The 60,948-nt window shown below is 34.9% G+C and overlaps 10 protein-coding genes across 10 annotated transcripts; 6 read left to right on the top strand and 4 right to left on the bottom strand.

Moving 5' to 3' along the window:
* The first annotated feature begins 498 nt into the window (after positions 1–498).
* On the top strand, positions 499–16,464 carry LOC116110890 (E3 ubiquitin-protein ligase UPL6). Its single transcript, XM_031397102.1, is given in 27 exon segments — positions 499–1,085; positions 1,952–2,049; positions 4,884–4,913; positions 4,915–5,011; positions 5,395–5,498; positions 6,425–6,605; positions 6,763–6,945; positions 7,262–7,444; positions 8,076–8,148; positions 8,365–8,483; positions 8,576–8,868; positions 9,019–9,115; positions 9,426–9,569; positions 9,792–9,875; positions 9,958–10,044; positions 10,257–10,397; positions 10,507–10,632; positions 11,004–11,102; positions 12,104–12,171; positions 12,849–12,915; positions 13,303–13,473; positions 13,562–13,651; positions 14,212–14,292; positions 14,946–15,019; positions 15,164–15,235; positions 15,342–15,431; positions 15,914–16,464. Coding segments are annotated over 27 exon segments (3,078 nt in total). The 5' UTR covers positions 499–926; the 3' UTR covers positions 15,981–16,464.
* Positions 16,465–17,011: 547 nt separating this feature from the next.
* Positions 17,012–24,464, top strand: LOC116110886 (nuclear export mediator factor NEMF). Its single transcript, XM_031397099.1, has 14 exons — positions 17,012–17,332; positions 17,425–17,537; positions 17,751–17,847; positions 17,928–18,052; positions 18,362–18,899; positions 19,088–19,273; positions 19,945–20,238; positions 20,698–20,850; positions 21,730–21,884; positions 21,963–22,068; positions 22,190–23,083; positions 23,302–23,389; positions 23,631–23,990; positions 24,204–24,464. Exons 1-14 carry the CDS (start codon positions 17,228–17,230, stop codon positions 24,407–24,409), a joined length of 3,420 nt encoding a protein of 1,139 aa, XP_031252959.1. The 5' UTR covers positions 17,012–17,227; the 3' UTR covers positions 24,410–24,464.
* Positions 24,465–24,471: 7 nt separating this feature from the next.
* Positions 24,472–28,589, bottom strand: LOC116110887 (30S ribosomal protein S1, chloroplastic-like). The gene is made up of 7 exons (XM_031397101.1): positions 28,205–28,589; positions 26,634–26,909; positions 26,232–26,312; positions 25,483–25,764; positions 25,282–25,392; positions 25,084–25,170; positions 24,472–24,961 (listed from the first exon to the last, which is right to left on the bottom strand). The coding sequence occupies exons 1-7, from the start codon at positions 28,502–28,504 to the stop codon at positions 24,857–24,859; spliced, it is 1,242 nt and encodes a 413-aa protein (XP_031252961.1). The 5' UTR covers positions 28,505–28,589; the 3' UTR covers positions 24,472–24,856.
* A 320-nt stretch (positions 28,590–28,909) lies between these two features.
* Positions 28,910–32,926, bottom strand: LOC116110901 (30S ribosomal protein S1, chloroplastic). The gene is made up of 7 exons (XM_031397112.1): positions 32,542–32,926; positions 30,971–31,246; positions 30,569–30,649; positions 29,820–30,101; positions 29,619–29,729; positions 29,421–29,507; positions 28,910–29,298 (listed from the first exon to the last, which is right to left on the bottom strand). The coding sequence occupies exons 1-7, from the start codon at positions 32,839–32,841 to the stop codon at positions 29,197–29,199; spliced, it is 1,239 nt and encodes a 412-aa protein (XP_031252972.1). The 5' UTR covers positions 32,842–32,926; the 3' UTR covers positions 28,910–29,196.
* Positions 32,927–38,637: 5,711 nt separating this feature from the next.
* On the top strand, positions 38,638–40,199 carry LOC116110892 (galactinol synthase 2-like). The gene is made up of 4 exons (XM_031397104.1): positions 38,638–39,045; positions 39,186–39,506; positions 39,584–39,721; positions 39,801–40,199. Exons 1-4 carry the CDS (start codon positions 38,713–38,715, stop codon positions 40,032–40,034), a joined length of 1,026 nt encoding a protein of 341 aa, XP_031252964.1. The 5' UTR covers positions 38,638–38,712; the 3' UTR covers positions 40,035–40,199.
* Positions 40,200–45,183: 4,984 nt separating this feature from the next.
* Positions 45,184–46,186, top strand: LOC116110922 (stress-response A/B barrel domain-containing protein HS1). Its single transcript, XM_031397144.1, has 2 exons — positions 45,184–45,345; positions 45,774–46,186. Exons 1-2 carry the CDS (start codon positions 45,206–45,208, stop codon positions 45,961–45,963), a joined length of 330 nt encoding a protein of 109 aa, XP_031253004.1. The 5' UTR covers positions 45,184–45,205; the 3' UTR covers positions 45,964–46,186.
* Positions 46,187–47,263: 1,077 nt separating this feature from the next.
* LOC116110930 (transcription factor ABORTED MICROSPORES-like) lies at positions 47,264–50,857 on the top strand. The gene is made up of 8 exons (XM_031397153.1): positions 47,264–47,379; positions 48,965–49,147; positions 49,254–49,335; positions 49,486–49,554; positions 49,627–49,929; positions 50,021–50,281; positions 50,381–50,557; positions 50,648–50,857. The coding sequence occupies exons 1-8, from the start codon at positions 47,264–47,266 to the stop codon at positions 50,855–50,857; spliced, it is 1,401 nt and encodes a 466-aa protein (XP_031253013.1).
* An 804-nt stretch (positions 50,858–51,661) lies between these two features.
* Positions 51,662–52,213, bottom strand: LOC116110929 (pectinesterase inhibitor 1-like). Its single transcript, XM_031397152.1, has one exon. It carries the CDS (start codon positions 52,211–52,213, stop codon positions 51,662–51,664), a length of 552 nt encoding a protein of 183 aa, XP_031253012.1.
* Positions 52,214–52,873: 660 nt separating this feature from the next.
* On the top strand, positions 52,874–55,356 carry LOC116110906 (craniofacial development protein 1). The gene is made up of 6 exons (XM_031397117.1): positions 52,874–53,029; positions 53,690–53,737; positions 53,886–54,010; positions 54,098–54,292; positions 54,386–54,583; positions 54,994–55,356. The coding sequence occupies exons 1-6, from the start codon at positions 52,987–52,989 to the stop codon at positions 55,354–55,356; spliced, it is 972 nt and encodes a 323-aa protein (XP_031252977.1). The 5' UTR covers positions 52,874–52,986.
* Positions 55,357–57,347: 1,991 nt separating this feature from the next.
* LOC116110904 (dihydrolipoyl dehydrogenase 1, mitochondrial) lies at positions 57,348–59,927 on the bottom strand. The gene is made up of 2 exons (XM_031397115.1): positions 59,536–59,927; positions 57,348–58,862 (listed from the first exon to the last, which is right to left on the bottom strand). Exons 1-2 carry the CDS (start codon positions 59,803–59,805, stop codon positions 57,612–57,614), a joined length of 1,521 nt encoding a protein of 506 aa, XP_031252975.1. The 5' UTR covers positions 59,806–59,927; the 3' UTR covers positions 57,348–57,611.
* Positions 59,928–60,948: the final 1,021 nt, after the last annotated feature.

The raw sequence follows: 60,948 nt of genomic DNA, 5'->3' as shown, positions 1-60,948 counted from the left end.
CAAGTAAGGGATAATCTCAGTTTTAATTGTTCAAATGATGAACCTTACATATACAAAGACCCTCATTATTGTTCTTGAAACATATTATATTAATGGGCTGAGTTCAACGTTAGCTTGGACCACTCTTGATTTCCATGGACCATGGACAGGGCTACTTCATTTTGGACCCAATTTTGGGCTTTTCTTTGTTTTTCTTCTGCAACCAGTCTCGTTTAGGGACAAACCTTCAATGAAAACTCAATCCTCAAGGATGGACCATGGACAGGCCTACTTCATTTGGACCCAATCTTGGGCTTTTCTATGTTTCTCTTCTGCAACTAGTCTTGTTTAGGGACAGCCCTTCGATGAAAACTCAATCCTCAAGACAAAAAAATTTATAAAGTGAACTTGTGAAACTCGCTCCCAATTCCCAAAAGTGACCGACAAATACAACTTTTAGCATCCTCTTTTGCGCCCAATATACAGGCCATGGTCCAAGCCTAAATAAGACAAGGACTCACCATCGCCCAGACAAGAGTGACCTTGATACCATGGGTTCGGGTAGAACTCATCGTCAACATGTAGAGCCAGGGTTCAAACATATAGGAATGAAACGGAGATAAGTAATTGTCCAAAAAGTCCTCTTACCATTTGGTTTCTTAGTAGTATTGGTTGCTCATTTTTGCCTTCGCTTTTCCGTACTCCAACTAGAAGGAAAAGCGCGAGAAAAAAAATCGTCCTAACTTTCCTTTCCTTCATCCGAATTTTTCTTTCCATCCAAACAGATCACCCGCGCACTTTCCCTTTCTCACGGGCGCTAATTTATCAGTTAATTTTGTTTAGTTCTAGGGCTAGATATAACTGTTCTAGCTGTGATTGTTTTTCGATAAACTGCTTGCGTTTTGAGTTAATTAGGGTTTGAATTGGCCAGAGTTGACTCGTACGACATGTTTTTCTCCGGCGATCCAACGACTCGGAAGCGAGTCGATTTAGGAGGTAGGAGTTCCAAGGAGAGGGATAGGCAGAAGCTTCTTGAACAGACGAGGTTAGAGCGTAATCGTCGACTATATTTGCGGAAGCAGAACCAGGCGGCGATCAAAATTCAGGTCAGGTTAATTGAATTAGGATGCTTAATAAACAATCTCGATGCTTTTTTGAGTGTGATTTTGTATACGTGCTTGGTATTTTGGTGACTGGTTTAATTGCTACATTGTCGTTTTAAACACAATATGTTGCGTTGTTGTTTAGTGAATTTGGTGTAGTTTTGTGAGTTAATTTTCTAGCTGAAGTTAGTGATTGGTAGGCCTTAGGGAAGCTAGATGTTTTCATAGTAATTGTTTTTTAGGAATGAAATGTAAGGTCAATGTAGTGATTGTGTTGGTATTTGCAAAATTAGTACCGCTATATGTTGTAAAAAGCAATACTGGAAAGCACAATGAATATATGGAAGTTTTTGGATGGAACATATTGACAAAGCGGTAAGACAATTAACATCAGAAACTTTACTGAAGTGGGATTAAAAGCGATTTGGAAGGCCTAAACAATGTAATTTGGCTAAAAATAACGAACTTTGCTTCCAAGCTGGTTGAAGCAAAGCCTACTTACTTATGATTTGCTCAAATCCGATCATACAAACCCTGTCACTGTTTATGTTACATCATGAATTTTCTCCATTTAGTAATGGAATCACCCTCTTGAATGGTAAAAAATGGCGTCATATTGGCAGTACTGGCTACTTTTGTTTGCATTATGAATTAAAGATTTTTTTCCTCTTATTTTTAAATGCAATAAAAAACCCCACCAAGTAAGAGAAAAAATAAATAAAAATAAAGTGAAATAATAATGATCACTGTGAAATTGATTTTACTTGGTTAAAGTTGATCTAGATAATTTGCCGAGTGAAACTTTTCTTTGGAGAGGCAATTAAAATCTTTCCACATTTTGCAAATTATTGACTAAATACTACCTACAGAAATGCTTCAGAGGGAGGAAAGCAATGGAAATTGAACATTTCAAGGTGCGAGAGCAGTTTTATGCAACCTATGGGCGTCATCTCCAGTATGTGAACAGGTAGAACANCTTCTGCAACCAGTCTCGTTTAGGGACAAACCTTCAATGAAAACTCAATCCTCAAGGATGGACCATGGACAGGCCTACTTCCTTTGGACCCAATTTTGGGCTTGTCTTTGTTTCTCTTCCGCAACCAGTCTCGTTTAGGGACAAACCTTCGATGAAAACTCAATCCTCAAGACTAAAGTGACGTGCCATTCGTTAAAAATAAGTAATGTTACGGACACAGAAATTTTACACTGAATGTTTATATCGAAGGACATGATAATTAGTCAGACACGATTATATTGAAGTCTTTCATAAATAAAAGATTATCCAATATTTATAAACGCTTGCTCATATTTAATGGACTCCCGTTCATATTATATAGACGGACATCTATTTAAGATGGACGCCTGTCCAAAAAATTTAAAAAAAAAAATTATAAATGCTCGTCTATCTTATATGGATGAGTGTCTATTTACTATAGACGAGCATCCATATAAAATAAATACCTGTCCAAATAATTTTACATTCAATGGACAAACGTCCCTTTTAGATGGACGCCTGTCCATTATTTATATTCATTCAATTTTTGTTATTCAACTTTTGTCAACATTGAAAGTAATTTGACAAACTTTGGACAAACTTCATTAAATTTTTGTCCATATTTAAAATAATTGGACAAGTGTCGTATTTTTAACTCAATTAGGATTCACAATTAATGCATTAAATAAATTTAAATTTTAAAATTTGTTAATATTAAAAAATGGATGCTGGTCTTCCTATAAGGACAGTCCTTATAAGAGGACCGGCGTCTATAAATAATTTAGGCTAATTTTTTTTAGTTTAAACTATAAACAAATGTCCATTCTAAATAGATGATTGTCTATATAATATGAATAGGAGTTTATTTCAAATGAGCAATTGTTCAATAAATATTTAATAGACGATCATTCGTTTACAGAATATTTGTTAATACCATACGTGGCTTGCCTAATTCAATATAAATGTCGTTCCATGTAAAAATGAGGTGGAAAGCGTCGGTGGTGCATGTAGTATTTTTGATAAAGTGAACTCGGTAAACTCACTCTCAATTCCCAAAAGCTAGCGACAAATACAACTTTTAGCATCCTCTTTTGCGCCCAATATACAGGCCATGGTCCAACCTAAATAGACAAGACTCACCATCGCCCAGACAAGAGTGACCTTGATCCATGGGTTCGGGTAGAACTCATCGTCAACATGTAAGCCAGGGTTCAAACATATAATGAAACGGAGATAAGTAATTGTCCAAAAAGTCCTCTTACCATTTGTTTTCTTAGTAGTATTGGTTCTCATTTTTGCCTTCCCTTTTCCGTACTCCACTAGAAGGAAAAGCGCGAGAAAAAAAATCGTCCTAACTTTCCTTTCCTCATCCGAATTTTCTTTCCATCCAAACAGATCACCCGCCACTTTCCCTTCTCACGCGGCTAATTTATCATTAATTTGTTTAGTTCTAGGGCTAGATATAACTGTTCTGCTGTGATTGTTTTTCGATAAACTGCTTGCGTTTTGAGTTAATTAGGGTTTGAAGTGCCCGAGTTGACTCGTACGACATGTTTTTCTCCGGCGATCCAACGACTCGGAAGCGAGTCGATTTAGTAGGTGGTTCCAAAGAGGGATAGGCAGAAGCTTCTTGAACAGACAGGTTAGAGCGTAATCGTCGACTAATTTGCGGAAGCAGAACCAGGCGGCGATCAAAATTCAGGTCAGTTAATTGAATAGGATGCTTAATAAACAATCTCGATGCTTTTTTGAGTGTGATTTGTATACGTGCTTGGTTTTTGGTGACTGGTTTATTGCTACATTGTCGTTTTAAACACAATTGTTGCGTTGTTTGTTTATGGATTGGTGTAGTTTTGTGAGTTAATTTTAGCTGAGTTAGTGTGAGTTGGAAGCTAGATGTTTTCATAGTAATTGTTTTTTAGGAATGAAATGTAGGTCAATGTAGTGATTGTGTTGGTATTTGCAAAATTAGTACCGCTAATGTTGTAAAAAGCAACTGGAAAGCACAATGAATTATGGAAGTTTTGGATGGAATATATTGACAAAGCGGTAAGACAATTAACATCAGAAACTTTACTGAAGTGGGTTAAAGCGATTTGGAAGGCCTAAACAATGTAATTTGGCTAAAAATAACGAACTTTGCTTCCGCTGGTTGAAGCAAAGCCTACTACTTATGATTTGCTCAAATCCGATCATAAACAACCCTGTCACTGTTTATGTTACATCATGAATTTTCCCCATTTAGTAATGGAATCACCCTCTTTGAGGTAAAAATGGCGTCATATTGGCAGTACTGGCTACTTTGTTTGCATTATGAATTAAAGATTTTTCCTCTTTTTTTAAATGCAAAAAAAAACCCCACCGGTAAGAGAAAAATAATAAATGAAATAATAATGATCACTGTGAAATTGATTTACTTGGTTAAAGTTGATTAGATAATTTGCGAGTGAAACTTTTCTTGGAGAGGCAATTAAATCTTTCCACATTTTTGCAATTATTGACTAAATACTACCTACAGAAATGCTTCAGAGGGAGGAAAGCAATGGAAATTGAACATTTCAAGGTGCGAGAGCAGTTTTATGCAACCTATGGGCGTCATCTCCAGTATGTGAACAGGTAGAACAGTAATCCTTACAGTTGATGTTTCTGACATTGGTTACCATTGCAGAACTCTTGCTATTTCCTTCTTATTCTTAGTATTTTCATATCGAAAGACTTAGTGCCAGTGTTATATTTTGTGGGTTTTCATCATTTTATGAAAGGGCTCTTCTTCTACCTATCTGTTGATTTTGTCTTCATGGTTTCAGGAATTGTTTTGGTCCAGATTCAGGGTTCCTCGTCGCTTTCTTTTCTTTATGCACGAAATGCTGATGATATTGCTATCCTTGTGGAAACGTGTCGGTTACTTCAGCGTTTTGTTCAAGATAGTGGTAATGTTGATCAGCATACTTATTAAATATCTTATTATGGATTTTTTTTTTTTTTTTTGGTTTGTAGTTTTTATGCAGTAAAGGATAGTTTTCTTCTTCCCTCTCTCTGACCTATTCTTTTCCTATACTTATTTTTTAACTCTTATTGTCTCATGATCTTGTTAAGTCAACAAATATTAATATTAATTAGGACAACATTATGGACTCCCATTGTATGCTGTTTAAGTATGATTTGAAGATTTTTGTCTTTGATAGCATGCTATTATTTCTATTTGTCTGCAAATAACAATTGAAAGTTTAATGCATAGTTATCTTCGTCCACTTTGGTATGTGTTTCACTTTCTTTAGGATTTACTTTTCTATTACTAACATTATTATTTATGCATAGGACATTGTGGCTCTTTGCGGCATGATTACTCATCCAAGCATGCTTTAGTAGACTACAGTTAAGAAATTCGCGTTTGCCTGTATTCAGTCGCTACATCAGAATAGGTTGGTGACCTGGAAACCCTTTTTTTTTTTTTCAGTTTTGTATTCTATATATTTCCTACCATTTGCTGGTGCATTCAGATTTTCTGAATTTGATTGCTATTTGTATGAAATAGTTCCATTATTGTGCAAGCTTCTTATGGTCAGATCGTTATATCTGAGAGGCATCCCTTTTTTGGATTTACTCTTTTGACAATATTATTATGTGTTTTTTTCCTTGACGTTGTAAGAGGTGTCTTCCACTTTTCTTGCCCACATCATCTTTATGTTTCCTTGTATGGTTCTAACTTTGGTTGTCTTGCACTATGTAGTGAAGTAACCACAGTTTCCAAAGATGCAAAAGATTTTTGCTTTATACTCTTTCATTGGCTAGGAATGATTTTGTGATACCTTATTCTTTAGAACTAAAATTTGATGAGCCTCTGAACCTGGTGTTTGATAAATGAGACTTTGCTGGTGGAGAAATGTGATTAACTTTGTAATTTGTACCATTGTTTGTGCCAATGTTGACAATATATCATTAACAAGGCTTTAGGTTTGTTTCTTGTTTATTACCGTAAAATATGTATTTCTCATGACCATTGTTTGCGCCGATGTTGTCAATATATCATTAACAAGGCTTTAGGTTTGTTTCTTGTTTGTTACAGTAAAATATGTATTTCTTTGAAATATATTTTTCTGTTTGGAGTTTTGTTGATGCTTGTGCTGCTGGAACTGTTATCATAGTATGTTCTTTTATGTAGTCGATAAAATTTCTTTTCCTTGTATTGAGTTATTATTGTTGGACTGCTGGTCCACTTTTTTCCTTATGCATTTTACACTAACAATGCTTTGTTTATTTCTAATAAAAGATATTTTCAAATTATGTTATTTTTTCTCTTAAGTTTACTTTTGAGCTCTGGTTGCTTATTTAATGGTTCATTGGACAGAAATCAATTAAAGGATAAACTTTTAGTGACTCCTGAAGACTCGGGTGTGTCAACGACTCTATTGCTTGAATCAGTAGTTTTGTTGATTGATCCTAAACTTCCATGGGTTTGTAAGATAGTTGGTTATCTCTTGCAAAGGAATGCGTTTACTCTGCTTAGGGATCTTGTTCTTATGATGAAGGTATATATTTATTTTCATCAGATGCCTACATCCTCCATAAGCATAAACACGAATTAAACATAAATTGTACTGAGATCATTTAAGTACTTGCTAAATTGCCTTTACTTGCTAGTGCTCAGACTCTCAAGCTTTTTGTTCAATTATTGATGTGATGCAGGAAAGTACAAAGACTTGCACATCCGGTGGTAAAATTTCTTCAGTGGAGCGCGTGCTGACCCTTATAATTCCTCACATTGGTCGAAGCCCATGTATTTGCCCAAATATTGACCCACGATGGAGTTTCTCTTCGCAGATTCTCACGATACCATTCTTATGGCATCTTTTCCCATACCTAAAGGAGGTAAAATTTCCTCCAAAACATCTTTTCTAAGTGTTCATATTTCTTTTTAAGGTTATTTGGGAATCTAAATAGGTTTCATGAAGCAGTCAAATAGGCTGGGAGTGATTCTTTTGAAGTTTACTTTTAACTTTTATGCTCATCGTTTTAATATTTGTTGGTTAAACAAGTTGCAGATTTTGTCACTGTCTTTTTGGCTATGCCACTAGAGACATCAATTGAACTTCATCCATTGTCAATTTTACATTTCAGTTCATTTGTCTTTCATTATCGTGAAGGTTTCTCTATTTAGTAATAGGTGTGATATTTTGCTATCCAGGTTTTTGCGACTGGTGGAATGAGTCAACATTATGTACATCAGATGGCATTGTGTGTGCAAAATCATGCTAATGTACTTCCGAATGATAAGTCGATTGAGTTACCTGGTTATGCATGTCTTCTTGGTAACGTATTCGAAACTGCAGGAGTCGCTTTATCTCAGCCTGACTGTTCATTTGAAATGGTTAGTAATCAATTCAGATTTTATATTAGTAGACTGCCCTACTTTCTTATTCTCATAACTGTTACCATGTTATACTTTGTTAGATGAATATAGTCATGTTGCGCACATAAGCTTCAAATTTAACCTTTTTAAAGAGATTGAGTACTATATTTTGTGTTTTATAGATGCTTTAATTATATGTGAGATGTAAGGCACACAGAGCATGACATATGTAAGATCTGTTAGTGTTTGCTTTCCTTTTTAGTTTACATTTCTGTCATCATAACCCATAATTTATGCTTTTTGTAATGTTAGATTTATTTTTCTTGTTGTGTTGGAGTTTAATTGCTTTTCTGGTCTTTCGATTAAACATTATGGGCAGAATGATGATGCTAAAGTACACAGTTAAAAATAATCCTTCATCTACTATCAACATTTGCTTTAGTGCATAATTTTTAAGCTTCTATCTTCCACTATTCTTGAATGAGTTTTTTATTCTAATGGATGTTTCTTCTTCCTTCTTTGTTGGGTTGCGAGACACTGTTCATCATTTAATTTCCTTTCTATGTTTCTTAGATGCTTATGCTTGTTTTTCTTATGGCATGGTTTAATTAGATTTGGAATCTAATCTTCTCTTCTTTGAATTTAACAGGCAATTGACCTTGCTGCTGTTACAACATTCTTGATGGAGGCACTTCCTCCTATAAAATCATTGGGAAAAGAGAGTATGCATCACCTCATTTTATGATGATTTGATTTTTTAATTTCGTTGTTTTGATTTTCCCTCCTTTTCTGTTTGTTTATGGATTATACCTTTTGATGTACTTGATTACTCTTTTGATTTAGAGTTGGTAATAGAAGTTGTACAAAATTTTGCCTCTCTTGTCTCAATTTTCTTTTGAACCTGAATGAAATGTATTCATGTGGCTATTCTGCTTCAGGTTCCTCAGTCAGTGAGGATGATATGATTACTGGTGATGAAGTGATGGAAATAGTTTTGAATAGGGATTTGGAGCAGCAGATAACCAATGCCATAGATTCACGTTTTCTTTTGCAATTGGTATACTGTCTTAAACATTCATATCTGATGTGAAAGTTATTTACTCTAAAATGTTAAAAGTACAATTCATGATTTTCTTCTGTTTGGAGCAGACAAATGTTTTATTCAAAGGGATACCATTGGTATGTGGTTCACATAATGAAGGACCAGATGATAAAGAGGTGGCAGCTGTTGGCGCTGCTTGTGCATTTTTACATGTCACCTTCAACACTTTACCTTTGGAGTGCATTATGACTGTCCTGGCTTATAGAACTGAACTTGTTCCATTACTTTGGAATTATATGAAGCGGTGTCATCAGATAAAAAAGTGGCCAGCCTTGGCGTATCCCTCAGGAGATGCACCTGGTTGGCTACTACCTCTGGCTGTATTCTGTCCTGTGTACAAGTAAGGCTGCTCGTTCAATTTCTGGTTGTTTTTTTACATATGTTTCTTCTATGTTATGAGTTGTTGTTTTGCTATAGCTTAATGAAATCTTTTTGTTTTTGTTTGTGTTAGAGTAAATATAATAAATCTAACAATGTTCTGGTTGATCAGGCACATGCTTATGATAGTTGATAATGAGGAGTTCTATGAGCAGGAGAAGCCATTGTCATTGAAGGATATCAGATATCTAGTTGTCATCTTGAGAGAGGTATGGTTTGGTGATAAATTTGTAGTTAAAAGTTTCCTGTGAAAGGAGATGCTAAGCATTCCGTTAATTTTTTTCATGGAAGAAATCTTAAATTGCATGATATTGTTATATTCAGGAAGGGTATGTTAGTGTCCTTAAACTAAATGTTGGCATTTGTTGTTTGCAGCTAATGTGTAGAACTAAAATTTGTTTGTCATTAGTATGGGCTGGCAACCATTAACTAGTACAGGCCAGCTATTTGCACATATGTGGTCTTTGGCAATACCAAATACAGTAATTCCAGTTGATAGAGTTTTAATTCTCTATGCAGGCCTTATGGCAGCTCTTATGGGTGAATCCTACATCACACGCTAATGTAGGAAAATCTGTCTCCAATCCCTCTTCTCATAAAAAGCTACCATTTGAAGTCATTCAAAACAGGGTTAGCATTGTAGCCTCTGAGGTCCTTTCACAGGTACATAGTGAACACAAGTTGTTGAGTTTTAGTTTATTGTTCAATGAATTCGTTCTGCCCTTGTAAAATCACACATTTTGTGGTTTTGCATGCTATTTCAATTATGTTTTTTGTGCTAGCATTGGTATTCTTCTGTGAATGGAGATTCTAGATGCTTGTTAACCGATTGATGTTTTCTATCTTGTTTCTTCAGCTACTTTAATGTCCAAATTATTGTTGTAGTTGCAAGATTGGAACAATAGACGGCAGTTTACAACCCCAAGTGACTTTCATGCTGATGGTGTCAATGACTTTTTCATTTCTCAGGTAATAGCTTCCTCAATTGCATGTTTAGGTTCCAGAACTAAAATTGTCATTGTTGCTTGTTTTAACATCATTATTTTTCCAGGCTGTAACAGAAGGTTCCAGAGCGTCTGACATACTGAAGCAAGCTCCTTTCTTGATTCCATTTACAAGCAGGGTCAAAATATTTCATGTAAGTGATGATCAAAATTTGATTTTTACTATCCGATTATTTTGATGGAATTTCTTGACTTGCAAGGAATATTATTCAATGTTGGTCTTATTAATTGCACTGCCGAAGACAAGAAATATTTTTTCCTGGGGTACTTAATTGAACATGTGAAAATTCTCTTTTACTGTTTTTTCTAAACTTAATTGCAACTAATTTATAATTCCATCTGCCAGTCCCAGTTAGCAGCTGTTAGGCAAAGGCATGGCTCTCACGGCGTTTTCACTAGAAATCGGTTCAGAATCCGCAGGGATCATATTCTGGAAGATGCTTATAGTCAGATGAGTGCATTGTCTGAAGAGGATCTCCAAGGAGCAGTATGTCTACTAACGTTTCTTTGCTCTCTTGGGGTTTGGTAGAAAGAAGAGCATTTTTTTTTCTACACGAATAATCTTTTTTTTTTTTTTCTTTTGCTGTTCACTGCAGGTTCGTGTAACATTTGTCAACGAACTTGGAGTTGAGGAGGCTGGTATTGATGGTGGTGGAATTTTCAAAGACTTTATGGAAAATATAACTCGTGCAGCTTTTGATGTGCAGTATGGGTTATTTAAGGTCTCTCTCTTGCTCTGTGTCTTTCCAACAAAACAAACACATTCATTTCTGTATGTTCTGATATATACCCTGCTATTGGACTTTCGAAAATATGTAGGTCTTTGGAGTGTCATAGAAGCTTATTCTAGGGTGGGGTTTTCCTGATCCCATCTTTAAGTATATCTTTTATATGTTTCTGTTGTCATTATCGTTTGAATGGTTTTGGGTAAAGATAAAAAGCTTGGGCTTATAATTTCCTATTAGAACTTGGGATCTTTCTTAATTACTTCATGCTAATACATCTCAATTTACTAATCTTATACTGATTTGCTTGCTTATAGTGTGCCTGTTCCTCATGTTTTATTGACTTTCTGCTGTTATGGCATATCTAGGAAACAGCTGATCACCTACTCTACCCTAATCCTGGATCAGGAATGATACATGAGCAGCACCTCCAGTTTTTCCATTTTCTTGGAACTCTTCTTGGGAAGGTAGGATTTGTTATCTTATTATCTGAATCTTTTTGTTCAATTGCATTGCATGTTTCTGGTTGATTGAAGTTGAGGGGCATCACCCTGCTATAATTTGGTACTTGAACATTATATCTTTATACAAAGCAAGGATCACGTTATTTTATTTATTTATTTTTGAGAAGAAACGTAGAGAATATCTATGATTGATAAAATAAATTACAAACTGTAAGCAAGCAATCCATAAATTACAAACAGTAAGCAAGCAATTCATTTAAAGGATCACAGAAAGATCTATATCCATTAGGTGTTGAATATGACCATATTCTTTTTACGGCAATGCTGGAGCATACTTGCTATATACCAGCCATATAGTCTTTTCTTGGTCTGAGATTTCAACTTGGTAGTAATATGAGACTGAAAGGAAGGAGGATTTTTTTTCTTATTTAGTGTTTGCTTTCTGGTTCATTTTAGTGATCGTTGAATTTAACAAATATTCATGGTAAATATTTCATTCACAAGGGAAATACTGTTTATTTTGGTATGTGCAACAATATTATGCTTTTATGAACTCTGGTGTTTTAGGATTTTTGCCCAAGTATTTGAGAGCCATCGCTTCTGTTGTAAAAGTGATAATTGTATGAGTTGGAATCATGTTGGAGGAAGTTTTACGTGTTGTTGGAAAGCTATCCACCAATAAGTCCTGAATTTGAGTTATATTGCCATTGTTTTTTATTTTTTTTATCCTCTCCTTTTTGCTCCCTCCCTGGAGGCTCTAGTTTTCCTTCCTTGTTACCTCTTCGATTTGCTACAATCTTTGTTGTGGCCTGGCCTTTTGTTACCTTTGTTATCGGAATTTGCATATGCGTATGTAATTTGTTCATATTAAAATTTTTTTTTTTTTATTTATACTTGCAGTTGTAAAATGATTTTTATTTTTTATTTTTATGGTCTGCAACTTGCCATCTATATTTTATCTGTTGTGCTTTTGATGGTTTAGCTTGTCACTTTTCTTCTTGCAGGCCATGTTTGAAGGGATACTTGTTGATATACCATTTGCAACTTTCTTCTTGAGCAAGTTAAAACAAAAGTAAGGTTTTGGATGGCTATAGCCACTATAAACTGTTGTGAAAATCGCAATATTTGAACAAATGAGTTTTGTGCTGTGATTTTGGCAAATGCTTGGTACATTTTGTAGTGTTAAAATATGCAGCCATATATACACATAGTAATGTTAGATATGGATCTGTTTTTTCCTAGTAGACATTAGATTACAGTGATTACTTGGTCATATACGCTCTAGATATGGTTCTCTCTACAATTAATTGAAGAAATTGTAGGATTTACCATCTAGATTATCCTCAAATGAAGTGAAGTGATACACATAGCTGATAGTTGTAGTCTTAGGGTATTACCTGTGAATTAATGAATCAAAGGCCTCTGGGTTTACAATCCTGCATTTCAAATGTTTATTATGGGCAACATCAAGATTGGTTAATTATATTTGATCCCTTCTGACCTGCTCTGCCTTCATTGATGCTCTTGATTCTGCTTTCTGTGTTTGTTTGTGTCATTAGCCACAGTTTGTATCTTTATAAATGAAGAGATATTCTTTGAGAAAAATAAAAATAAAGAATCAAGAGATAGTTAGTAGTTCAATCATATGTATAACGAGCATGCCAATAATGTTGTGTAATACTTCTATAACATAGCTGACACCTTCATTGCATTCTTGATTACTGATATGTTTTTACTTTTGGTTTCTAGGTACAACTATTTGAATGACTTGCCGTCATTGGACCCAGAATTATATCGTCACCTTATTTTCTTGAAGGTGATACTTCTATCTATTTCTTATATGATTTATATTGTTGGTCTTAACTTGTGCTTTTGGCTGGCCATTTGATTCAAATTGGAACTATTTTTCCTTCGGCATTTAAACGCACAGGAGCATAGTTTTTTAGTTTTGGAACATTTTGAAAATAGTCCAAACATACCCTATATTTGGGAGTTCTGTTTCTCCCTCTCAACTTATCTCAATGTTCATCATTTTACTCTGGGGTTGGGTAGTTGAGTGGAGGGTTGAATTTAAGTTTTCATCAGTAATAAAAAACAAAAGATGAATGCTTTTGTTCATAAAGACATTATTTTCCTCCCTTGGCACTTATCATATGATTGTAGTTCTCACTTTTCTTTTCTTTCTTATTGCTATGATCTACAGCATTTTGAAGGTGACATTTCAGAGTTAGAACTCTACTTTGTTATTGTAAATAATGAATATGGAGAGCAAACAGAAGAAGAGCTGCTTCCAGGAGGGAAAAATATTCGTGTTACTAATGAGAACGTAATTACGTTCATTCATCTTGTGTCCAATCACCGCTTGAATTTTCAGGTATATAGCCCCCTTTTAGTGAGTCATATTACATCTCGAACTACATTTCTGTAATAATGATACGATCATGTAATTGTATCACTTTCAGATACGTCAACAGAGTTCTCATTTCCTGAGGGGTTTCCAGCAGCTTATACAGAAAGATTGGATTGATATGTTTAATGAGCATGAACTTCAGGTGTGGTTTACTTTTAGCATTTGGTGTTATGGTGCTTTGCAGGAAATTGTTGCCCTTTAGACATACGTCTTGTTATCAGTACTACAAGATTTTACCCTTGAATTGATATCTTTACAAACTTTACTGATAGGATGTAGATGTGATATTGGCACATATATGCATGTAGTACTTGTGTTCTAGTGTTAGTGGAAAGGCTGGTTTTGGACCATTCAGTCTTTACTTGATCTTAGGATAAATACCACTTTCATTTTTGTTTCTTAGTTTTGCCTGTCACACAAGCATACGTCTTCTGCAATTCGATTTTTTAAAAAAAAAAAAAACTTGATTTGTTTAAAAGTGATTCATCCCTAATTACTGTAGTTTCTGTAACTTTCACTTTTGGAAATTCCTTTTGTAATTATGGCTGCTATCTTTATGTTTGTTTAGTTATTCTTAATATGTCCTTAATTCTCAGCAGTAACATTCTCTTAATGTAAACTGGCAATTCTTGGTCGGAATGTTTATCATTTGCTTGGTATTGGTAAAGTCCCATTTCTTTGATGTGTTTGTCTTGTTTACAGCTTCTAGTATCAGGTTCACATGACAGCTTGGATTTTGATGACCTAAGACAACACACCAATTATGCTGGTGGCTATCATGCTGTAAGTGGTTTTTACTTGTCTTTTTTTTATTGGTTCAGGGTACAATTGGGAAATGTATACTATATTATTGCTGTTTCCGTTATGGAACATGCTTCAGATTTACTTCTCATCTTGTGCAATCCGCCATGACCTTTTTTCTCTCCCCCTAAGCAATTTAACTCTAAGATGTACCTCTGACTTACCTCATTAAAGCCTTGAATTAAAGGCCTGAAGACACCATGTCGTTTTCTTCATTATTGAATGTGTACTTTTTCAAATGGGTTTTGGTGACTTTTAATATTTTGATCCTAATGTACACTTTGGCCTTTTACTTCTGTTTACATTGAAAATTAGTTCCGCTGTTCTTTATATCTTTAAAATGGGCAAAATGTGCTTTGCCTCAATGGCATGTACTGTAGTCTAAACTTTAAATTTTGCTGCCACTTTTGACTGGTAAGTGGACAAATGGATTTTTGATTGAAGTGAATACTCGTTATGAGTTACAATGGGCTTTGAATATTCCGTGTTTGACTCTAATGATGAAGGGAGATATTTATTATTGTTACAAATTTCTTACATAGTGGGGTAATGTGATGGCCACTAACTGTACTTAATGGATTGTTAAGAGCTATAATTTAATTTATTTTATTCTTATTATTATTTTTTCTTGACAGGAACACTATGTCATTGAGATGTTCTGGCAAGTTCTCAAAAGCTTTTCATTCGAAAATCAGAAGAAATTTTTGAAGTGAGTTGCATTAGCTGTCTTAGTTTTTTAGTCTTTATCTTTTTTATTTTGGCTGCCTAGATATTTGTTGTTAATTCAATGTCAAAAGATAATGTACACTCAGAAAGGATACTAAATTACTAACCAGAGGATGTTTTACGCTAGGTTTGTGACTGGCTGTTCTCGAGGACCGCTTCTGGGATTCAGATATCTTGAACCTTTATTTTGTATACAAAGGTAAAGTTTATACCAAATAATGTGATAAGGCACAAAATAAATTGTTATTAGTTAAGTGGATGAGAGTTCTTGACTTTACTAATAATTGAAAGTAACATTTACACAGAGCTGCAGGTGATGCTTCTGAAGAAGCTCTTGACCGCCTACCAACATCAGCTACATGTATGAATCTTCTAAAGCTTCCCCCATACAGGAGGTTTGTACCATCTTACTATGCTTGACATGGTCAAAACAAGATTTCTTTAAAGTTTCTGACCTTTTCCTGAAACAAGGCAATTACCATTAATGAAAGCTAGGGCTGAATGATATGAGCTTGTGATGTTTGTGACTTTACAAACCCTAAGTAGGGGCATAGCTTAGTACTCTATGTAATGATTTTAGCTGTTGAAAATTCATGCTGTAACAACTGCTCTCATTTAGTTCATTTTTCTGACTTTCTCAAGTGTTGAGAGCGATTTTAGCTATTAAGAAATTCATGCTGTAACAACTGCTGCTCATTTAGTTCATTTTTCTGACTTTCTCATTAGTGTTGAGCGGTAGCTTGTGTCATCGTAAGACTAACAACAAAGTTTGATCTTATGTGTCCTCTGTGGCTTGTTCATGTTATTTTCTCTTTTTATCTTTCCAAAATAAGCTTTTGATGACTTATCTTTACCATGTTAAATGTCTGTTATCCAGCAAAGAGCAAATGGTGACAAAACTGCTATATGCCATAAATGCAGAAGCCGGTTTTGATTTGAGCTGATAGACCTTGTGCTTCCTGAACATTGATTTTATGCTACCACGTCAAGTGGACAAACATCCCAAGTTATTATGATCTATTTTTTTTGTCGGTCCTTTGTGTACAAATCAATGCTCAGCCATTGAATTCGGACAGTGCGGTGCAGGGGGCTGCAAAGAGTGAGGAATTGCAGTGAAAGCGAGTGAGTTGGTTGATACACAAGGACAAGGCCAAACTGCTGATTGTTTTCACATGTACATAAATGGAGACATCTGCAATATTATTCAAAGGTTAAGCTTTATACATGCAGGTCAGGAATCTGCGATAAGTATTTGGACCCAGTTGCAAGTGGGGTCTTGTGAAGGCAATCATTTTGTAAACTAACCTCCTCAAAATAATGTGTGCTATAATTCTGTAAATTGTGAGGAGAGTTCTATTATTGTAAGTATTTGTTTGTATGTAGATGAAATAAAAAATAAAAACAAAAACAAGCATTCTTCTTTATCAACTTTCTGCCATTTTCAATTTTTCATTATTGGTAATAATAATAACTAATTATAAGAATGAAAGCATTGGTGGCTTGTTGCCCTAAACAGTTGTAAGCTATAAAATGAGGTTGAAGTATCACTTTTTGCCTGCCATGAAAGTTATTCTCAAATTTTAGGTTCTCCCCTGCAATGGGTTATGTCCTTAGTTTGTCTATTTGTTCTTAACTTCAAAAAAGGGTTACATGTGGTCAATCATAGGTTCGTGGTTAGATGGCAAGATTTTAGCTATTTTGGTGGGTTATTTACAGGATTCGAGTAGTAGAAACTGATGACTTATCACATTTGTGATATATTTTGTCCATTGGACTTGTAACTGGTAAGATCTTTAATGAACTTCTGCATCTTGTAAAGTGTTTAATGGTTATAAAAAAGATTTACGTATCGTCCAAGTAGAAAGTAAATATCTATTTCTCAATTGGGTTTACACTGTCTTTTCCAAATTGTAAAATTTATCGTCCAAATAAAAAAGAGTTTGACAACACTTCCGCAAAAATAACACTACTTAGCGCCCACGCGTCCACCGAGTATCGCTACCACAACAACGAGGAGAAGCAGGAGGCTCGGCTGAGCTCTTATTTTCTTTGTTTCTGTGTTGCTCGAAGAAAACTCTTACATAATCATAAATCCTACGGAAAATAGGAAATTCTAGTAAATAAAGGGTAGTATCGCTCTGTTGTCGCTCTCATCCTCAATAATTGAATCAAGAATCGAAACGAAAACGACATGGTGAAGGTGCGTATGAACACGGCCGATGTGGCCGCTGAAGTCAAGTGTTTACGGAGGTTAATCGGCATGCGTTGCTCCAATGTCTACGATCTCTCTCCCAAGGTCTTACACCAATCCATTCAAATCCTCATTCTTCATTTTTTTTTAATATTTAATTTATCACAGAATAACAGTTATTCCTCTGGTTCTCGCAGACTTATGTGTTCAAGCTTATGAATAGTAGTGGAGTCACAGAGTCCGGAGAGAGCGAGAAGGTTCTACTGTTAGTGGAAAGCGGTGTTCGTTTACATACTACTGCTTATACAAGGTTTTCTTCATCGCTTTTTCATAATATATTTAATTATTTCTAATTTCTGAAATGTGTTTGATATGGATACTGAATTTAGAACCTATTTCCAGAGTTATAAACTATAGAAAATTTGAAAACGAACATGAAGCTTTTATTTTTCCATTGATTTCCGTATTTAAATTATATATCAAGTTTTATTAATGTTTTGGCTTCATTGTTAAATGCTTATAGGGATAAGAAAAATACTCCGTCTGGTTTTACTTTAAAATTGAGGAAGCATATACGTACCAGAAGGCTTGAGGATGTGCGCCAACTTGGATATGATAGGGTATTGTATTTTTATGCTCTGTTGGGAGTTTTTTTAGTATTTTGTTTTGTGCTTGTCTGATGTCTTTAGTTTTTTGGTAGATTATTTTGTTTCAATTCGGATTGGGTGCAAATGCGCATTATATTATACTGGAGCTGTATGCCCAAGGAAATATCCTGCTCACGGATTCTGAATTTACTGTCTTGACTCTACTCCGGTCCCACAGGTTTGTGATATTGCTCAATCTTTTGTCCATTTGGTTTGATTTGAAAATTGGCAAAAATGCATGCGTACGTCAGCTGAATATTTGAACTTATGGAATGCATGTTTAGTAGTATATCAAAGATGGGCGCTGTAAGGATGAAGCTCATTATTTTTAGTTATGTTTGCTAGATTCAAATGCATCTCATTTGTTTGTAGCGGAAAAGAATGAATCTCATCTGTTTGCTATGAGGAAAATTGCTAATGGTTTTTCTATTGTACATTCAAGAATTTTTATATATTGCTATGAATGATATAAATTCATTGATAACAGGGATGATGACAAAGGAGTTGCTATCATGTCACGCCATCGTTATCCAACAGAGATTTGTCGGGTTTTTGAACGAACTACAGTTTCAAAGTTGCATGAGGCCCTTACATCTTCTAAAGATCCTGACAATGATGAACCTGATAATGTTAATAAAGTTGGAAATAATGCATCTGATGCATCAAAAGGAAAGCAGGGTGGCAACAAGGGTGGGAAGTCTTCTGAGCCTAGTAAAAATACTAGTGGTAGTTCTTGTGTCAAACAAGCCACGTTGAAGACTGTTCTTGGGGAGGCATTGGGTTATGGACCAGCTCTCTCTGAGCATATCATTTTAGATGCTGGTTTGGTTCCAAATACTAAAGTTTCTAAAGATAAGAAGTTAGATGATGATGCAATTCAAGTTTTGTCCACAGCTGTTTCAAAGTTTGAGGACTGGCTACAGGATGTCATTTTGGGTGATAAAGTTCCTGAAGGATACATTTTAATGCAGAAGAAAAACTTGGGGAAGGACTGCCCTCCTTCTGAGTCTGGAAGTTCTAGCAAGGTTATTACCTCTGTGCTTCATGTGTTTCGAATATCTCCAGTGGAACATAGTGCATTGTCCTTCTTTTGTTCTCTTGTTTGATTATGATAAGAGGGCAAACATGGAATAGAAATATGTTAATTACTTAACTGGATTACCAGTTGAATATTGAATATTGTTTTTGATAGTTGTTTGGTTATTCCTTGTAGATCTATGATGAATTCTGCCCCCTGTTGTTGAATCAATTCAAGTCAAGGGAGTTTGTGAAGTTTGAAACATTTGATGCGGCTTTGGATGAGTTTTACAGCAAAATCGAAAGTCAAAGGGTGGAACAACAGCTGAAGGCAAAAGAGGGTGCTGCCTTTCAGAAACTAAATAAAATCCGTGTGGACCAGGTCTGCTAATAGCTTGAAATTTCATATCTAGTGCAAAGACTAATTAAATACTGTTGTGGTTATTTTGATGACCTCAATATTGATGGAATCTCTTTCTCGGGTGACTCTCTCACCCTTTTTTTTTTTTTTTTTTCTGGATTTGTTGAGGTGGGGAATGGGGTGTATGAGGTTGCGGGTGCTGTTGTCCCAATTTACTTGTTATGTAATCGTATACATGAATACCAACCCATCTTGACTGCCATGCCTTTGTGGTTATGTGACTTGAAGTTGATCCTTCCCGAGGGAGGAGTCTATATAAACAGTGATTCTGGGAGCAAGAAACCTCACCTTTGATTGTTCAGAATACAAGGAGAGAAATAGATGCATATATTTTCTTTAAGTTTATCAATCTTTTATTTCAAAATTCTAGAAATTCTTTGGGATAGAATGATCAAGTCATATAACATGAAACAATAGTGATGTAGAAATAAGTAGGATTTAAATTATTTTTGTTCAAATATTGAAGCTTGTCAGTGATAGTGTGTGTAAGGATATGCTTAAGCATTTTCATTGTTTATATTTAAGCTTTATTTTGATAATAGGAGATTAAAGTTTTTAGAGCTATTTGTATGAAATAATTATTTTATACTGGTGTTTTTACATGTTTTTTTCTGTGTAACTTTTATGTACAGGAAAATCGTGCCCAGACACTGAAGAAAGAAGTTGACCGTAGTGTTAAAATGGCGGAATTGATAGAGTACAACTTAGAAGATGTTGATGCTGCTATATCAGCTGTTCGTGTAGCTCTTGCAAATCGCATGAGTTGGGAGGATCTTGCTCGTATGGTGAAGGAAGAGAAGAAATCTGGGAACCCTGTGGCTGGCCTAATTGACAAGCTCCATCTTGAAAGGAACTGCATGACTTTGCTGTTGAGCAACAATCTTGATGAAATGGATGATGATGAAAAAACACTCCCTGTGGAAAAGGTGCTACTACAGAACTGAACTAGATTTATAGTTTTGGGAAGCCCCTGCTTTATATTCAAGCAATTAATTCCGCATAGCATTCCCACCTTTCCATCGTTAATTACTATGCCTGTAGTTGGCTTACTTGGGTCCTAAAAATATTTTGGTTTTTATATGTTTCCTTAGTATCTGTTATTTTGGTGATATGTATGCCTTAGATTATGAACAACTATGGTAGGAATGTGGAAAAAGTCATTGATTATAAGACCATTAAACATCTTATGTCTTTATGGGTTATACAGAGTACTTTGTCAATGTAAATGTTATATAGGGATTATCATCTTCTTTTTCTTCCATCTGTACCTTCTCATTTGGTTAGAAAACTTATTTTTCTTTTTGTGAGTACAGAAAGATATTAGGTCAACAAATTTGCAATATAAATTATCCATATTTACTTATTGTTATGCTTCCACGTTTTAGGTTGAAGTTGATTTGGCATTTTCAGCGCATGCAAATGCTAGGCGGTGGTATGAACTGAAGAAAAAACAGGAGAGCAAACAGGAAAAGACCATTACAGCACATGAAAAAGCTTTTAAAGCTGCTGAGAAGAAGACTCGTCTCCAGGTTCTGCAGGTAGCTTTATATTGCTGTGATGTTTTCCTCAACATAGTGCTTTGTGCTAGTTTCTTTTATTGATAATTAATAATGCATTTTAGTGATTTAGTTTTATGTTATCAATAAGAGCTCTAGTGAGTTCCTCAGTTCATGTGTCTGTGCTGTATTAGTTTCTTTTATTGATAAATCACAATGCATTTTAGTGATTTAGTTTTATGTTTTTAATTAGAGCTCTCTTGAGTTCAGGTGTCTAACTAAAAGTCCCACTTACCACCCCCCAATTGATGACTATGCAGGAAAAAACTGTTGCCACAATTTCACATATGCGCANTTTTTCTTCCATCTGTACCTTCTCATTTGGTTAGAAAACTTATTTTTCTTTTTGTGAGTACAGAAAGATATTAGGTCAACAAATTTGCAATATAAATTATCCATATTTACTTATTGTTATGCTTCCACGTTTTAGGTTGAAGTTGATTTGGCATTTTCAGCGCATGCAAATGCTAGGCGGTGGTATGAACTGAAGAAAAAACAGGAGAGCAAACAGGAAAAGACCATTACAGCACATGAAAAAGCTTTTAAAGCTGCTGAGAAGAAGACTCGTCTCCAGGTTCTGCAGGTAGCTTTATATTGCTGTGATGTTTTCCTCAACATAGTGCTTTGTGCTAGTTTCTTTTATTGATAATTAATAATGCATTTTAGTGATTTAGTTTTATGTTATCAATAAGAGCTCTAGTGAGTTCCTCAGTTCATGTGTCTGTGCTGTATTAGTTTCTTTTATTGATAAATCACAATGCATTTTAGTGATTTAGTTTTATGTTTTTAATTAGAGCTCTCTTGAGTTCAGGTGTCTAACTAAAAGTCCCACTTACCACCCCCCAATTGATGACTATGCAGGAAAAAACTGTTGCCACAATTTCACATATGCGCAAGGTTCACTGGTTTGAGAAATTTAATTGGTTCATCAGCAGTGAGAACTATTTGGTTATTAGTGGACGTGATGCTCAGCAAAATGAGATGATAGTCAAGCGTTATATGTCAAAAGGAGATCTGTAAGTAACTGTCTTGGTTGACTTTTCCAAATTTTTCTTCAGATGTTGACTTCAATTAATTACTATTGAATGGAACAGGTATGTCCATGCAGATCTGCATGGAGCTTCTAGTACTGTAATCAAGAATCACAGGCCTGAACAACCTGTACCTCCACTCACTTTAAACCAAGCTGGATGCTTCACGGTTAGTCTCTTCTCACATCTCTTCATGTCAATTATTTTAATCTTTTTTATACAATAGAGTAATTCTAATAGATGCAGCGTGGTTCAACACTTCAAGTTCATAATAGAATCTTGTGATTTAGGTTTGTCACAGCCAAGCATGGGATTCAAAGATGGTCACTAGTGCCTGGTGGGTTTATCCTCATCAGGTTAGTAAAACTGCTCCTACGGGGGAATATCTTACAGTTGGAAGCTTCATGATTCGTGGGAAGAAGAACTTTCTTCCTCCACACCCTCTTATTATGGGCTTTGGATTGCTCTTCCGCTTGGAGGAGAGTTCCTTAGGATCACATTTAAATGAAAGGAGGGTTCGAGGAGAGGAGGAAGGGATGGATGATGGTGAAGAAAGTGGACCTGTTAATGAAATTTCCGAGTCTGAATCAGAGAAAGATGCCATGGATGAAAAACTGGCTTTAGAAGGTGTATTGGTGGCTGATTCTGTTCATAATGGCTCAACTGATTCAAATGCAAGAGCTACTTCTTCTCATGAATCTCCTGTTGAAGACAAATCAATCGAAAATGGTGTTGACGGTGAGGTATCTGATGTTGCTAGAACTGGTGTTTCTCCAGTTACTCCAGAACTTGAAGATCTTATTGATAGAGCTCTTGGTCTTGGATCTACTGCTGTATCAAGTACAAAGTATGGCCTTGAAACAACTCATGTTGATTTGGCTGGGGAAGATAACCATGAAGAGAAGAAAGCTACAGTTCGAGATAAACCATATATTTCAAAAGCTGAAAGAAGAAAGCTTAAGAAAGGTCAGGACAGTATTGTTCCAGATGCAAAGGTTGACCAGCAAAAGAAAAAAGGAAAAGGAAATGATGTTTCTGCTTCCCAGACTGAAGCAAGTGTTAAAAATGAAAAGCCTGATGGTGGAAAAATCAGTCGTGGGCAGAAAGGTAAACTCAAGAAGATGAAGGAGAAGTATGCCGATCAAGATGAGGAAGAGAGGAAAATTCGGATGGCATTACTAGCTGTGAGCACAAAAACTTCAACTATCTCCTGTATTATTTAGATGGGCTGAAGTAGATATATCTTCTGCTCTTACATCATATTTAATTTTATTGTTCACTTAATTTAATTGTTAATATTTCCCTGGTTCTGGGTCTTGATGCTGTGTATTGCACTGATTAAAGTTTATTAGAATGTTGTACTGATCCATTAATAGAAGTGATGATTTATGTGAATTTGCAGTCTGCTGGTAAAGTTCAAAAAGATGATGGGGAGTCAGAAAATGGAAATGGAGATGCAGCTATCGACGAAGGGAAGAAACCTGCTGGCGGTATGTTTCTATTTATAAAGTTTTTCATTTTTGTAATATTTCATTGGTTTTAATTTTGGTACTACGACACTACTACGTGATTATTTTGCTTCTGCAAGACCCATTACACAATGATTAAACATCTCATACAGGGGACCGATATAACAAATTCTAACTGCAACTATTTATATCAAATATTCAATGTTTTGATTGTCATACTGTTATTAATGGGTCTTTATTGTCTTTTCTTAAAATCTTGCAGGTTCTGAAGATGCTCCAAAAATATGTTACAAATGTAAAAAAGTTGGTCACTTGTCTCGGGATTGTAAAGAACATCCAGATCATGCCTCAAATGGTCGGGCAAATAGTGGAGTTGAACGTAATTCCCATGCAGGTATGGATGATACCGCTGAGATGGACAGAGTGGCGATGGAGGAGGATGATATTCATGAGATAGGTGAAGAAGAAAAAGGGAGATTAAATGACGTGGATTACCTGACTGGGAATCCTCTGCCGAATGACATTCTCTTATATGCTGTGCCTGTTTGTGGCCCTTACAGTGCAGTGCAGTCTTACAAATACCGTGTGAAGATAATTCCTGGCACTGCAAAGAAAGGGAAAGGTATCCATATCTTTAAATCACTTATGGTTAACGCTTTCTTTGATGCATGTCTGTTTGCTTCGACAATTTTAATGCTTTTGATCACTTTCTCCTGCCGAGAAATTTTCTTCTTTTCTGAATCCGAGACGTCGAAATTTTTTATAAAATATACCCAACTGTATCTAGCAAGCTTTAACTTGAGTCTGACTCATATTTTTTCAATATTTTCTGTAGCTGCAAAGACTGCCATGAATTTGTTCACCCACATGCTGGAAGCGACACAAAGAGAGAAGGAATTAATGAAAGCATGTACAGATCCTGAGTTGGTTGCTGCAATTATTGGAAATGTGAAGGTCACTGCTGCAGGCCTTACTCAATTGAAGCAAAAGCAGAAAAAGGGCAAGAAGAACAACAGCAAAGAGAAAACTCAGAAAAGTTAACAAGCTTAATCTGAAAAAGCGACCTCTGTGACGACAATTAATTTTTCAGAAATTTTTTTTTCGTCAAGATCATACCAAAAATGAAAACAGATTCTAGATGCTATGTTGTAACAAATGTACAAAGGGCATGTCTTTAACCTTGACTTCTGATAGCATGTACATCAGCTTTCGGATTTCTGATAATTACAATTGAGGCTAGTCAAGGAGTATACTGCTATGCAATTTACTATTGTATTAGGATAAGGAGTCTCATTGTAAGATTTTACAAAGCTTTGTTCAACAGATTTTAAAATTTTAATCATACATTGGGTAATCAGTTTAGATGAAACTGCAGCTGACGATAGAATTTAATAGGACGAGAAGAGAAAACTCAAGTTACATTTAGCTCAAACTCAAAGGTGATTGCACCAAATTTTACAAACTTGTGAAGGGCAACTGCAGTATAAATCATGAATCTTCAGCCGATGGAACTGCGCTCAAATCTAAGCCCTCGGCGGGCAAGTCGGATGAAAGTGCACCCAGAATTCCATCAGAGCTGAGAGTTAAGCCACTCTGCAAAAGAAAAATTATGGTAAGGGGGCACAATCTCTATGCCTGGCATTAATTTTTACAATCTTTTAGTTTTCTTGAACTTCAGTAGCTGGAGGAATAATAACAGTGCCAGAAGCCAATACCTCCGGCTGGAATCTAAGCATGTCTGCACGAGCCATAGCTTCTGCTTGAGCAATTCTCTGCCGGAATGTCTGTGCCATCTCCTCAGCCTGTTAATGCAACAAAAATATGATTAGTTCATGGCTCTAATGAAATCTGTTTCCATCAATACCTAAAATTTAAGCCACTGAAGAAGATAGAGGTCATTTCTAAGAAGTCACCTTCTCAAAAACAAGTTTTGGATTGCGGATCATGTCTCCTGGAGTAGGCTCTAACTTCTTTGTTGAAAGACTTACTCGGCCCCTCTCACGGTCATGGCTCAGTATCATGACCTATATTTGTGAAGCTTAAGTTAGTAATCTTTAGCTCCAATAGTTGGCACAAATTCTGATCAAGAACTAAAACACATAGCGTATGTATACCTTAAGAGTATCACCAGGTTGAAGAACAGTGGCAAGATCTGAGACACGATCATGACTGATCTGACTAACATGGAGAAGGCCATTAATACCACCAATGTCAATGAAGGCACCATATGGTTTCAGGCTTTCTACAGTTCCAATGACCACTGATCCAATTCCAAGCTGTGCCTGGCTGTCAGCCATGGCCTTGCGGTTACTGAGGACAACCCTAGACTGCTCCTCATCAACCTCCACAAACTTCAGAGGAAGATACTTACCAAGAAGCTCTTCTGCAGTTGATTTCTGATAAATTTGGAAGAAATGGTAAATTTGGGATTAGGAATATTACATAATGGAGTGAAATTTATATAAATAAGGACGTTGATGCTGAGAAAACAGATTGATAGAAGAAAGAACAATGGGTTTGTTAGCCTAAAATAACCAAAAAAAAAAAAAAAAATGTTAACTTGTTCAACCATACAAGATCAGATGACATATGAAACAACAGCTGCCACATTAGTCATATTTATATCATACAAAAGTTTTTGATGTCAAAATAGAGCAAAAGTTGCAATTTCCAGTGAAAATCCAAGCTCTGAAACAGATAGCCACCTCAGAGGACACTAATGAATTAGTAGAAAAGGATTCTAAATCTAAGTGAATGTATAACCTTCTGAAAGGCAAGTTTCCACTTGAGAAAATAAAAGATGAAAAATTCATTTCAACATAAGAGGGCCTTCTAGATAGGCAAACTGGGTAAAATAACAAACCGAAGACATCTGTGAGAAGGGAACAAATCCACGGAGGCCCTCCACCTCAGCAACCACTCCACCTTTGTTCGCATGAACAACCTACATGTTTATTCCAAGAACTGAAAAACGTCAAAGAATTATCAAGAATCATACAGCAAATAATAATTACAAAACTTCATAGAAAGCTAAAGAATAAGTAATCTGGTTTATAAAACTAATAACAAGGACTTTGGCAAACATTTGCCAGAGTCGAAGAAGGTTATATAACTTTCAGCTAAGAGAATATCAAATGAAATTCCCGAGTTACCTATGCTCTCACCAAGTCCTCATAAACTACTAGACTTGATCATGATTTTGAAGATACCATAACAGGAAAAAAGAAAAGGAAAAAAATGTAACGCTGTTTATGCAAATACCTACCTTACCCTTCACAGTGACATCTTCAGCCTGAAGTTGCCTGCATCTTTCCCAGGCAAGCTCATACTGAATTGACTGTAAGCTCAAGATCAAGCTATCATCAGCTTCATTTTCACCAATAATCACAAACTCGTCTTTCAAACCCGGAACAATACCTGCTTCTTCCACATGTTTAATTTTGTAAATGCATGCCTCTTGGACAGGCAAATATGCTGAAGACTTCGCAGTAATGTCAACTAATGCCCCATTCTTATCTGTACAGAATACTGTTCCTTTTACCTGAAAGAAGAATTTACCAAAAAATAAACTAAATAATATTCTTCATTAATCTAAGTAGACTTGCATTGAAACAAAAGCAATAGGAAGATAGAATAAGAGTTCAATCTCCCCTGCAATAACTTGCCAATAGAATGACAGAAATAAGAAATTAACTCTTTTTTCCAGTAACTTCTTTCTAAACATTAAAAGGAAAAACATATATCCATAGTTAAGCTCAAAAAGACCAAACAGTGCAGATTAATGGATTAAAAAATGTAACAATGAACACGTTTTTTATCCTTCTTTAGGGTGATCAAATCCAGATGAGCTTAGAATAAACTGTACAGGTGATGCATTTTAAGTTTGTGGATTCGTGGCTAATAAAACAAGGTTCCCTGTAACTACCGTTATATATTATCACAAAAGCTTGTTTGCCTTAAATGTTTAGTTTGAGAAACCAAATTATTCTCAAGAAACCAGTAGAAAAGAACTCAAGTAACACTAATCCAGTGGAAAAGGTAAAAGATTAAAATATGTCAAATATCTAAGTGCATGTTGAGAACTATCAATGTAATAAATTAACAATATTATGCATGTTTAGTAAACAATTGAGTAACATTGCCATTCAAAATTACATTTCGCTAGCAAATTCAACAAGAATTCCCATAAAACCCCTCCTTCGAACTCATACCCGTTATCAAATTCATCCTTTCTACCCATCTTCTAATCCCATGGAGAAAAAACACATCAAAATTGAGGGCGAAAGCTCTAACTTGAGGCATCAATGAACATGATTTACATAAGAATTTCCCATTCAAGTTCATACCTATAAACAAACTCACCCTTCTTAACTGCTTTCTATTCTCGCTTTTAAGAAAATAAATAAATTTGTATCAAATATACTTGAAGTACAAATTAGAAACAATCCTCTCTCAACTTTGAACCAACAGCTAACCCACATTATCCTCCTATTCCTACGCCAAAACAACCAAAATAGATAAAACAAAACATAATATAACCCGAAACACAATCATATAATTGGCAGAAAAAATGTCAAATTTGTCACAAATATTTATACAAGAAACTTGAATTAGAAATTCAAAGCAATCCTCATCCATTTTTGAACCAATACCTAATATCACATAATGCACATCATACTTCCTAATTCAAGCTCATTCCCATTAACAAACTCACACTCCTAACCCACATTCTCCTCTTAATTCCACCAGAAAACAACAAAAAATAAACTCGAAATCAAAACTTTAAAACAAAAATAAATGAAAACTAGAAAAAAAAGGGTAAAATTTTTCACAAACCTTTGTGCCCAATTCAGAGTTGAATTCGTACTTCTCAATAGCAGAATGGAACTCGTCAAGAGTGAAGGAGACGCCTTCCATGGGGGCAGTACGACACCGTTCATAAGCTTCTTCAAAGAGACGCATGAGCTCCAGTCTATCTTTGGTCTGTGCATTAGAAATTGCCACAGCTGAGACAATGACTCTATTTCTAGAATGGAGCTTTTGTTGGTGTTGTGATATTGGTTTTCTTCCTGAGAGGCGCGTGGAGGAGAGTGGTGGACATCTTAGGCCTGTAAACTGTTGAGCCAAAGACGCCATTTTTGTGGTGTTCTCTCAAGATGATAGTACGAGTCTTGTGCTTTGCCTTTGAGTTTGGTTTGGCTAGAGGTTAGATAAGGTCACATGAGACAGCCTGAGCTGAGCGAAGAGAGTTGTGTGTACTGTATAGTGTTGGGTAAATTCCTTTAGCAACCCCAAGTATAAAATAATTAAAAAGTCCATTAGTTTGAGAAACTAACAAAAAAGACCCAGAACTGTCAATGACGTTATGACACCCCCAAAAGTGAAAAAAAAATTTACTAATTTTTGAATAGTATTACTCATTTGAGAATATACGTCCTCACCACCAAAAATACCAAAAATGAAAACAGATTCTAGATGCTATGTTGTAACAAATGTACAAAGGGCATGTCTTTAACCTTGACTTCTGATAGCATGTACATCAGCTTTCGGATTTCTGATAATTACAATTGAGGCTAGTCAAGGAGTATACTGCTATGCAATTTACTATTGTATTAGGATAAGGAGTCTCATTGTAAGATTTTACAAAGCTTTGTTCAACAGATTTTAAAATTTTAATCATACATTGGGTAATCAGTTTAGATGAAACTGCAGCTGACGATAGAATTTAATAGGACGAGAAGAGAAAACTCAAGTTACATTTAGCTCAAACTCAGAGGTGATTGCACCAAATTTTACAAACTTGTGAAGGGCAACTGCTGTATAAATCATCAATCTTCAGCCGATGGAACTGCGCTCAAATCTAAGCCCTCGGCGGGCAAGTCGGATGAAAGTGCACCCAGAATTCCATCAGAGCTGAGAGTTAAGCCACTCTGCAAAAGAAAAATTATGGTAAGGGGGCACAATCTCTATGCCTGGCATTAATTTTTACAATCTTTTAGTTTTCTTGAACTTCAGTAGCTGGAGGAATAATAACAGTGCCAGAAGCCAATACCTCCGGCTGGAATCTAAGCATGTCTGCACGAGCCATAGCTTCTGCTTGAGCAATTCTCTGCCGGAATGTCTGTGCCATCTCCTCAGCCTGTTAATGCAACAAAAATATGATTAGTTCATGGCTCTAATGAAATCTGTTTCCATCAATACCTAAAATTTAAGCCATTGAAGAAGATAGAGGTCATTTCTAAGAAGTCACCTTCTCAAAAACAAGTTTTGGATTGCGGATCATGTCTCCTGGAGTAGGCTCTAACTTCTTTGTTGAAAGACTTACTCGGCCCCTCTCACGGTCATGGCTTAGTATCATGACCTATATCGGTGAAGCTTAAGTTAGTAATCTTTAGCTCCAATAGTTGGCACAAATTCTGATCAAGAACTAAAACACATGGCGTATGTATACCTTAAGAGTATCACCAGGTTGAAGAACAGTGGCAAGATCTGAGACACGATCATGACTGATCTGACTAACATGGAGAAGGCCATTAATACCACCAATGTCAATGAAGGCACCATATGGTTTCAGGCTTTCTACAGTTCCAATGACCACTGATCCAATTCCAAGCTGTGCCTGGCTGTCAGCCATGGCCTTGCGGTTACTGAGGACAACCCTAGACTGCTCCTCATCAACCTCCACAAACTTCAGAGGAAGATACTTACCAAGAAGCTCTTCTGCAGTTGATTTCTGATAAATTTGGAAGAAATGGTAAATTTGGGATTAGGAATATTACATAATGGAGTGAAATTTATATAAATAAGGACGTTGATGCTGAGAGAACAGATTGATAGAAGAAAGAACAATGGGTTTGTTAGCCTAAAATAACCCAAAAAAAAAAAAAAAATGTTAACTTGTACAACCATACAAGATCAGATGACATATGAAACAACAGCTGCCACATTAGTCATATTTATATCATACAAAAGTTTTTGATGTCAAAATAGAGCAAAAGTTGCAATTTCCAGTGAAAAGCCAAGCTCTGAAACAGATAGCCACCTCAGAGGATACTTATGAATTAGTAGAAAAGGATTCTAAATCTACGTGAATGTATAACCTTCTGAAAGGCAAGTTTCCACTTGAGAAAATAAAAGATGAAAAATTCATTTCAACATAAGAGGGCCTTCTAGATAGGCAAACTGGGTAAAATAACAAACCGAAGACATCTGTGAGAAGGGAACAAATCCACGGAGGCCCTCCACCTCAGCAACCACTCCACCTTTGTTCGCATGAACAACCTACATGTTTATTCCAAGAACTGAAAAACGTCAAAGAATTATCAAGAATCATACAGCAAATAATAATTACAAAACTTCATAGAAAGCTAAAGAATAAGTAATCTGGTTTATAAAACTAATAACAAGGACTTTGGCAAACATTTGCCAGAGTCGATGAAGGTTATATAACTTTCAGCTAAGAGAATATCAAATGAAATTCCCGAGTTACCTATGCTCTCACCAAGTCCTCATAAACTACTAGACTTGATCATGATTTTGAAGATACCATACCAGGAAAAAGGAAAAGGAAAAAAATGTAACGCTGTTTATGCAAATACCTACCTTACCCTTCACAGTGACATCTTCAGCCTGAAGTTGCCTGCATCTTTCCCAGGCAAGCTCATACTGAATTGACTGTAAGCTCAAGATCAAGCTATCATCAGCTTCATTTTCACCAATAATCACAAACTCGTCTTTCAAACCCGGAACAATACCTGCTTCTTCCACATGTTTAATTTTGTAAATGCATGCCTCTTGGACAGGCAAGTATGCTGAAGACTTCGCAGTAATGTCAACTAATGCCCCATTCTTATCTGTACAGAATACTGTTCCTTTTACCTGAAAGAAGAATTTACCAAAAAATAAACTAAATAATATTCTTCATTAATCTAAGTAGACTTGCATTGAAACAAAAGCAATAGGAAGATAGAATAAGAGTTCAATCTCCCCTGCAATAACTTGCCAATAGAATGACAGAAATAAGAAATTAACTCTTTTTTCCAGTAACTTCTTTCTAAACATTAAAAGGAAAAACATATATCCATAGTTAAGCTCAAAAAGACCAAACAGTGCAGATTAATGGATTAAAAAATGTAACAATGAACACGTTTTTTATCCTTCTTTAGGGTGATCAAATCCAGATGAGCTTAGAATAAACTGTACAGGTGATGCATTTTAAGTTTGTGGATTCGTGGCTAATAAAACAAGGTTCCCTGTAACTACCGTTATATATTATCACAAAAGCTTGTTTGCCTTAAATGTTTAGTTTGAGAAACCAAATTATTCTCAAGAAACCAGTAGAAAAGAACTCAAGTAACACTAATCCAGTGGAAAAGGTAAAAGATTAAAATATGTCAAATATCTAAGTGCATGTTGAGAACTATCAATGTAATAAATTAACAATATTATGCATGTTTAGTAAACAATTGAGTAACATTGCCATTCAAAATTACATTTCGCTAGCAAATTCAACAAGAATTCCCATAAAACCCCTCCTTCGAACTCATACCCGTTATCAAATTCATCCTTTCTACCCATCTTCTAATCCCATGGAGAAAAAACACATCAAAATTGAGGGCGAAAGCTCTAACTTGAGGCATCAATGAACATGATTTACATAAGAATTTCCCATTCAAGTTCATACCTATAAACAAACTCACCCTTCTTAACTGCTTTCTATTCTCGCTTTTAAGAAAATAAATAAATTTGTATCAAATATACTTGAAGTACAAATTAGAAACAATCCTCTCTCAACTTTGAACCAACAGCTAACCCACATTATCCTCCTATTCCTACGCCAAAACAACCAAAATAGATAAAACAAAACATAATATAACCCGAAACACAATCATATAATTGGCAGAAAAAATGTCAAATTTGTCACAAATATTTATACAAGAAACTTGAATTAGAAATTCAAAGCAATCCTCATCCATTTTTGAACCAATACCTAATATCACATAATGCACATCATACTTCCTAATTCAAGCTCATTCCCATTAACAAACTCACACTCCTAACCCACATTCTCCTCTTAATTCCACCAGAAAACAACAAAAAATAAACTCGAAATCAAAACTTTAAAACAAAAATAAATGAAAACTAGAAAAAAAAGGGTAAAATTTTTCACAAACCTTTGTGCCCAATTCAGAGTTGAATTCGTACTTCTCAATAGCAGAATGGAACTCGTCAAGAGTGAAGGAGACGCCTTCCATGGGGGCAGTACGACACCGTTCATAAGCTTCTTCAAAGAGACGCATGAGCTCCAGTCTATCTTTGGTCTGTGCATTAGAAATTGCCACAGCTGAGACAATGACTCTATTTCTAGAATGGAGCTTTTGTTGGTGTTGTGATATTGGTTTTCTTCCTGAGAGGCGCGTGGAGGAGAGTGGTGGACATCTTAGGCCTGTAAACTGTTGAGCCAAAGACGCCATTTTTGTGGTGTTCTCTCAAGATGATAGTACGAGTCTTGTGCTTTGCCTTTGAGTTTGGTTTGGCTAGAGGTTAGATAAGGTCACATGAGACAGCCTGAGCTGAGCGAAGAGAGTTGTGTGTACCGTATAGTGTTGGGTAAATTCCTTTAGCACCCCCAAGTATAAAATAATTAAAACGTCCATTAGTTTGAGAAACTAACAAAAAAGACCCAGAACTGTCAATGACGTTATGACACCCCCAAAAGTGAAAAAAAAATTTACTAATTTTTGAATAGTATTACTCATCTGAGAATATACGTCCTCACCACCAAAAATTTGGCCCAATGGGAGGGAGCTCATTCAGCCTTAGGCGCAAATCAAATCGAACACGAATGAATAGACCCGTTTGAAACTCGTTCGATAAGCATGTTCGATTGTTCGAGTTCGTGTTCAAACTCGAACGAACACAAGATGTCTGTTCGTGTTCGTTCGATTAACAAAAGACCCATTCGTGTTCGCTCGACTAACTCGTTCGAAAATGTGGGTTTGGACTTTGGATTTTCAATATATATGTACAAAATTATTATCATACATATATTAATTACAAATTAAATATGTTTAATATGTTATGAAATCACCAAAATTATAAGTTATCATATATTTATTATCATTACATAAATTATCATAAATATTTTAAATGTTTACATATATATTTTGTATCAACATCCATAAATTCATAGTGGAATGAGGGTCTATTTTAATAAATGATTAATACATATGTGTGATTAATTTGTTATATATAGTATGTAATTGTGTATATACAGAATTATTACATATATTAATCATATGTTAAATATGTTATGAAATTACCAAAATTATAGGTTATCATATATTTATTATCATTACATAAATGATCATAAATATTTTAAATGTTTACATATATATTTTGTATCAACACCCATAAATTTATAATGGAATGAAAGTCTATTGTAATATATGATCAATACACATGTGTGATTAATTTGTTATATATATATATATATATATATATATTTTGTATCAACACCCATAAATTTATAGTGGAATGAAAGTCTATTGTAATATATGATCCATAGATATGTGTGATTAATTTGTTATATATATATATTTTGTATCAACACCTATAAATTCATAGTGGTATCAGGGTTTATTATAATATATGATCAATATAAATATGTGATTAATTTAGGTTTAATTAAACTATTATGTTATTAAATTTGTTATGCTATACATCACTTGATTATACAATATGTTATGTTCATAAATTTGTCATATTATATTTAATTAAATTATTATATTATTAAATTTGTTATACTATACATCACTTGATTATATAATATGTTATGTTTATCAATTTACCATACTATATTTATTATTTATTAATTAAAATGCCATCTTATAATATTTAATTATTGATTACATTTGGAAAAATATGAAACTATTATGTTATAGGATTTACTATATTATATATCTCTTGATTATATAATCTATTATGTTATTAAATTTGTCATGCTATGTATCATAATAATTTATTACTTTTTAATTAAAATGATATATACTTATATATTTAATTATTGATGACATTTGGAAAAAAAAAATCCGAACATATTATATATATAATAAAAACAAATGTATCATAATATTTTATTATTGATTATTATTAAAAAAAATTTATCCAAACTAAATCAAACATAATATAAAAATGAAAAAAATAAATAAATTATAATAATGCAAACCATGTTTTTCGAACATAAACGAACGAACAATAGAACGATTGTTCGCGAACGGATGGATCAATCGAACATATAATGTTTGCAAATATAATCGAACGAACAACTCCTGTCCGAACTCGATCGAATATATTATCGAACGAATGTGAACTGTTTGCGAACATTATTGAATAGTTATTGAATGAATTGTTCGCGAACTATTCGGTTTATTTGTAGCCCTATTCAGCCTTAACGACCTCCTAAGTATAAGTGGAGTTAGAGTTCAGTTTGTTTTATAATTAATGTGATGTTATATATCAATAAACACATTAGTTGGACTCAAAATTAGGATCCCAATTGAGTGTTGTATCCACATCTTAGGGTTAGTGAATTCTGAAGTTAGAGGTTTCATTTTTATTGTGTTCTCTCAAGAGAGTGAAGATAATATATAATGTAGTGTTGGGGTTTGGTTTTGTTTTAGAAAAATATTACGTTTACAACCCAATTTCATAATTTTCTCTTACAACTCTAACATAGCAACAGAGTTGACATAGTCACGTTAGCTTCCACCACACTCAAAACAATAAATGACTTTGACTAGACACGAACGATATTTCTTTCATAAGGAACGATATTTCTTTCATAAGGAACGATATTTCTTTCATAAGGAACGATCGTTCCTCACAGAAGGAATGTTGTTCCTTAGACATTCCTTCCTTATGGAATGAATGATCATACGTTTCTTATGAAGGAACGACCACTTCTTAGGTCTAGTCAAAATCATTTTGTGCTTTGGGTGTGGTGGATCTAGCATGTCTGTACCAACTCAATTGTCACGTTTGGAGTTGTAAGAGAAGTTTGTGAGTTTGGGTTATAGACGTAACATTACTCTTTGTTTTAGGGTTAAATAAGGTAAAGTGAGAGAAGGCCACTGATGTGATACATTGTGTGCGGATAGATCGGACATTTTAGCACTTATCTCATCAGTTCAATATTAATTGTTTAAGTTTAGAATAAGGTTTGCATATTAAATTTTACCTCGTAAATAACATGATGTTGTGTGAAAAATACAAGTGATGAAGCCTAAGATCAAATTAATTAAGAAGACAGTCAACTAATTAAGTTATTATAAAGTTTGAATAATACTACACATACAACATTTCTCATACAGCATAATGTGGCAAAAGATAATTGGGTGAAAGTTTATTTTTAATTTAAAATCAACCAATCATTTTTTGTCATGTCATGTTGTATGAGAAATGTTATATGTGTAATATTATGCATAAAGTTTTCAGAAATTAAAATGGGCATGCAACTGAAAGTAATTAAATTCTAGTCCTGGTATTAATTAATTATAACATATATTATTAAGTATACATGATAAACAATTAAAAACACTATATATCATGCTAATGTATGCATGATAACTATATAATAAGTTATTCTAATTCCTTCATTAAACCTAACTATAAAGCTTTGATTCCCTCATATATTTAATTAGAGTAATACTATATATATAACATTTTCCATACAACATTATGTGGCAAAATATGATTAGTTAATTTTAAATTTAAATTAAACTTTCACCAGATCATTTTTTGTCAAATAATGTTGTATGAGAAGTTGTATATGTAGTATTATTCATTTTATTAATGCTTATGTATGTATTGATAATTCACTTCCATCTCTATCACTTGATTATACATAATAGCCGTCGTTATTACTCACTCAATCATCCATATATAAGATAATTAAGAAAACACACATGTTTTCAATATGGAGAAACTCTTGGCAACAAGTAATTATAACCCTACCTTATAATTATTTTCTTGCTTTTTATCAAAAGTTATAAAAAGTGAATATCAAAAGTGATGAAAGTAGATTCGGTATAACTTAAGCCCAAAAGCTAGCTCAAGAGAAGAAAAAACCCAACTATATATGAGTCTAACCACATATATAATAGCCCACCAACTTCAACTTGGTGATGTGGGACAATGATGAATGGGTTTGACAGGCGATGTGAGACAAATACAACTTCTAACACTATCTTGACATACCAACTCTCATGCTTTGATACCATGATAAACGAGTTTAGCCCTGTAGGACAAATACAAACTTTGATACCAAGATAAACGAGTTTAGCGATAGAGGACAAATATAACTTCTAACTTTATACCATGATAAACTTGTTTAACGATGTAGAACAAATACAACTTCTAACACCAACTTGACTTTGATACCATGATAAACGAGATTGACAATATATGACAAATACAACTTTTAACACTAACTTGACTCTGACATCATGATAAACGAGCTTGGTTAAATAGGTTTAAGTAAAACCAACTCTTAATGGTTAGCTTTAAAGAGGAGAAAGCTCATCCACATATATACATTATAATGGTCGACCAACTTGGTGATATACAACAAATACAGGTTCCATAGAAAAGATGGAATAAAGATCATCATGCTAGATTCAAATTCTTTAATTGTGACCATTCCTTTTACACTTGTTTTCATCACACCACTCGTATATACGTGAACAGTCTTCATTCGAATAAGAATATATAAATTAGAAAATGACTTTCACAATTTAATAGAAAGCAACTCCACCTTTCTTTTTGTTCTGCTTTTCCTAATTTTATGAATATGTACATGTACGCAGTATTTCAACGTATTTATTTCGTGTACAAAACTTTTAATCAATTTATCATCATCATCATCATCATCATCTCCTTATTAAATTGTCTTTTTTTATACATAAAAATATCATTTATTTTTTCTTTATAATATAGTTTGTCATTTACTGTTGATTCGGGTCTTGATAGAAACAGTGTTGTTGTAACCCTAGTGGTAGTGTGTGCATGAGGTGTATTAAACGACATGGACTGTCTTCATCTCTTTTACAAGAACATTCATTCATCAATGTCCACTTTTGAAAGCTTAATTTGATGGCTAAAATGATTGAAATTGAACAATAATTATATGCAGGCATCCTGTACAGTTCTAGTGTTTGACCCGTGTGGTGAACATTTTTTATCCAATTATCTTTATATATAAATAAACTGTTCCATTCTTTTGGATCTCCAATCAGAGAGATCAACCGGCCACCTTTATTCTCAATCTGTTTGTGTAAACTTTGAACACCTCTTTCGGCTCTGTTGATTTCATTAAGGCTTGAAGATTTATTGTACATATTAAGACTACTAAAATATACGTTAAAATATCAACTTACCCTTTAAAGAATTGAACCAAATCTTTATATTAATATATTTTCCTTAATAAATAGATTAATATCCATGATTTACCATTCTTAATATGAGCCCTAATCAAAGACAAATATCTTCTTCTTTTGCTCATGATTTATCTGGAGGGTCGTGACCGTGAGATTGCTTCTTCTGAGTATTAAAGCAACCCGAACTATGTTCATAATTTCCTTTAATTATAATTAGGTATGTGTATAAAGCTCAATGCCACTTAGTTGACCTAAACATTAATTTCCAACTTAGTTACTATTACCAAGAAAGGCAAAAAGATTCACCCAATTCATGACTGATTGAAGCACAGAGATCTTGCCACGTGTTAATCCACTTGATCTGAGTTTTTCTTTTTGGCCCCACTTGAATCAAATGGGGACGTGCATGAATCCTCTTCAACTTTGTTCTATTCTATTTACTAATTATTTTCTCCCTTCTCATGAGTTATCCACACGACCGACTAGCCTACAAAGTTGATAAGGATTACATTCAAAAACCCAATCACAGTCCTTGATCAAATCATAGAATTTTATCAAACTTAGATGGCCCTTCTCCCCACCGTTGATCAATCCTCCCTGTATCAAAACTGGTGAAGTATTTGCATGTATGGATTCCCTCTCGTTCTCAGAAAGGAAGCCACCTTTCTTATGTGTATTGCTATGAAACTGGCAAGTGTAACATCCTCACAGATGTGACACTGTATCATTGATACGCCACGTTTAGAAGTTTTAGAAAGTAGATTCACAAAATTATACAATTCCCCCACAACTACCCTTTCTTTCGAGCTCTATATAAAGGACTTTAACGCTTCACATATTTCATCATTCAGCACAACAAACAATCTTGTTCTTCGCTCTTTTAGTTTCTTCTCTTTTATAGATTTAATCATGTCTCCTACTGAGATAACCACCAACAACACTACCTCTCCCACCACAGAGTCGACAGAGATGCCGAAGAAGAGGGCTTATGTTACGTTCTTGGCCGGCAATGGAGATTATGTGAAAGGTGTGGTGGGTTTAGCCAAGGGTTTAAGAAAGGCTAACTCTGCCTACCCTCTTGTTGTTGCTATTTTGCCTGATGTTCCAGAGGATCACCGCCAAATCCTCGAGTCTCAGGGCTGTATTGTTCGTGAGATTGAGCCGGTTTATCCTCCTGAGAACCAGACTCGATTCGCCATGGCTTACTATGTCATCAACTACTCTAAACTTCGCATTTGGGAGGTAAAAATATCATAAACTCTAAACCCTTTTTCACATGTTGGTGTAATCTTAACGTGGCATATTCATACTGGAAATAGTGTCCACGTGTGTGGCGGCATGTGTCTCACCATTAAAATTAATACTCTTGTTTTGTTTTGTAGTTTGTGGAGTATGAGAAGATGATATATTTGGACGGTGACATACAAGTTTTTGACAATATTGATCACCTTTTTGATGCACCGGACGGCCACTTTTATGCTGTTATGGACTGTTTCTGTGAGAAGACATGGAGTGATTCAGCTCAGTACAAGATCGGTTACTGCCAGCAGTGCCCGGAGAAGGTCCAGTGGCCAGCGGAGATGGGCTCCCCTCCTCCTCTCTACTTCAATGCCGGCATGTTTGTGTTTGAGCCTCATCTTTTGACTTACTTTGACCTCCTGGATACCGTCAAAGTCACTCCTCCGACTTCATTTGCTGAGCAGGTTAATTAATTAATTAACTCTATATTTAACATGAATGCTGAATCATTAGTAATTAACTGAATTAATTATATTTGCAGGACTTTCTTAACATGTACTTCAGGGAAATCTACAAGCCAATCCCTCCAATTTACAACCTTGTTCTGGCTATGCTATGGCGCCACCCTGAGAATGTAGACACTATAGACAAATTGAAAGTCGTCCACTATTGTGCTGCAGTGAGTGTTAATTTCTTAATTAGTGAACAAAACTATTCTTAATTAATTGACTTATAATAACAACGTTATAATTTTGTAGGGATCGAAGCCATGGAGGTTCACAGGAAAAGAAGAGAACATGGGCAGGGAAGACATAAAAATACTTGTGCAAAAATGGTGGGATATTTACGAGGATGAGTCTCTTGATTACAAGAACATTAATAGCAGTGCCATGGCCAACAATGAAAAGCTTGGAAGCTTGTTGATGGAAGCCCTGAAGAAGGATGAAGAAGAGGATGTGGTTCACCATAGGAACGCACCATCAGCAGCATAATTTATATATTTAGCAACCAATATTATAATATGATATATATAGCTAATATACTATACATAAATATGTTATGTTATGTTATAAATGCGCAGTACTTAATTTCCAAGTTTATAAGCTGTAATATTGGAAATGAAATGAATAAAATTAAGTGGCAATATTTGGTTTTCATTCTGTGGTTAAGTTTTTGTCTGTGAATTCCTGGGAAAATTATTGTGGTCTCAGAAAATCATATATCATATGTTGTGAAAGCCCTAAAGAGAAAGCAAAGATGCATATTCGGATCAGAAACTCAAAGGAATAATTAAAAGGAGAAAAGCTATAAGAATCTTTTGATATTGATTAAGTAGAGACTGTGTGTATACATCATATATCAAGTATAATATTATCCACATTCCCTTCTATAATTGGACCACCATCCTCGTGTTTTATTATATGATGCCATAAAAGGTAATGTCAAGCCAAATATATGGCAAAAAAATATCTTAGTATAAACGTCAAATAGGAAATAAATTATTAACTTGGGAAAATATCGATAATCAAATAAAAGAAATTATGCAAAAATAGAAATTATTTCAATACTTAAATACAGTATAATCACTATCGCAAAAACTTCAATTATTTCAAGACCAAATAATTCCTTTGGGAAACTTATAAGGAACAACTAAAAAGTAAGGTAATTAGGAAAGTTTTCAATATCTTATGATATTAATTTAATTATTTATATGTTTCTTTGTTACATGCAAATCAAATATCAAGATATTTTATTCTTCAAAGTTCAGTGGATTTATAACATGAGGTTTGTAATTTGTAAAACCAACCAAAATTTTGTTAAATATAAACTTTTCTACACAAGGACTATACCTAATTAAATTCAATTTTCTCGCTTTTTTCTTTCAAACATTTTGGTGAAATTATGAGTGTGTAGTATCCTTAGATTATATTTGAGTATTTAAAATCGATATAAATTTGTATATGTTAGAAATTGACTCCTTTTTGTCAGCTTTGTGAAAGCCCCGCATGGTTTGTAAAAGGATACGAAGGCTTACCTTAATTAGAGCATCTTCAATAGTGCTCTTTATTTTGAAAAACATATTTCATATAAATAAAGAGTATTTTTATTAATTTTTAAATATAAAGAACATAATTTTTTTTTAAATACAATAAACTCTTTAAATTTAATGAAGATGCTCTTTATTTTTAAGAAAGTGATTTATTAAGAAAGAGATTTAATGAGAAAGAAAATTAATAAATAAAATGCATAGGAACTTGCTATTTATTAATTAAAATTAGAATAGAGAGTGAAATTTGACTCTCTAAATGTGGAGAGTCAAACTCACTCTCTAATTTATATTTTAAAGATAAAGAGTATGTTGCACTCTTATTTTTATGGATACACTCTTTATAATAAAAAGTTTAGGTCATATAAAGAGTCATTTGGAGATGCTCTTTAGTCTTATATATCACCTGGCAAAATGGGTCCATACCCGAGGGTGAACCCATACTCATCAAATTAATATAGGGTATGGGTCCACCATTATAGACCCGTTTTTATTTTACCTGGATCTACCCCTTTTTTTAGAGTGTGGGCCGGGTATACCCACGAGTACCCGTGAAAAAGAAAAAAGTTACCCTAAATCCCTAATTCCTTCCAAAATCACTTCTTCTCACTAAAACCGGCCAATAAATCGAATTTGGGAGTTCAGGTACAATCGAGAGCTTCTTCTCATCTCTCATTTAAGCACCTAAATGAAGATAAATCAGCTGCTGCATTTGGCATTTTGGCTACAGTAAGTAATCTCTTCTCTTCTCTTTTGAATCAGTTTTGTACAACATTTTTGTAACCATAACTATGTTTTGGACTCACAATGTTGTGCACGTAAGGTTGGGTGTTTGTTGGGGCAATACTTCGACACCTAGTAGGCAAAGTGCAGGGGAAAGGTTGGTGAGTCGTCGGCGGTATGGAAAACGGCTAGGGGGTTTCAATATATCAACACAAAATCACTTAAAAAACAATCCTCAACCTCAGAACACTCCAAATCTCCGTTCAATCAACTCTAACAATTACCACTCTAATCGCAACAAAGAAACCCCAAAAAAACCAGTGAACAGGCTTGTGACAGATGCTAATTTTCATAAGCTCAGTCAAATAGAATCATATATTTTTTAATTAATTACTAATCTCAAATAAATCCTGCCAAAATAATACTTCCCCAACATGTGTTAATCAGCTTTCTCATCATGGATATGGCGTAGATTCTAAACTTCTGATTAAGATTTAAATTTCGAGCGGGGTAAGATATAAACTTCCGTTTAAGTATGTCAAGTAGAGAAAATATCTCATTGAAATAAATACTAAATATATTTAAGGAAATGAATTTCTTTGGAATAACATATATATATATATATATATAATTATTCTAGTTAATTAGCCGATAAAATCTGATGGAATTCTGTTTACGTATGCATTGATGGATACACAGCTTCTTGCATTTGCATGACTGGTTTGTACGGACGTGAAACGGTGCTTCATCAAGCAATTTCCTCTCCCTAGAAGCAACAAATTGATACTCGTCATTCCTCGATTAATTAATTTCAATGATAAATTGCAATTATGAATTATCAAAATTAAAGCTTAGTCCTATCTCCGTCTAAGAATGAAATTTTATTTGATGATGTTAAATTGCATTCCATTTATTTTCCAAATAAATAAAATAAAAATGTCATTCAATGTTTAAGTTATCATTAAAAAAAATAATTAGAATTTTATTTTATTTGATTATGATTTTGAAAAGAATTTATGATAATAATTAATTGTGATTTTAGTCAAACTCAAGATCTACTGTCCATCATATTAATCTATGCATGCAAAAAATATGGTGATTAAAGCAAGAGACACTATTAATTAAGTTAATATGAATGACAAAGAAATATATATCAAAGACTGCCAATGAGAAAATAAATTGTAGAAATTAACATGGGTCGGGACTAGGAGTTATAAAAAGCCTGTCGGGCCGAGCCTAGGCATTACCTGCCATCCCCTTAACGGGCCCGGGCCTGGTCATGGGGGTCAGGATTGGGCCCAGACCAAGGGGTACTCGGTCTTGGCCCTACCCATTGCCATCTCTATCAAGGTGTCGTTTCTGATTAAAAATTTGGTGAAATTGGCACTGTGCGGTTTCGATTTTGGTTCCACCACTTCAGGAAACGGAACCGGGAACTACTTCCAATTTTGGTATTATCCGAATTCTTTCGAAGATATCAATTACTATCATAATTCATCTAAGATCCGTATCTTAGACCGGATAGGACTCCCTCTCCTACTAAGGTAAGGGAATTAACAACTTTCCTATTCACTAAACCTCAACCACCAAAGACTCATAGTCCTACTAGGATTCGAAGATCTTACAACTATTATATAAGCAGAGGCCTACCCTCTCACAATTCATTCAATATTACACCTTAAAACCCCCAGTTCTCACCTTGAGGTTTAAGTAAACCGTAGATCCAATAGGCGATCTTAGATCAATGGGCCTGGACCCAAATGGATTGACGATGAGGCCTAAGTAAATTGGGTTCGTATTAATTGCGTTTAATCAGTGAATGACCTGGTAGGTGTAAATGTGTAATGAGCGAACCTAATAAATGGATTTTATGGTGGGCCCAATCAGAATTGGGTCATTGCTCTTAGCTCTGTTAAAGGTGTTTTCGTTTTTGGGTCTATTGAGACCGATGATATTTTTTGACCTTAACAATATGAAATAAAAAAAGGTAACAAAATGGAGAGAAAAAATGATGAAATTTGTGACTCTTTAGAACTAAGTCTTTTACACTTAGCTGAACCCCTCCGATGCTTAAGTCATATACACAATAAAATAAAATAAAAAGAGTAGTAAAACAGAGAGAAAAACTTATGTAATTCTTGATTCTTTAGAACTAAGTCTTTTACCCTTAGCCCCCTTGGGGGAGTTTATATAATCTCATCCTCTGAGATCATGTGGCGTGTTTATAGGGCTGTTTAGCCATGAATTCTGGTGGCATGGTGGCTGGTGGTCATGTTCTTAATTGGAACGTGTGAGATAGTGAGAAAGTTAATCTCCTAAGAAATAGGGAGTGGAAGTTATCTTATAATTGGAAGCAAACATATCATAGGTGGTTGACGATTATCGTCTTCTTGTGTGCGATGTGTCCTGTCACTTACTCCACTTAATTGATGGGTAATATTACGCTGAAAAACGTTTCTTATTAACTTTCTCTCACAAACACGACGTGGTAACTCGCAATGGGTTTCGTTTAATTAATTGCGAACTGTCTAGAGAAAGTTAATAAAAATGGTTTATCAGCTTGGACCGCTTTCCCTCGGGACAGACTTCTCAGGTTTAGGCCATAGACAGCCCAAATTCTTAATCTAGCCCATTTTCAATATTTTATAAATTCTAGACCCTTATTGGGATTTCCATGACCCGTTTATTTTGAGCTTTGTAGTCGGATTTTATTGATTTGGGCTAGGGTCATTTTATCCCCAACAATCATTATAATTTAATAAAGAATTTCCTCAAAATTAAGTTCCTTAAGTAATCTAATACATGCATTACAAAAAGGGTTACTACCTCTCCTTTTGTGACCAGATGATAAACCTTTTAACTATTAGGGTTAATTATACCTAAGAATCTTGTATTCGAAATGAACAAAAAAGACATAAAAGATGTTGTTGAAGAAATCATATAATATATATTTGTAAGGTTTATGAGTCATTGGATTACATCAACGGGTTCTTTTCTTACTGGCATTACTGTGTATTATTAAGGCTATTCCCATATTTTGGTTTTGTTATTCTTGACGCTATTTTTTTTTTTTAATGGGTTTGAGAGATTCGAATAACTTTTGGACCTTAAAATAATGTCCACGTCCCACCCACCATTTCTACACCAATTCATTTACACCTAATATTATCCTTGAGAAATTTATTTATTTTTAATGCACTAAGCCCTATGTTCCATAAGTCGTTCAAATAAATTATCTTGAAACGTCAAGTCTTTTCTTATATTACAAGATGTATGACAAGTCATACATCTGTATATGTATGAATAAAAATATATTCGGGGTGAGTTGGGCTGAAAATATCAGTATAGGAGCGACAAAGGTAGATAGATTTAGAGCGGCAGAGAGATTTGGAAATGGAAAAGGCTAAAGGAGTGGTGAAGCACGTGTTACTCGCTAGGTTCAAAGACGAGGTAAAATCAGATCAAATTGATCAGCTCATAAAAGGCTATGCTAATCTCGTCAATCTCATCGAACCCATGAAGTCTTTTCAATGGTAATATGATAAACACTCAATATGCGATCTTGTTTAGCTTATTGTTTTTATCGGTTATGTGGTTTTCGAGTTTTGGATAGTCCTGCTTTGGTGTTTTTGATGGCGCCTTATTGAAAGATTAGAATACTCTTTCTGGGATTCAAAAGCAGTGCACTTTACATTCTGTGAAGAATTTACCAAACCTCGAGTTATTTGTCTCTTAACCTTTACATAAGCAGGTTTTGATGCAAAGCTTGAGACCTGGTGGCTCATTGTATAGTACTATTGCTGCCCTTATAGCTGTTTAACAAATTACGCTTATAATATACTTCTCTGGATCTACACAATTTCTGGAAAATGGCGATGTTTAAAACAATAATTTACTATGGTTTTGGTACCTGAGTTAAAAAAGATTGACCCTTTTGCCATTTTGTTATGTGTTGCAACAGGGGCACGGATGTGAGTATTGAGAATCTGCATCAAGGTTTCACTCATATCTTTGAATCTACCTTTGAGAGCACAGAGGGTGTTGCAGAGTATGTAGCTCATCCTGCGCATGTTGAATTTGCAAACTTGTTCCTGTCCCATTTGGATAAAGTTCTTGTGATAGACTACAAACCTACTACTTTGCGTTCCTGAATTGTACTGGTAATTCAGTCATCAACTGTATTGCTTTTGTTATCTCTGGATATTAGGTCCATCATCTTGAATAAGATTGGAGAATCATATAAATGTAATGCTGATGATGGTGACATACATTATGCTGTAAATCTAAATTTAAGAGATAATGGATACTCTCAAATTCTGTCTGTTTCTCTTCACATTACGCTTTTGGAATGTTTTTAGATTATAAATTGAACTATGTTGATGAAAGATATTGGTCATCTGGGCCCCTTATTATCCATATGTTCATAAATATATGCTTGCTTTCACTTTTGCTCTCCAAAGTTATTCATATTTAAGGCTGATGCTGATCCAATGTGTTATTGGATATTAACTTATTCTGGTGAACACAATGTGCTTCTCTCTAGGATCAATGATCATAGGGTAATACTCCAAAAATTTTACTGCTAAGTGAATGACTAGGTGGAGTCTTCACATAATGTTAATAGAGAAAAAATATTTGAAGTTATTGACTGCAAACTGCTCTTAAAACTTTATTAAATTAGAATCTGTGTTGAAATCCATACTTGATGGATACATCTGCCACTGTGACTAAAGCAATTTGTTAGAAACAAACACGTTTCATCAGGGTATAGGTTAGCAATAACCAAAATAATACTACAAATGTTATTTAGATCCTGGTTGCCCTTCAGGACTGAAGGATCCGCTGGGAGCCCTTTTAATTCATCATCACCATCGCCGGCTTCATCCATGGAAGCTGAAGCTGATAAATTGACACCCATTGGATCACCAGTGTTCAAGTGTTGTTGAGCATCACCAAGGTCCAATGGATATCATAATGCTCAGAGCAAGTTGCGTATCCCTCCTTAAGTTTAGTATTTTTTTTTTTTTTTTTTTTTTTTTAATGAACCATCTGAAACAGCCTTTAAACAGATAACAATCACTTCTCAACTTTAATCGGTAAATAGTGTATGAAATAATTGGTATACTCGATCAATTGCCTTCTAACAGGCTCTTAAGTCTACTTCGCGCCTCCTCAGATAAACTTGAGCACCTGAACCTACGCCGCTGAGGAGGACATGACTCAGCACGAGCAGGGGAATTAAAGCAGATAACAATCACAGTGAGATTATCAGATGAATGTAGGCGTGTCGCTTCCATCACTAGTTCTTGAGCATACTGCTTTGGGTCACCCTGCGGACAAGGCTAACTGCATACTGACTTGACATCACATCCCAGATACCATCGATCACACCCAATGATTAGGAATTCATCATCCTCAGTTAACACAACTTGTTGAAAATCTGGGTCAGCAATGAGAGGTGAGGCAGACCCAAGTGGGAGTTTCAAGTTCCAGTCTCCCAGCGCTCGAGTGACAGAGAGATCACCATTAACATATCCGTCAACTCTCCATGTTATTCCAACGGTCAAGTAGGAGTTTTATGAAGAAATAAATGGCTTCATCAGTTGATATTAAACATGACATTTATATATCAAATTGTAAATGTGGTATTTAAAGGCTTTTCATAACCCAATTGGTTCATTCTTATTGCTTAAACCCAGAAAATCCAACAAATAAATATTTCTAACAATTAAAAGAAAACATGTTTAATAAATTACGATGAATGAATACTATGTTTGTTATCTTTTATGAATTATATATATATATTAAATATTGAAAATGAGAAAAATGAAAACTTGTTTCACATATTTATGTAAAGATGTACTTGTTCATAGCAAAATCAAAAATAAAAACTTGTTCACCATGTTTATATGAAAATACAAATAAATAAATAAAAAAAGACAAAATTTATTACCTCCACAACTGATAAAACCCTTTAAAATTATCACTTATTTTTGTTCATCTTGAATAATTGTCTCAAATATGTCAATGGTTTATTTCAATTCGTAATTTTGTACTAAAAATCTTGATTTGAAATGAGAGTTTTTAGTTTGAGAGAGAATACAAAATATATGGATAAAAAAAAAATTACGAGTTCTTTAATCTATTTGTATATCACAATAGATTTTGTGTGATTTGTATGACTTACATTGCTTTTAATTAAAATGGTTAGATGTTCCAAAAAAAAGTTATAAGTTATTACAATATATAAATTAAAAGATTGACGACAAACTTGCTTTGTATTTTTCCTCACCAAAAACAAATTCCAAGAAATCAAAACAATGAGAATAGTTAGAAAATAAATAAAATTCATAATACTTTTTACTTCTTCTAAACCCGGTAATCCAAAAAATTAAAGTCCTTATTAACATTATTATTTAAATTTCATCAAAAATCTTTCAATGGTGATTAACTTTAAAAGGAAGTTCAGTCATGCATTTTGCTCCTCCCTTGTATATTTTATAAAACTCTCAAACGTCACCTACCTTCTCTCATGCAACCAGTACTCAACGTTACCTACATTTATATAAACACCATTTGCTTAATTCGTTATCTAAAATCTAATGGAATTATTGATATTTAAATTTAATTTATACAATATTATTCTCTTGCAACTATAACTATTCACTTTCAACACTCTCATTCATCATTCTCTTTGACTATATATAAAAATATATTATTCTTCTCTAAATTCCTTCACATTTAGTCAATTGCAGATTCAGTAGAACTAGAATAGCAATGGACGTAGCCACGAAAAGCTCGGTACATCAAACATATACAATAAACATAATTGCACTGCATATATAGCCTGAGAGGTTTTACTCGCAACAAATTGTAGAGCAAATTAAAGTAAAAGTGCGTTAAGTGGTTTTGAGAACAAGTTGTGATGACTGTTTGAACTGCCATTCTGATCTGGCTCGGACTATCTCAGCCTTATCAGCTTGCATACGAAGTAGATGTGTGTATTCCAAGTCTGCAATGCGATTAACTAATTCCCTTCAGATTAGATTTTACAAGCTATGGATTTAATTAGTTTCCTGGTTTATAATCAGCATATTAATTTATATTTATAATTATGCATTACGTTATTAATATCAATCTCTTTTTACTTAGATTTATTGAGTGGATGGATTGTTGTTGTGCTGGAATTGAGATGAACAACATTAATGGCGGAGAAGAGCTTCATTTTCCAGTTTCTCCGGTTCTTCCTTGTAGGGATGTTATAATTCAGCATCCAAGAACTGAATCTTGTGAACTTCTTTCCCAACTTCCTTCTTCTATTCCTCTAGACTCCGGGTAAATATTTTTATATATATATTCATCAACTTTTCTTAATTACTTGTATATATATATATAAATATTTCAATTATAAAACTAGCTATTTGATCTCATAATTATTCAGGATTAATCATGCACAGACCTTGATTTCAAACCATCCAAGGTGGATAAACTTCTCTAATAGCTCACATGGAGATGTTATGAAGGTATATAAATTTCCTTTAATTTTGAAAATATTAATATCCTATTAAAATCATTCATATTTATTGATATAACACACAATTTATGTGCATCCGTTGCAAATTTCCCCGCTTTAAAAATTGATCTAACATTACTTTCCTTGCGATAATTTTCAGGAAACAGTTTGGACTAGGGTCTTGATACCAGTGGTGGGAGGACTGGTTGAGCTGTTAGCAACTAAAGAAGTATACACTGCCCTCTCTACTTATTCTTTTTGTCTAACATATAAGATTAATTTGAGAAACCTAACTAGATAGTTGTATGTGATTGATTTTATCACAGCGCAATGCAGCATATCAATGGGGCAGGAAGCTGCAATGGTTACTACAAGCAACATGGACGCTAATTTCTCATCACCAGTTAATAATGTGCATGAGAATGGACGGTCAGATTCAATCTCAGATTGCAGTGACCAGATTGATGATGAGGATGATGCCAAGTATCGGAGGAGAACAGGGAAGGGACCTCAAGCTAAAAACCTTGTAGCTGAGAGGAAAAGAAGGAAGAAACTTAATGATAGGCTTTATGCTCTTCGAGCTTTGGTTCCGAAAATTTCAAAAGTAAACCATTCTTCCTTTTAATTTGATCTTTTATCTTCTAACAATAAATTGTATCAATATTATAGAATGATTTGATGTTTGATGTTTTCAGATGGATAAAGCTTCAATCCTTGGTGATGCAATAGACTTTATAAAGGATTTGCTAAAGGAAATCAAAGAGCTTCAAGATGAACTGGAGGAGAATTCAGATGATGAAGGGAGCGCCAAGAACCACAACATCGTGAAGCCAGAAATTTTCAGTCAAAGTGGTGGGTTTCATTTGGGTGCAACTGCTTCAGGTAATAGCAGTGCTCTTCCTAAAGTTCAGAATCAAGACCTAGAAATCACTAATGACAAGACACAACAAATGGAGGTAACGTACTCTAAAATCTAAATATAATATCTTCTTCCTCTTTTAAATTAGACTTTCAATATGTTATTTTTATTGTATGGAACAAATGTACATTTGAAGGTGCAAGTTGAAGTGGCTCCATTAGATGGTAACGAGCTCTTTGTTAAAGTGTTTTGCGAACATAAGCCTGCTGGATTTGTAAAATTGATGGAAGCTTTGAATTCATTGGGTCTGGAAGTGACAAATGCGAATATAACCCGTTTTAGGGGACTTGTTTCAAATGTTTTCAAAGTAAAGGTAAAATTATGAACACGTTTTTAGATAGCAAAATTAAAACTACTCTTTTTATTTTAATTGTTCTAATTATTATGAACTTCTTGATGGCAGAAAAAAGATAGCGAGATGGTTCAAGCTGATCATGTGAGGGATTCGTTGCTGGAGCTAACAAGAAACCCGTCTAGAGTATGGCCTCATGAGATGACAAAAACTTCAGAATGCATCAATGGAGTGGAGTATAATCCTCCTCCTCCTCATCATAATCATCAACAGCACCACCTTCACAATCACTATATGAGTTTCCACCACCTTCACAAGTAAAAAGATTATGGTAATGGTTAGAATAAGAGGGGCTACAATGGAAAATGCTTCTGTTCGCGGGTTTAGATTTGGTGGTGGAGGCGGCCGGGCTGCCGGTGGTGGTTTCACTGATTTTATAAACGGTTGTGGAGAGTTTGGGATGCAATCTTTTTTAATGGATTTTCCTTTGATTAATTGGAGGGCGGATGTAATGCCCACTTCATTTATAAACTCAAGAAATCTCATTTTTAAATAATTTTTATCATCACAAATTTATTTATATATTGAATTATTCAATAATAACTTCAATTTCCTGTTCTTTATAAATATTTTTACCACCTCATATTTATAACGTAAACTTTAATTTTTATATGCTATTCAAATCATATCTAGAACTAAAAGATAATTTAGTGAAGGAAGAAGATTTTGTAAGGATATATCATGTTACAAGCAGTAAAAATTTAATTCACCATTTTATTGTGTTCCCTAAAAGTTATGTCACAAAAAAAGATCATCATTAGTATTACACACAACTCAATTAATTCTTCGAGAGCCTGAAATTAACAGTAAGGTCAATCCCCTTAGTGGGTTCTCCTATTAAAAACAAAATAAATTGAACTCAAGACCTCTTGTGTAATACACCCAAAAGTCCTAATTGACCGTTGGGCCATTTGATGGTGGTTCATTGTTATTATATTGATTCTTTATCATAATCAGCCAAAAATTTAGTTCTTGGTTAAGCAATAAATGCACAATGCATGAGAAATCTGGAGATAACCACATCTGCAATTCATGAAAACTCTCTAGTTCATTTCACTGATCATTTCAGTTTGATTCAAACAAATAATTAGAGATAACATAAATGATATTACAAAGGTTCTTAAACTCTTCTTGTTCTGATAATAATGCATTAGGTGCTGGCACTTTCAACTCCATTCTGCATCTATTAGCTTTATCAATGGCATGATTTGCTTCAAGGCCAAGCTTATAAAAAACATTGGAGCTCAAAGCTTTCTTACCATTTTCAACTTCACCAATTGCCTTGTCATAGTCATCATAACAAGAAACATACTCTTTCCTTAACTCAGGATCAGTTGTTTTCTTGATGAGTGACCCGATTAAACTGAGAGTGGTGGTGGCCTTATCATGAGCCAAATCTAGGGTTCTCTGGGCAACGATTGGTAAAGTAGACTCAAGATTCAGCTTCAATACCACCGAACAGAAACTGGGATTGTTGGTTTTTGAGCAAAGCTCATTCAACAGATCAATTGTAACCTTACTTCTATAGTCTCTTGCATGTAATTGTGAGGGAGCAAAGAGGAGAAATGCTAGTAAAAAGCAAGACAAAACAGAAGGTTGTACAAAGAAATTCAACATTTTTTTTTTTTGTGTTTGATTGTTGGGTGAGTATTTGCAAAGATAAGCATTGTTTATATAGTATAATTCGTAGGGTTTATCCATTCTATTTTTAGGGTTTATTCATTGTGATATTCAAGATTTGCCCATTAATTGCTAGATTATGAGATTGGTTTTTAATTGATTACTTGATTATGAAATTTGATTCATACTTAAAATGGATTCATAAAACNCTTACTTCTATAGTCTCTTGCATGTAATTGTGAGGGAGCAAAGAGGAGAAATGCTAGTAAAAAGCAAGACAAAACAGAAGGTTGTACAAAGAAATTCAACATTTTTTTTTTTTGTGTTTGATTGTTGGGTGAGTATTTGCAAAGATAAGCATTGTTTATATAGTATAATTCGTAGGGTTTATCCATTCTATTTTTAGGGTTTATTCATTGTGATATTCAAGATTTGCCCATTAATTGCTAGATTATGAGATTGGTTTTTAATTGATTACTTAGATTATGAAATTTGGTTCTTACTGACAAGTGGGTTCATAACACTGTATCAAGTGAATTCTATTTCGCGGGATAATAACTGGTAAAGCGGCCCATCCAGGCCCGGCCCGGTCCATCCCACCTAAAAATAAATGTTGATTTGTACGGCGTCGTTTCATGCAAAGGGGGGGGGGGGGGATCTTCACCTTCTTCTCCGTGTTCTCTTCTTAGTTCTCAGGATCTCTCTAGGGTTCGCAATACCAGCACGTTTCATATCCAATTCTCTTATTATTGTTTATTTTAAAAGGTTTAATGCCGATGGCGGAAACCAACAGCGTTGGGCTCGATGTTCCAGGTTTCATTTTTCTTCTTTCCCTTCAATTTTCCAAGTAATTTCATTTAATTTGAATATTTATTGCTTTGTTCATCATATCAATTACTAGTGCTGTTCTTTTCAAGTTTAAAATAAAGAAGAAAGATATAGAACTTGTTTATGTTTTACAATGAGTAAATTTTTACACGCTAAAATTTGAGAAATTCATGATTATTGGTTTTGTAATGTAGATTATATGAAAATTACAGCGATTATTCCGGGGTAATATGGTTTTTGAAACAGTTATTATGCATGCAAAACGTATTGGAGAGTGCATAAGTTTCTTCGAGGATTTTTGAGATTAGGGAGTTAGGATTAAGGCTTTAGGGTTTGATTGCTAAAGGCTGCCTAATTGGAAAAATGTTGCGAGTTTACTTGAATTTTTTACTGGGGTTCGGGGGATTTTTGGGTTAATCATAGATTAGTTGTATAGAAGCTGACATGAGAATTTGGGAAGGTGTTTTTGAAGGGGAATGGAATTCTTTTTTGTTTTCTTTTTGGGAATCAAATGCCTACCTGGATTGGCAGCTAGGTGGGACCTTGCTAGGAAATTGGAAGGTCAAGATGGATTAGTCCTATCACAGGAATTGTAGGTGCTATTTATGCTTTCTTGCTCTTAATCCCCTGGACTTTGTGTTTCAGGCAATGTTGCTAGTGGTCCAAGCTCAGGGCGTCAACCTGAAGATATTGGTGAGGATTTAAGGTTTATTGGTCTTCATTTTTTCTCGATTTTCATTTCTTGGGATGTCATAGTATCCATATTTACCGATGTTAATTCTTAAAATGAAGGATTCTTGATGTAAAACAAAGGGGCTAATGTATTCTATTATTGTGCTAGAGTTGAAAACTCAGGTGGAAGCCATGTGGGAGCAAATGAATGGAGGGACTTCTAATAAGACGCTCAAAGAACTCTTAAATGGTCCTAGTTCAACTGTAAATAAAACTTCATCACAGATGTCCAATGTGAGGATTTTCTCATTATTTATTTTAATGGAGTTACATTTAAATATTAGCTGGCTTTCAAGTTTCAACCTTGATTTTATTTTACAGAACTGGATTGCATATCTAGGCTTGGCACCAAAGGGCACACCACAAGGTGGATCTAGTGTTGTGCAAAATGGTACTGGTGATGATGATAAGAAGATTGCTGCCCTATGGGAGGAGATGAATAAAGGAGTACCTAAAAGGACATTCAAAACCAAGCCTAGTTCAACTGTGAATAGCACTTCACAGACAAAAGCCAATGTGAGGTTTCCTCATTTGGTCTTTTTGCAGTGGAATTATTTGGACAATGAGCCTTAAGTTTAGTTTGCTTTTCCTTGACTTTGTGTTCTGCAGAACCTTAAGCAATATTTGGCATTTGCACCAAAGAAGACAGAATCCATTGAGCAAGATATGCTGGATGGTATCTTGCCACAAAAGAGATCTAGTGCTATGCAGGATGACATTAGTGATGATGCCAAGAGAATTGCTGCTGCTGCTCTATCAGCAGTCAGGGATGCTGCAGCTGCTGGAGCAGGCAGGGGGAAAGTTGGGGTAATCGCATTTTCCCTTTTTTATTTGTCTCCTTGGAATTTAATATTGAGTTTGTAGTGATAAGAACATTTTGGCTAGTATTGACAATGTCTTTGTGGAGTATATGAACTGAAAAGAGGATCTTTTGCATAGTAGGTTTTTCTATTTTCTAATATATTTGAACTGATTTTGAAGAAGTATTTGATTTTTTATGGGCAGGCATTTAATAGTTAGTAGCATACGCATGGCTTATTTCCCAGACTATTCCTCCATAATCTAGCATTTAGGTCATTTAATAGTTATGTGAATTGCTTTTAGCCTTCAAGATTGATTTTAAGTTCGTTTTAATGGGTTTGTGGTTTGCAAAACTGCAGGGGTTTTCTTCGAGCATTGTGCTCAGAATGATTTACTGTTTTATTTTTTTTTTGCAGATTACTGAGGTACGGGAGTTTGCAGGTCAAGAAATTGAATTTAAGAAGCTTGTTGATGTTGATTCCAAGGAGGCATCTGAAAAGACCAAAGGTCCTGCAACTTCTGCTGTTGATGCTGTTCTCGAACAAATTAAGAAGAAATCAAAGCTGAGTGTGCTTGACAAGACAAAGAAGGATTGGGGAGAGTTTAAGGAAGAGAAGGGACTGGAGGAGGAGTTAGACGCATACAAGAAGAGCTCGAATCAGTATCTGGATAAGGTTTCCTTTTTGCAAAGAGCAGATTACCGGGAATTTGAGAGGGAGAGAGATGCACGGTTGGCGCAACAGGCCAGGAGGAGGACAGATATGCGGGAGGAGCCATGATTTAAGACCACCATGTGAAAGTTGCAAAGTGGAAGACCCACCAAGTTACTAAATACAACAAACCCTTGTCTTCCCATAGGAGGCCTTTCAATCTTGTTCTTGGAATGTGGCAGCTTTAAGCGTTGGTTGGGATATTCCAAAATGTTGCGGGGATCTTTTATGGAATATATCAGTATTGCTGAAGGGGACGATAATCTTAATTTGTATATTAGCAATGTTATTTCTCCTTTTATGAGATGGTTGGTGGGTCTTTCGAGTAGAGTTCTTAAAAGCGTGCGTTCATTCCACAATATTTTGCTCCATACTTGAACAATGTAAACTTCAAACACTAAGGCCTAAAAATGATGAAAATAGTATTTCTAAATGCCCTCAATTAGCTTTATAAAGATACTTTTTTCTTAAACAATCCCTTATCATTTTATTTCAATTTATGTTCTATTATATGAAATTATAATTAAATAATATAAATAAATAAGAAGCAGAGATCGTTAAGCATACCTGAGTCCTGACCATACCGGAGCATAATAAAATGTAGAGATAATTTATCAGAGATTACGTGGAGGATACCTTTAGGAAGTTCTGACCAATCTTTATTATTGTTGCTACCTTAATTTTCATGATATCGTGCACACATCTTCTTCTTTTAATGTCTTGCTAGATCGGTTTCGGTTTCTTCAATGAGAATGCAGCATACCTGATCATAATATTATTCCCCATATCATTGTAGTTTCAACATAAAATAAGTAGATTAACGCTTTTATATGAAGATTTTGGCTAGTATTTTACAATGTGTTTTGCATAGTAGGTTTTGCTATTTTCTAATATGCGATTGAATGTTGATGGGCAAGCATTTAACAGTTAGTAGCATACACGAAGCCTATATCCCAGATTTTTCCTCTATAATCTAGCATTAATGTGAATTGCTTTTAGCCTTCAAGATGGATTTTAATGGGCTGGTGGTTTGCAAACCTGCAAGGGTTTTCTTTGAGTAATGTCGTTTTATCTTTTTGCAGATTGCTGAGGTACGGGAGTTTGCAGGGCAAGAAATCGAAGTTAAGAAGCTTTGTTGATGCTGATTCAAAGGAAGCATCTGAAAAGGTCAAAGGCCCGGCAACTTCTGCTGTTGATGCTGTTCTTGAACAAATTAAGAAGAAACCAAAGAGTGCGCTTGACAAGACGAAGAAGGATTGGGGAGAGTTTTAAGGAAGAGAAGGGACTGGAGGAGGAGTTAGATGCTTACAAGAAGAGCTCAAATCAGTCTGGATAAGGTTTTGTTTTTGCAAAGAGCAGATTACCGGGAATTTGAGAGGGAGAGAGATGCACGGCTGGCTCAACAGGCCAGGAGGAGGACAGATAATGCGAGAGAAGCCATGATTATTGGGTACTCATCACTTGACTGGAAGTTGCAGAGTGGAAGATCCACCAAGTTACTAAATGGAACAAAGCCTTGTTTTCCCGTTGGAGGCCTTTTCATTCTTGTTCTTGGAATGTAGCAGATTTAAGTGTTTCGTTGATCTTTATTGAATATGTCTTAATTGAATAATAGCAATGTTAGTTCTCCTTTTCAGTTTACATGGGATGGTTATTTGATAGTACTCTTCTAAGCCTGCATTCATTCCAGAATATTTGCTCCATGCATGAACAAAGTAAACTTTAAACACTTGAGGCCTAAAAATAATGAAAATATTAACAGTACAGCGCCTTGGCATCTTCTCCATGTTACACCCAGTAATTGCCAAGCTTCTTGACGAAATTCTTGACTAGTAGACAAAATCATTTTCTGATTATTAGACAAATCTGGCTATGGCCAATTTTTTTTATTATAAGCAAGATCTATGGAACTTCTACCACCAAATGTCATATACTTGGGTAAATTGGCTAGAAACAAGTAAAAAATTCAAACACACTCATTTTCAAATGATGTAAGAGTATTATTATTATCCCAGACAAGTCAGCTCTCAAATGACAGAAACATGGAATACACCATCACATTGACAGAAATACAGACACTAAATATGCCGCAATTTCCATTAGTTCCATGTATACCTCATTTTATGCTTATTTTTGCATATCATCACAGAAGAAAACAAACCAAAGTTATTCTGTCATCATAGACAGACAAAGAAATGAAGAAAAACAAATTTCTATTCAAACATCTGCTTCAATGTTGGAGGGTTAAGAAAACAGGAAAGTCTGTCTTGGGTAAGACATCCCAAAATTCTTTAAACAAGTATAACAAAGTAATACCCTGCTTCTTAGATGTGAATGGGTTTGTCAAAAGTGGCCATAGCAGCTTCCTTCAATGCCTCACTCATTGTGGGATGTGCATGGCACACACGAGCAATGTCTTCACTTGATGCATCATAATTAATGGCCAGAACAGCTTCATGAATGAGCTCTCCAGCGTTAGGTGACATGATATGGACACCCAATATTTTGTCAGTTTCTTTGTCAGCCAAAATCTTGACAAGTCCTTCAGCATCATCAATTGCTTTTGCTCGGCTATTTGCCAAGAAAGGGAATTTCCCAACACGATACTCAACACCAAGTGCCTTTACCTGTTCCTCTGTCTTCCCAACAGAAGCAACTTCAGGGTGTGTATAGACGACCCCAGGTACCTTATCATAGTCAACATGGCCATGTTTACCAGCTATGAACTCCACACAAGCAACTCCATCCTCTTCTGCCTTGTGGGCTAACATTGGCCCTGGAATTACATCCCCAATTGCATAGACACCTGGCACATTTGTAACAAATCTTTCATTAACCAATATGCGTCCCCCCTTATCAGTTTCCACTCCGATCTTGTCCAGCCCAAGCCCAGCAGTGAATGGAGTTCTACCAGCAGAGACAAGAACAACATCGGCTTCAAGTATGGTCTGCTCACCACCAGCTGCTGGTTCAAGAGTTAATTTGACACCATTTCCAGAAGAATCAACTCCTACCACCTTAGTTTTAAGCATGAATTTCATCTTCTGCTTCTCAAGGGCACGCTGAAATTGCTTGCGAACTTCCCCATCCATGGTTGGGACAATATCAGGAGCAAATTCAACAACAGTGACCTCTGAACCAAGTCTGCCCCAAACTGAGCCCATCTCCAGCCCAATGTAGCCAGCCCCAATGACTACAAGTTTCTTAGGAATTTCAGACAATGCCAAAGCTCCAGTGGATGATACAATTCTCTTTTCATCAATGGTAATTCCGGGTAGAGACTTGACATCAGAACCAGTAGCAACTATTATATTCTTGCCTTTCACAACAGTGTTTCCACCTTCAATGGTGTCCACAGAGACCTCAGAGGGGGAGATGAACTTGCCATACCCTTTGACATAGTTCACTTTGTTCTTCTTAAATAAACCTTCAATACCTCGAGTAAGATTAGTTACAGCTTTGTCTTTTTGAGCCATCATAGCAGGTAAATCAACATCGACAGAAGAGAACTTCACACCATGGTGGGCAAAAGAATGCTTGGCTTCATGGTACATATGTGAAGAATGAAGAAGTGCCTGAATATAAGAAAACATATCCCAGGAAATCAAATTTTGAATGAGCCAAAATTATGGCAAACACATAATTCAAGTGTAGAAGTGAAACATAAACCTTTCCGCTATAAAGCAGTAAATAAAATGAATTATTACTCATTTCTAAAAGGAAAAAGAAGTGCAATATCCTGAGAGGTCATAAAAATAATGATCCAAACTGTAAAACACACTAAACACAAAAAGTAATACTAGAAGTCAAACACCTTAGCAGCACTAACAGTCTTCTTAAACAGTATCAAGAACTCAGAGAACTTTGATTTGCAGACAAACAGAATCATTTAGAGGATCAATTATCACATTATTGCTACTCATCACCATTAATTAGTCATTTGTCATTGACAGAAGGAGGTAAAGGAAAAAATGAATGGAAAACAGTCGAACATGAAGCCATGATTATGCTTATTCATATAGTCATCAAAATCCCAATATTAAACAAAAGCACAAAACTTTTAGAAACAAACACTATTTTCTTCACCCAAAATCATTTTCAAAAAAAACAAAACTTCACTATCCAATCCAGATCCAACTATAAACACAAACACAAACACCTACAGATACAAATCAATCATATAAACAAAAATTAACCAAAAAAAATTGAAAAGAAACCCTAGGATATAATTTAGTCAAAAAAGGTGACCTTAGAGGGGATGCAGCCAACGTTGAGGCACGTACCACCGAGAGCTCCACGCTTCTCGATGCAGGTGGTCTTGAGTCCAAGTTGGGCGGCTTTGATGGCGGCAACGTAACCTCCGGGTCCCCCACCGATAACGACGACGTCGTTGTCGTCAGATCCCGAAGCGAAGCCTCTACTGACGGAGTAACTGAAACCGTACTTGAGAACATTATCGGTACCGACGGTTCTCGAAAGCAGGTACGCCTTTCTTCTAGCAAGACTAGCCATCGCCATCTTTCCCACCACCGCACTTTGTTCTACCAATCAATCGAATAAAATAAGGTCTCACAGAAACAGAGACGGGATTTTGATTTGCAGCCTTCGTTCTTTTTGGTTAATATCTTTCAACCTCTTGTGTTTTAGTATTATTTCATGTACCCCTTATACTTCTTTTAATTTTCTTTTATTATCGTTAACCAACAGAATAGAGGAGTGATCATGTCAGCTTGTAAATTATAGGGAGTCTTTGGAAATCTTAACCGTTATCTGGTGTGGTGAAGTTCATGATTATAAAGATTACTCGTTAATCTCGACCGTTGATCGGGGTTGGTGGCTGGTATGATATAAAGGTTTGATAGAAATGTTTTTTATTCCCTACTACAAATTCAACATTCTTTTATTCCCATAAAAGTGGCCACAGGTAGTACTGGTCTAAATTCAACGGCTGAGAATCTTCTGATAATAGCTTTGTTTATTAAGCACGAACAAAATTTATAAGATTTTTGTTTTGTTTTAAATAAAATATCTAAAGTGATAAGAACACAAAGAAGAATGAACCATGTATTATTATAAAGAATTGTAAGAGGATTGTGGCCTCACACACCTTACCTTACCTTACCTTACCATCATCCTTTCTTTGTGTGTGTTTGCCTAGAATTGGTGGTACACAGAAGGCCTTTCCTGCTAAGGTTCCAATTTATTTTTTTATTTTTAAAAAAATTAGAAATAATAAAGTAACAGATTGTTATAACTACCTCCTTGAAATGTGAGCATTATATTTGGAATTGCCTTGCTCAAGTAGCTAGATACTCAATTTGACTCGTAAACACCCCTATTAAGGACATGAAGGTAAAACAAAAAACTCGGACAAGTACTATAGTAGCCCAACCGAGCTCGAGCAGCTAAATAATCGGCTCGGCTTGTATACACCCCTATTAGGGATAAGGAAGGTAAAAACTTGTAAAGCCCAATCCCCGTTCCGGGAATTGCTAACCCTACAATCAATTGAGATAAATGGTTACTAATGACACTCTTGCATTTGACTAGTTCACTAAACTACACATGCAAATAGAAGAGTATGTTGTTACTGAACGAAATAGAGAAGCAACAGGAACAAAATAATAATAGTTAAACAAAACAAACAGTAAACAAAGAATG

The sequence above is a fragment of the Pistacia vera genome, unplaced genomic scaffold (assembly GCF_008641045.1).
Source record: "Pistacia vera cultivar Batoury unplaced genomic scaffold, PisVer_v2 Contig62, whole genome shotgun sequence".
Classification (NCBI taxonomy): Eukaryota; Viridiplantae; Streptophyta; class Magnoliopsida; order Sapindales; family Anacardiaceae; genus Pistacia; species Pistacia vera.
This window is presented reverse-complemented; position numbering and strand designations above follow the sequence as displayed.

What these genes read in the sequence shown, in the direction of transcription:
- LOC116110886 (XM_031397099.1), top strand. Translation starts at nt 17,228, where the DNA reads ATGGTGAAGGTGCGTATGAACACGGCCGATGTGGCCGCTGAAGTCAAG. An exon ending in AGTCTGGAAGTTCTAGCAAG is followed by an intron (nt 18,900 to 19,087) that starts GTTATTACCTCT and finishes TATTCCTTGTAG; the next exon opens with ATCTATGATGAATTCTGCCC. An exon ending in ACCAAGCTGGATGCTTCACG is followed by an intron (nt 22,069 to 22,189) that starts GTTAGTCTCTTC and finishes CTTGTGATTTAG; the next exon opens with GTTTGTCACAGCCAAGCATG.
- LOC116110887 (XM_031397101.1), bottom strand. Translation starts at nt 28,504, where the DNA reads ATGGCGTCTTTGGCTCAACAGTTTACAGGCCTAAGATGTCCACCACTC. An exon ending in ACTCTGAATTGGGCACAAAG is followed by an intron (nt 26,910 to 28,204) that starts GTTTGTGAAAAA and finishes TTCTTCTTTCAG; the next exon opens with GTAAAAGGAACAGTATTCTG. An exon ending in TGCTTAGATTCCAGCCGGAG is followed by an intron (nt 24,962 to 25,083) that starts GTATTGGCTTCT and finishes TTTCTTTTGCAG; the next exon opens with AGTGGCTTAACTCTCAGCTC.
- LOC116110901 (XM_031397112.1), bottom strand. Translation starts at nt 32,841, where the DNA reads ATGGCGTCTTTGGCTCAACAGTTTACAGGCCTAAGATGTCCACCACTC. An exon ending in CCTTCTCACAGATGTCTTCG is followed by an intron (nt 30,102 to 30,568) that starts GTTTGTTATTTT and finishes CAAATTTATCAG; the next exon opens with AAATCAACTGCAGAAGAGCT. An exon ending in CAAAACTTGTTTTTGAGAAG is followed by an intron (nt 29,508 to 29,618) that starts GTGACTTCTTAG and finishes TTGCATTAACAG; the next exon opens with GCTGAGGAGATGGCACAGAC.
- LOC116110892 (XM_031397104.1), top strand. Translation starts at nt 38,713, where the DNA reads ATGTCTCCTACTGAGATAACCACCAACAACACTACCTCTCCCACCACA. An exon ending in CTAAACTTCGCATTTGGGAG is followed by an intron (nt 39,046 to 39,185) that starts GTAAAAATATCA and finishes TTTGTTTTGTAG; the next exon opens with TTTGTGGAGTATGAGAAGAT. An exon ending in CGACTTCATTTGCTGAGCAG is followed by an intron (nt 39,507 to 39,583) that starts GTTAATTAATTA and finishes TTATATTTGCAG; the next exon opens with GACTTTCTTAACATGTACTT.
- LOC116110922 (XM_031397144.1), top strand. Translation starts at nt 45,206, where the DNA reads ATGGAAAAGGCTAAAGGAGTGGTGAAGCACGTGTTACTCGCTAGGTTC. An exon ending in CCCATGAAGTCTTTTCAATG is followed by an intron (nt 45,346 to 45,773) that starts GTAATATGATAA and finishes GTGTTGCAACAG; the next exon opens with GGGCACGGATGTGAGTATTG.
- LOC116110930 (XM_031397153.1), top strand. Translation starts at nt 47,264, where the DNA reads ATGAGAGGTGAGGCAGACCCAAGTGGGAGTTTCAAGTTCCAGTCTCCC. An exon ending in TGGTTCCGAAAATTTCAAAA is followed by an intron (nt 49,930 to 50,020) that starts GTAAACCATTCT and finishes TGATGTTTTCAG; the next exon opens with ATGGATAAAGCTTCAATCCT. An exon ending in CAAATGTTTTCAAAGTAAAG is followed by an intron (nt 50,558 to 50,647) that starts GTAAAATTATGA and finishes TCTTGATGGCAG; the next exon opens with AAAAAAGATAGCGAGATGGT.
- LOC116110929 (XM_031397152.1), bottom strand. Translation starts at nt 52,213, where the DNA reads ATGTTGAATTTCTTTGTACAACCTTCTGTTTTGTCTTGCTTTTTACTA.
- LOC116110906 (XM_031397117.1), top strand. Translation starts at nt 52,987, where the DNA reads ATGCCGATGGCGGAAACCAACAGCGTTGGGCTCGATGTTCCAG. An exon ending in CGTTGGGCTCGATGTTCCAG is followed by an intron (nt 53,030 to 53,689) that starts GTTTCATTTTTC and finishes TTTGTGTTTCAG; the next exon opens with GCAATGTTGCTAGTGGTCCA. An exon ending in GCGTCAACCTGAAGATATTG is followed by an intron (nt 53,738 to 53,885) that starts GTGAGGATTTAA and finishes TTATTGTGCTAG; the next exon opens with AGTTGAAAACTCAGGTGGAA.
- LOC116110904 (XM_031397115.1), bottom strand. Translation starts at nt 59,805, where the DNA reads ATGGCGATGGCTAGTCTTGCTAGAAGAAAGGCGTACCTGCTTTCGAGA. An exon ending in TTGGCTGCATCCCCTCTAAG is followed by an intron (nt 58,863 to 59,535) that starts GTCACCTTTTTT and finishes TCTTATATTCAG; the next exon opens with GCACTTCTTCATTCTTCACA.